Below are 72,089 nucleotides of genomic sequence, written 5' to 3'. Positions count from 1 at the left end.
TATGTATTTATTTATTTATTTGAGATGGAGTCTCGCTCTGTCACCCAGGTTGGAGTGCAGTGGTGCGATCTCAGCTCACTGAAAGCTCTGCCTCCCAGGTTCACACCATTCTCCTGCCTCAGCCTCCCGAGTAGCTGGGACTACAGGTGCCCACCACCATGCCCAGCTATTTTTTGTGTGTGTTTTTAGTAGAGATGGGGTTTCACCGTTGTTAGCCAGGATGGCCTCAATCTCCTGACCTCGTGATCTGCCCACCTCGGCCTCCCAAAGTGCTGGCATTACAGGCGTGAGCCACCGTGCCTGGCCTTTTTATTTTATTTTTTTATTTCTACACCTGCTGCTTCCCATTTCTAGCCCCTGCCCTCCTCAGGCCTCCTCTTCCCTCCTTTCGTATCATTTACCTTTGTTTCCGTAACAATTCTTTAGGATCCCTGCCTTGATCACTTTATTTTCAAATTAAGAGCACTTCTTCAATCAATTTTTTGCCACTTCTCAGTCAATAAATGACCAACACAGACAGGATTGTTGCTTATGTGTCTTTTTCTCTTTTTTACATTTTAGAGAAAGGGTCCCGCTCTGTCACTCAGGTTGGAATGCAGTGGCACAAACTGCAGTCTCAAACTCCTGGGCTCCAGTGATCCTCCTGCCTCAGCTGAGTAGCTGGGACTACAGGCACGTAGCACCAGGGCCAGCTGGGTTTTTGTTTATTTGGTTGGTTTTTGTTGTTTTGTTTTGTGTCTCTAGATAAAAAAATTATGTTTCTACAGTTTTTTGTCTTTTGGGGTTTTTTTGAGACGGAGTCTCACTCTGTCACCCAGGATAGAGTGTAGTGGCATGATCTCGGCTCACTGCAACCTCCACCTCCCAGGTTCAAGCGATTCTCCTGTCTCAGCCTCCAGAGTAGCTGGGATTACAAGCGTGTGCCACCATGCCTGGCTAATTTTTAAATTTTTAGTAGAGATGGGATTTTACCACGTTGGCCAGACTGGTGTAGAACTCCTGGCCTCAAGTGATCTGCCCGCCTCAGCCTCCCATAGTGCTGGGATTATGGATGTGAAGCACCATGCCCAGGCTGTTTCTACAGTTGTATATGCCTTGGTTCTTGGTGAGAATGCTACTCATGTGTCATTTTCTTTTAGTTTTACTGAATATCACCATAATATTGTCACATAAAATATGCTCTCAAGCAACCCTGACTGAGGGAAGAGGATTACAAATTAAATTACTACCCCTAAGCAGCCAAACACTGACTTACTAGCCAGCTGATCTCTATTTGTTCATACTTGGTCAGTTTCTCTTAAAAAGAGAAACTCTTTTTTAATAGCAGACTATTAAAGTAGATTACTACCAGAGAAAGTCTATCTGGGGTTCATCTAAATTCCTAATCAACTCTTGCTTTCCAGAAAACTAAACTACTTCTACTCCTGTCAATGAAGAGTTAACAAGTTTGTTTCTCAGATTACCATAAACCATAAACTCTTCAGTCTTTGTTAAAAATAAAGATATTTTGACTAGGTTCAGTGGCTAATGCCTGTAATCCCAGCACTTAGAGAGACTGAGGCAGGTGGATTATTTGAGGTCAGTAGTTTGAGACCAGCCTGACCAACATGGTGAAATCCTATCTCTACTAAAAATACAAAAAAAAAAATTTAGTTGGGCATGATGGCATGTACCTGTAATCTCAGTTACTCGGGCGGCTGAGGCACAAGAATTGCTTGAACCCAGGAGGCAGAGGTTGTGAAACAACCTCATTGTCTGGAGTAACACCAGAGGTTCATTGTCTTGTGGCCACAGAGAACAAGGATGCAGACACACAAAGAGTGAGGTTGAGAGCGGAAGTTTAATAGGCGAAAGAAAGACAATAGCTCTCTGCTGCAGAGATGGGTCCCAGAAAAATGTGTTGCCAGAACCATGGTGAAATGCAGGGGGTTTTATAGATGAGCTGGTGAGGTGGCAGTGTCTGAGTTTCATAGGGCACGAAAGACTGGTTAGAACAGGTGTGCCATTTGCATAGGGTGTGAATCTCTGGTCTCCCCCACCCTAATCTTTTATTATGCAGGCGGGTCCTCTGCCTGAGCTGTGTCATGTTGCCCATTTCTTTATTACTGTACACGTGGTAACAAAAAAAGGGAAGATGGAGCCTTCATGTTGGACATGCCTCACCCCTGGGTAGCACTTTCCTATTGGCACAGGGGCCAGCATTTCCCCGTGCAAGTTTCCAGCTTGCCTATCTATGTTTGCAGCTCTATTTTTCAGGCTGCTCTTTGTTAGGAAAAAATAATTTCTTGGGCTTCTTTTTATTAGAAGGGAGGCCTTGCCAGGGACTCTTTTGCCCTCACTATCTGCCTAAATAATTTCTTTCTGCCTCCTGTACCACTTGAACAGAAATCATGTGATTTTTTATTTCAGTACATAAAGCATTTTTTAGTCTTTGTATAGCTCAATAGTGTTCCTGCACTCCAGCCTGGATGACAGAGTGAGACTCTGTATTTATAAATACGTGCACCTGTAGCCCCAGCTACTCAGGAGGCTGAGGTACGAGAATCACTTGAGCCTGGGAGGTAGAGGTTGCAGTAAGCCAAGATTGCACCATTGCACTCCAGTCTGGGCAACAGAGAGAGAATCTGTCTTTAAAAAAAAAAAAATTTATTTACATATATATATATATACACACACACACACATTCTATTACCTAAGAAACAAGGAGTGTAGATAAATAAATATTTTATAAATAAAAAATGGATTAGGAAATGCTATTCAGCCATAAAAAGGAATGATATTTTGATAGATGCTACAACATAGATGGACCTCGAAAACATTATGCTTAATGAATAAAACAGAACAGAAGGACAAATATTGTATGAGCCCACTTACAGGAGGTACCTAGAATAGATAAATTCATAGAGACAAGAAAGCAGAATAGAAGTTGGGGGTGGGGAGTGCTAGGGAAAGAGGGAAAGGATGTTACTGTTTAATAGTGCTGATATTGTGAATATACATCTTGTCTTCCTAGTCTATTTCGTGGCCTACAGCTCCCAAATCCCTTGCAATCTCTGGAGTGATAGGTGTCTTTTATATGCTAATTAGTTGACTGCTGGCTGAGGATGCCTACATAGCTTTAGGATGGGAGCCGGTTTCACTGGAAAGACCTAGGCATGATTAGGGGATTGGGACTTTCAGCTTCATCCCCCAACCTCTGGGTAGGGGAAAGGGGTTGGAGGTTAAATTGATCACCAATGGCCAATAGTTTAATCAATCATGCATACACAATGAAGCCGCCATAAAGTCCCAATAGGACTGAGTTCTGGGAGCTTCCAGATAGCTGCACAAGTGGAGGTTCCGGGATGGTAGTGCATACTGAGAGGGCATGTAAGTTCCACGCCCCTTCCCACATGTCTTGTCCTACGCATCTCTTCTATCTGGCTGTTCATCTGTATCCTTTGTAACATCCTTTATAATAAATGGGTAAATGTAAGTAACGTGTTTCCTTGAGAGCTGTGAGCCACTTGAGCAAAATAATCAAACCAGAGGGGAGAGTCATGGGAGCCCTGATTTGCAGGTGGTTTATCAGAAGTTTTGGAGGCCCAGACCTGTGACTGACATCTGAAGTGAGGGATATTCTTGTGGGACTGAGCCCCAAACCTGTGGGATCTGATGCTATCTAATTGAATAAGCAGACACTCAGCTTGTGTCCACAGAATCACTTGTGGTATGTGGGGAAATACCCCCACACATCTGGTATCAGAAGTGTTGACTGTGTGAGAGTAGAGAAAAAATTTTGCTTTTTCCAATATCACAACAAATGGGTATAGAGTTTATGTGGGGATGATGAAAAAGTTTTGGGTGTAGATAGTGGTGATGGGTATTGATTCATATCAAATACTTATGAATATATTTGATGCCTCTGAATTATACACTCAGAAATGGTTAAAATGATAACTATGATGTGTATTCTACTACAATAAAAAATCAAAAAGGATACAGACGGCGGGCGTGGTGGCTCATTTTCATTTTGATTTGTAGAAGTTGTTATATATTTTGGAGTATCTGTATATTATATATGTGTCAAATATCTCCTTACATCCTTGATTTTAAACCTTGTTTATGGTGTCTTTTGTGATACTAAACTTTTAAATATTGATGCAGTCAAAATTATTAATTTTTTTTTCTTTATGGTGTTACCAGCTGAAAATCTGTATGGGTTTGCAGCAAACTCAATCCTAGCCTCGTTGGAGGAAAGAATTTGGCCAAGGGGCAGAAGTCAGTTCAAAGCAGAAGGAGAGAACAAGGCAAATTTTAGAGCAGGAGTGAGAGTTTATTAAAAAGTTTTAGAGCAGGAGTGAAAGGAAGCAAAGTACACTTGAAAGAGGGCCAAGGGGGCAACCTGAGAGATTCAAGTGCCCTATTTGGCCCTTGATATGGGGATGTATACATTGGCATGGTTCCTGGGGTTTGTGTTTCTTTTCCCTTGATTCTTCCCTTGGGGTGGGCTGTCCACATGCATAGTGGCCTGCCAGCACTTGGGAGGGGTTGCATGCACTGTGTGTTTACTGAAGTTGTGCACATGCTCATTTGAGGCATTTTTCCCTTACCAGTCAAGTAAGGAAAGTCATATACTGGTTAGTCACATACTAGTCATATACTGGAAAGTCATATACTGGTTAAACTCCACCATTTTGCCTCTTAGTGCACATGCGTGAGTCCACTTGCCCAACTCCTGAGATCTTATCAGGAAGCTGCTGATCACCAGCTCCAGGTGTTTTCTATGTATTAGGAGACTGCCTTTCCCTGGCACTGGCTGTGACCAATTATCATTTTAGAGAGACAGATATCAACCACTTGACCATCACCTGATGGACACCTGACATTCCTGGGGGTGAGGCCCTCCCCTGCCTGCTCATGTCTGACTAGCTACCTACTCTAGCAATGGTATGTTGCTCCTTAGAGAAATCCATCCTATTAAAATAATAAACCATTCTCCTATATTTCCATCTGAAAAAGATAAATAAGATAAAGTTTGTTTTTTTGAAAAATATAAAGCCTCAATAATTTAAAGTGGAGTACTGGCACATGAGCATAACATCTAGAAATGAACCCACTTGCATATGGAAATTTGGCATATGATAAAGGTAACATCTCAATACAATGGAGGAAAGATTGACTTTTTAGTAAATGGTAATTATGTAACTGGTTAGCTAGATAGAAAAAGATAAAAAGGGATCTGATAAATTCCAGATAAAGCAGAGATTTAGAAGTAAAAAATTAAACTATACAAGTCTAGAAGAAAACATAGGTAAATTGTTTTATAGCTTGGGAGTGCAAAAAATCTTCCTAACTAGGACTCAAAATCCATAAGCAAGAAGGGAAAAATATTACTAAATTGGACCACATAAAAGGGAAAGAGAAAACTGCATGCCAAAATATATCATAAGTCAAGGAAAAAGACAAATGACAAATTGGGAAAATATATTTGGAACCTGTATCACAGAAAAAGGTTTAATTTCCTTTAAGTATTTTTTTTTTTAAATAGAAAACAAAAGGGCCACCTACCCTCATAGAAACAAATGGGAAAGAGAAATGAACACACATTTTAAGAAAAAAAAAAATGCAGATGTTCCTTAAGCTTATGAAAAGATATTCACCCTCACTGGTAATAAAAGAGATGCAAATTAAAGTCACACTCAGATACCATTTCTCACCTATCAGATTGGCAAAATTCAAGTTTAATAACACACTGGCTAAAGCCTCCAGTACAATGTTGAATAGAAGCAGTTAGAATAGACTTCCTGGTTTCATTCCAAATGTGCTCACTGTTTCACCATTAATACAATGCTAGCTGTAGGCTTTTTGTAGATACCTTTTATCAGATTGCAGAAGTTTCCTTCTAACTTTGAGTCCATATTTTTTATCACAGGTAATTGCTTAATTAAATGCCTTTTCTGCATCTACTAAATGATAATATGGCCTTTTCCTTTATTCTGTTAATGAGGCAAAATACACTGATGGGTTTTTTATGTTGTGTATTTAAGGCACACAACATGATGTTATGGGATAAATACACATAGTAAAAAGGTTACTATAGTGAAGCAAATTAACATATCCATCATTTTGCAGTTACCCTTTTTTTTTCTATTGTTTCAAGAGCAGCTAAAAATCTACTCATCTACCATGAATCCCAAATATAGCACAATTGTACCTCTTTCTTTCTTAAGGGCAAATGCCACAATGTGGATAAGCCTGGAGGACATTATGCAAAGTGAAATAAGCCAGACACAGAAAAATATTGTGTGATCTCACTAATGTGGGGAATTGTATTAATATTACCTATAGTCCTTACATTGTTGATCCTACATATATGCATCTTTATAAGAGGTACACTGTTGGTAGAAATGTAGATTGGGATAGCCATTATGGAAGACAGTATGGAGGTTTATAAATAAATTTTAAAAAAATAATACAATGAAATATTATTTAGCCCTTAAGAAAAATATATATGCTACTTTGTATCCTCTGACCTGTATCTCCCAGTTTCCTTTCCCATCCCCAGTCCCTACACTGTAATCACTGTTGTATTCTTTATCTCTGTATATTACATGTTGGGGTTATTTTAGATTGTTTAGATTCCTAAACAATATTTCATTGTATTATTTTTTATTCCTTTGTCTATCAACTGACACTTAGGTTTTTTTCATAACCAAAGTGAATAATGGCCATTGTGAATAATGCTGCAATTAAAAGAAAGAGATTCCCCACATTAGTGAGATCACACAATATTATTATTACCTTTTCTCCACAATATTGACTGAGTTTTTCTTTTCTTTCCTTCTTTTTTTTAAAGACAGGGTGTCACTCTGTTGTTCAGGCTGGAGTGTAGTAGCACAACCACAGTTCACAGCAGCCTCAACCTTTTAGGCTCAAGCAATCATCTCACCTAGGCCTCCCGAGTAGCAGGGACCACAGGCGTGTGCTACCATGCCCAGGTAATTTTTAAATTTTTTTATAGAGATGGGGTCTTGCTATGTTGCCCAGGCTGGTCTCCAACTCCTGAGCTCAAATGATCCTGCCATCTCAGCTTACCAAAGTGTTGGGATTATAGGCATGAACCACCACACCCAGCCTTGATTTATTTTGAAGTGTTAAACCAGTCCTGCATTCCTGAAATGAATCCTATGTGGCCATGATGTATTGTCTTTTTACATATTGCTGCATTTCATTTGTAACATTTTTTCTTTTTTTTTTTTTTGAGACAGAGTCTCATTCTGTCACCCAGGCTGGGGTGTAGTGGTACGATCTCAGCTCACTGCAGTCTCTGCCTCCCAGATTCAAGCGATTCTCTTACCTCAGCTTCCCAAGTAGCTGGGATTACAGGCGTCCGCCACCAAACCCAGCTAATTATTGTATTTTTAGTAGAGACGGGGTTCACCATGTTGGCCAGGCTGGTCTCACACTCCTGACCTCAGGTGATCCACCCACCTCGACCTCCCAAAGTGTTGGGATTACAGGTGTGAGCCACCTCGCCTGGCCTTTCTAGGATTTTGAAGTCTTGTGTTCATAGTGATATTAGCCTTTAATTTTCCTCTTGTAATGACCTTGTTAGGCTTGGATATTAATGTTATAATGGACTCATAAAATGAGTTTGGGAGTGTTTCTGCTGTTCCTATTCTTTGGAAACTATAAATAAGAATGGCATTATTTCTTTTTAAATGTTTGGAAGAATTCAACATTAAAGCCATCTATGCCTGGAGTTTTCTTTATGGGAGACTTTAAATTGTACATTTGATTTATTTAATAGATATAAAAATCTTTAGGCCAGGTACAGTGGCTCACGCCTGTAATCCCAGCACTTTTGGAGGCCAAGGCGGGCGGATCACTAGGTCAGGAGTTTGAGAATAGCCTGACCAACATGGTGAAACCCCGTCTCTACTAAAAATATAAAAATTAGCTGGGCGTGGTGGCATGCACCTGATATCCCAGCTACTCAGGAGGCTGAGGCAGGAGAATCGCTTGAACCTGGGAGGCAGAGGTTGCAGTGAGCCAAGACTGTGCCACTGCACTCCAGCCTAGGCGACAGAGCAAGACTCCGCCTCAAAAAAAAAAAAAGAAAAAAGAAAAAAAATCTTTAGATTTTATTCAGATTTTGCATTTCTTGAGTACATTTTAGTAAATTGTTTTTTGAAAAATTTATCCAATTCATGCAAATTTTCATATCCTGCCCTTCCTGTTCTAACTGTATCTAAAAGTAACTGTATCTAACAGTATCATCAAATAGGTGATGAAGAAATGTTCTTTTTTTCTAAAATAAATTCATGTTTATAAATTACTCATTCTAGCCAGGCATGACAGTTCATGCCTGTAATCCCAGCACTTTGGGAGGCTGAGGCAGGAGGGTCGCTTGAGCCCAGGAGTTCAAAACCAGCCTGGGCAACATAGTGAGACCCCATCTCTAAAATATATCTATATATCTCTATATACATATAGAAATAAATTATTCACTCACGAACAAATAACTAACCTAGAACACTGTTATTTTGTAACCACAAATGAAATAGATCTAGCTGGGTACGGTGGCTCACACCAGTAATCCCAACATTTTAGGAGGCAGAGGTGGGAGGACTGTTTGAGTCCAGGAGTTCAAGCCCATCCTGGGGAAGATAGTGAGACTTCATCTCTACAAAAAATACAAAAATTAGCCAGGCCTGGTGGTTCATGCCTATAGTCCTAGCTACTCAGGAAGCTGAGGTGGGAGGATAGCTTGAGACCATGAGGTTGAGGAGGATCACTTGAGCCCAGGAGGTTTAAGCTATAGTGAGCCAAGATCATGTTACTGCACTCCAGCCTGGGTGACAGAGTGAGACCCTATCTCCAAAAAAATTAAAAATAGAATAAAATAAATAAGAGATCTAGGCAGTGATAACTAAGGTGCTCAAAACATGAAGTAATAAACTGATGGGAAATTTTATAATGGCTGACACCACCTGAGTCCACTGATCAATCTCAACATCTCCTAAAGAGAAATAACCACAGTATGTGTTGCTTCTTGTGATACATACAGTACGAAGTACATACCACTACCTACGCAATGTTCTTGACAAAAAAATCAAACCTCAATCTGATTATATATGTAGAATTATCCAACAGTTTACAGGTAATACAGGGGACAAAAGAACATGTGAAATAACACCACAAGGATACAATCAGCAACATCCAAAACATAGGCAGTTCTATAAGAAAATGACCTAGTTTTATCAGCAAATAAATTGTATGGGATGGAGGAAGGGAAATGGGTCCAATAAATTAAAAGAGAATTAACAAGCTTCACAGAAATCAAATATAATGTGTGGACCCTGTTTAGATATTGATTTGAAAAAACTGTTATAGAAAGAAAAAATTTGAGATAATTGGAAAAATTTGAATGCTGAGAGGATATTTGATTTTATGGATTTATTGTTAATTTTTTTGGTGTGATGACAGCAATAGATTTTTTTAAAGAGTTCTTATCTTTTAGAGATGCATACAAAAATATTTACTAGTGATATATCTGGGGTATATTTCAAAATAATTGGGAGGGGGTAGTTAGAGGTAGTGGGGAGTGTAGCTGAAATGTGATTGGCCATGTCTTGACAATTATTGAAGCTGAGTGATGGGTATATGGGGATTCATTAAATTATTCTCTCCACTTTTATATACATTTTAAAATTGGCATAATAAAAGCTCTTAGGCTGGGCACGGTGGCTCGTGCCTGTAATCCCAGCACTTTGGGAGGCTGAGGTGGGCGGATCACGATGTCAAGAGATCGAAACCATCCTGGCCAACATGGTGAAACCCCATCTCTACTACTAAAAATACAAAAATTAGCTGGGCGTGGTAGCGTGTGCCTGTAGTCCCAGCTACTCAGGATGCTAAGGCAGGAGAATCGCTTGAACCCGGGAGGCGGAGGTTGCAGTGAGCTGAGATTGCGCCACTGCACTTCAGCCTGGCGACAGACCGAGACTGTGTCTCGGGAAAAAAATAAAAAATAAAAATTTAAAATAAATAAATAAATAAATAAATAAATAAATAAATAAATAAATGGTGTTTAAAAACCATAACAGCTTGCAGTGAGCTGAGATCCGGCCACTGCACTCCAGCCTGGGCGACAGCGAGACTCCGTCTCAAAAAAAAAAAAAAAAAAAAAAACCATAACAGTGCTAGAAAACAGGTACCATTTGCAGGTTATAAATTTTGTGAAGGCCGGGTGAGGTGGCTTATGCCTGTAATCTCAGCACTTTGGGAGGCTGAGTCAGGCAGATTACCTGAGGTCAGGGGTTTGAGACCAGCCTGGCCAACATGGCGAAACCTCGTCTCTACTAAAAATACAAAAATTAGCCGGGTGTGATGGTGCACACCTGTAGTTCCAGCTACTCTAGAGGCTGAGGCAGCAACATCGCTTCAACCCGGGAGGCGGAGGTTGCAGCGAGCCGAGATCGCGCCACTGCACAACAGCCTGGGCAACAGGGTGAGCCTCCCTCTCAAACAAACAAACAAAAAAATGTGAAATTCAGGACATCTGAAAAAACATATTGGAAGAGAAATAGGAGGATAGAAACCCACAGATCAGTCATCAGAAGGGTTCTTGTCAAAGGAGCCTTGGAGAAAGGGGGAAGGGGTCATATGGCTGCCTAATGTTCTGTATTTTCAAAACTTATCGGTGTGACTAGAGACAATTAGATTCTTTTCTCTCCACCATGCCCTTTTCTCCCTCACCTGAACAGAACTGCTGGCAGTAAAAGTCTAAGAATGTTCTCTAAAGAAACTGGCCCTAAGGAGGGTGTCAAAATCGGAGAAGTAGAACTGGCACTATTCCAGGAACAGGAAATAGAACACACAAAACAGCTGCATCCCTCTAGCTCTCCAGTAGGTCCTCCATCCAACTCACTTGCTAACTCCTCCTCCTCCCCACCAGCTATCAAGTAAGCCCTCCTGCTGCCGAAACCTGCCCCTTCCCACAGAGCCTGTGCCCAGCCCTCCTCTTCAAAAACAAATATGGCATGATTTCCACTGGCCTTGATTTTTCAATTTTTGTTTGTTTTTTGTTTTTGTTTTTGTTTTTGAGACGGAGTTTCACTCTTGTTGCCCAGGCTGGAGTGCTGGAGTGCAATGGCGTGATTTCAGCTCACCACAACCTCCACCTCCCGGGTTCAAGCAATTCTGCCTCAGCCTCCCGAGTAACTGGGATTACAGGCGTGTGCCACCATGCCCTGCTAATCTTGTATTTTTAAACGGGGTTTCTCCATGTTGGTCAGGCCGGTCTCGAACTCCCAACCTCAGATGATCTGCCTGCCTCAGCCTCCCAAAGTGCTGGGATTACAGACGTGAGCCACCGTGCACGGCCGATATTTCAATGTTTTTAAATGTTAACTGTGTATCTTTTGTGTAATGATAAGAATGCACAGTGAAAGGACACTAACATGCATTTTCAAAGTTCTCTAATTCTGTTTTTAAGAAATCACATTTTGAGATACATTTACAAAATTTTAAAACTCCAAGGAAAAAAAAAATCCACAAAGCTTTCAAAGAAAAAAGAAAGGTTACTCAAAAAGGTTCAAAATCAGACTGACATCACACAACATCAGATACTAACACATTAGAATATAATGGAACAATGTCTTCAAAATTCTAAGGGAAAAATATTGTCAATCTTGAATTGTATGAGAACAAAAGGTAATTTAAGACACAGAAGAACTCAGGAAGTTTACCTCCCACAGCCTGTAAGAATTACTGAAGAAAATAGTTTAACCAAAAATATAAGTAATCCAAGAAAGAAGACAATATGAGATAAGAAATGGGCTGGGCACAGTGGCTCACACCTGTAATCCCAGCACTTTGGGATGCTGAGGCGGGTGGATCACCTGAGGTCAGGAGTTTGAGACCAGCCTGGCCAACGTGGTGAAACCCCGTCTCTACTAAAAACACAAAAATCAGCCGGGTGTGGTGGCACGTGCCTGTAATCCCAGCTACTTGGGAGGCTGAGGCAGGAGAATCGCTTGAACCCAGGAAGTGGAGGTTGCAGTGAGGTGAGATCACACCACTGCACCCCAGCCTGGGTGACAGAGTGAGACTCTGTCTCATAAAAAAAAAAAAAAAAAAGAAAAAATTAAGAGGCTTTATTACATCTTGATGCCTTGAGAATTCTCTATTGAATGGTGAAGTTTTATAAACATTTCCTTTTCTGTGGAGCTAAGCCCACTACTCGATTCTACAGTGATGTTCACATAAAATCATTGTGAATTCTGTTCATTTTTCCTTTTGAAGTGTGATTACTGATACAGTTGGATTTATTTTTGCCATTTTATTTTATGCTTCCTCTTTACCCTACTTTCTCTATGCTTCTTTTTCTTTTCCTGCCTTTGTTAAGACTGAATTGCTTGTTTGTAAGTTTGAAATGTATTTGTTCACTGCTAAAAGTAATGCATTTAAGGACTGCCCTTAATTTTTTAATATGCATGCACACTCAGAGTGTGAGGTTAATCAACATTTTGGAACAATACGAGGACTTCATATAACTTTAAATATCTCAGTTCTGCACTTAAGTTTTATTGCCCACCCGCCACACCACCACTCTTGTAGACACAATTATTATCATGCAGCATTGGCTTAGATTTACCCACTGTAGTAGACTGTTGGTGCCCCATACAGATCCCTTTTATTGGGCCACTACATCCACCAGCCAGCTCTAGTATTATTTGATAGTTAGAACGTTCTCTTGAGGATTGCTCCCATAAGGACAGGGCCTACCTGGCTGGGAGGTTACCCACCCTAATCTCTGAGGGGACACTGCAGCAAATGCCCGACTGACTCAGTGATAGAAAAAGCCAGTTCCCGCCGGGTGTGGTGGCTCACGCCTGTAATCCCAGCACTTTGGGGGGCCGAGGTGGGCGGATCACAAGGTCAGGAGATCGAGACCATCCTGGCTAACACGGTGAAACCCGTCTTACTAAAAATACAAAAAATTAGCTGGGTGTGGTGGCACATTCCTGTAATCCCAGCTACTCGGGAGGTTGAGGCAGGAGAATGGCTTGAAACCGGGAGGAGGAGGTTGCAGTGAGCCGAGATCGTGCCACTGCACTCCAGCCTGGGCAACAGGGAGACTCAGTCTCAAAAAAAAAAAAGGAAAAAGCCAGCTCCCTTGCCACAGGAAAGATAACTAAGTGATGCTTCTATTAGTTTTCTATTGCAGCTGTAACAAATTATTAATAACACGAACTTAACAGATTAAAACAACACAAATACATAGCTAGGCAGAGTGGCATGTGCTTGTAATCCCAGCTCCCGGGAGGCTGAGGCGGGAGGATCATTTGAGGCCAGGAGTTGGAGACCAGCCTGGGCAACACAGCAAGATCCCTCTCTTTAAAAGAAAACAAAACACACACACACAAAAAGGAAAAGGCCTGGTGCAGTGGCTCATGCCTAATCGCCATGTTGGCCAGGCTGGTTTCGAATTCCTGACCCCAGGTGATCCGCCCGCCTCCACCTCCCAAAGTGCTGGGTTTACAGGTGTGAGCCACCATGCCCAGCCTCCATATAATCAAGTTTTAATAAATCTTGCAACCAGCCTGTATGCCCTCAAATGTAAACATCTCCATTTTGTCAAAGGCAGGCTATATAAGCTTTTCATTGCAACCAAGCTTCACAAAATCATTTCTGATGAAGCCTCTGATTCACTGGACTGCTACAGAGAAGGAATAGTTTCCTACAGGCTGACAATAAATCTAACACAGTAATATGCTTTTCACATACTTGATCACACATCACAATACTAACTGAATACCTACTGTGAGCAAATCACTATGCAACATGCTTTACAAGTAAGAAATTGATTAACACAGAAAACTGTTCCAAGTAGACTCCAACCTTGTGGGAGAAAACAGCATAGATACCAGACAGAACAAGAAGCACTAACAGAGACGGGACAGTATGGAGAGTACTGGCAATATTCCGTAATTACACACAAATATTTTCAAATATCCTGACAGATATTTAGAAATGTATAGGTAAAAATGAAGTGCTACCTTTTTCAGTTTTCATTCATATGTTCATGCTCTCCAATTAGTTATCCCTACTACTCTTTTGCCAGTAAGTCATATGCCAAGTTCTCCTATATTATTATACAACTTTTAATATAGGAATATTTATGTCTATTCAACTGAAAGCTCAAGGGCAGACATTTTTGTGGCCCCCCCCCCACATTCTTCATATATCATGCACAGGACACTGTATTTTCAGAAATGAACAAAATGATCCAGCAACTAGAGCTCTCCACAGCAGCCTGCCTATTATCTGTTATCTCACTGTATCAGATAACAGCATCATGCAGGTGTGGCACACAGAAGTGCGGCCAAGGTTCCACCTAATGTGACCTGATCACACTCATGAATATCTGTCACTTTTAATTCCACAACAACGGAAAGCTTGGCAAAGCAGAAACAAATAAGAGCACAAAGAAAAAACAAGTATTTAGGCCGGGCGCAGTGGCTCACGCCTGTAATCCCAGCACTTTGGGAGGCTGAGGCAGGCGGATCACGAGGTCAGGAGATCGAGACCATCCTGGCTAACACGGTGAAACCGAGTCTCTACTAAAAAAATAAAATAAAATAAAAATTAAAAAAAATTAAAAAATAAATTAGCCGGGCCTGGTGGCGGGCACCTGTAGTCCCAGCTACTCGGGAGTCTGGGGCAGGAGAATGGCGTGAACCCGGGAGGCGGAGTTTGCAGTGAGCCGAGATCGTGCCACTGCACTCCAGCCTGGGCGACAGAGCGAGACTCTGACTCAAAAAAAAAAAAAAAAAAAAAAAAAGAAAAGAAAAAGAATAAAGTATTTATAAGCAAAATCACTTCCTATTAAGAAAGTCCGAGTTTTATTTAGCATTGTATCTGAGGCACTAACAAGAGTAAGGAAGAAACCAAAGATAGAGGCCACATTAAATGTTAAGGAGTCTCACGATAATGAAAGCATGCAGCCTGTAACCAAACTTGAAAGTACAAAATGTCATATGTTTACAATACATAAAATATACTATAAGGACTTCTTATCAAAAGGAGATAGTCTGAATATCTGCAAAGACTTTCTAATATGAAGACTCTACTACCTGTTGTTCTGCTGCTTTTCCCAGTTCCAACCTAGAACTCTATGGGCAAAACTAACAATACAGAAAGCTTTTTTGGGCAAAGGAGCCTCTGAGGGAGTGTGATACCAGTCCTGAGAAACAAGTGAACTGGCCTAGTGTTTAACCAACATAATGCTACCAAAAGCCTGAAATCTTGGTATTGACATCTAACACTAGATTACATCAAGGAGACGATTCTCTTTAAGCCATAATTTCACAATTATATTTTTTATAAAATCACTGTTCTTCAGACAGTAAATTCACACTATACTACTGAGTATTTTAAAGTGACTTTGGCTTCTTGGTAATGAAGGGACCAAAATAATGATTTTTAGAAATGAAAAGCAGATGCATTCGAGGTTAATTAAATGATTCAGTGATCTAACTATATGTAACCCCAAAATAATTAATTCTGCCCAGACTGACAGGATAAACAAAAAAATTAGAAGCTTTTTTTTCTTTCTTTTTTTTTTTTTTTTTTTGAGACGGAGTCTCGCTCTGTCGCCCAGGCTGGAGTGCGGTGGCGCGATCTCGGCTCACTGCAAGCTCCACCTCCCGGGTTCACGCCATTCTCCCGCCTCAGCCTCCGAGTAGCTGGGACTACAGGCGCCCGCCACCACGCCCGGCTAGTTTTTTGTATTTTTAGTAGAGACGGGGTTTCACCATGTTAGCCAGGATGGTCTCGATCTCCTGACCTCGTGATCCACCCGCCTCGGCCTCCCAAAGTGCTGGGATTACAGGCTTGAGCCACCGCGCCCGGCCAAAAATTAGAAGCTTACATATAAAAAGATACTTTTAAAATTACAGACATCAAAAAAGAAAAAAGAGCTTTAGATATGTTGTAGTATTTCCTTAGAAGAGCCTTTTTGAAATGTACAGTTATGGCTGGGCACAGTGGTTCAAGCCTGTAATCCCAGCACTCTGGGCGGCCAAGGTGGGCGGATCACCCGAGGTCAGGGGTTCAAGACCAGCCTGGCCAACATGGAGAAACTTCATCTCTACGAAAAATACAAAAATTAGCCAAGTGTGGTGGTAAGTGCCTGTACTCCCAGCTACTTGGCAGGCTGAGGCACAAGAATTGCTTGAACCTGGGAGGCGGAGGTTGCAGTGAGCCAAGATCGTGCCACTGCACTCTAGCCTGGGTGACAGAGCAAGACTCTGTCTCAAAAAAAAAAAAAAAAAAAAGAAAAAGAAAAGAAATGTACAATTATTACATTTATAACAAAGTAATAACTCCAGGAAAAAACAACATAAAAATTGGTATCATATTACATCAGCAGAGTCTGTTTAATATCTTTAATAATTATATCATTTCTAAAGCTTTCCACAAAAGAGTATTACAGTTTTTTAACTTATTGGAAACATATCTAGGAAAAAAAAAAAAAGTCAGCCTTAATACTGAAACTATAATACAAATTTTAAATTATGGACACATACCATAAAACACAATGAACATTTTATTTAAATAAAAAGAAAAGATTTCACTAAGCAATAAACCCAACATATTTCTTTTCTCTCCATATCTACATCCAATGGTGATATTTTATAGGCTAGTTTCTAAACAGATGCAAATTTTTACAAAGCGGTGAAAGCCATGTTTTGCTCAGGAATACTATGGTTCACATACCATACAGGTTATTTTACAGCAGATACTAGCTTGCCAAGCTTCAGATGGCAAAATGCTAAGTTGTGAATTGAGTATTGTCCAGCTAGTTGTTTCTCCTTGCCCTAGAGACTCTGGCAGCATGACTTGAGAGACTGCCTTATTGCTGCCACTTCTCTTCTCATAGTTGAATCCACTATGGGAGAATATTCATGTCCTTAAGATGCAAGTCCGAGCAAAAATCCTCCCACAAATCCACTGGATATCACAATGTTCTGCTTGATAAATTCTGTTGCCTGAAACAAAGTTTAAACAAAAACACTCTTAATTATGCTACAACAGGGATGAACCTTGAAAACATTATGCAAAGTGAAATAAGGCAGACAATAAAGGACAAATATTACATAATTCTGCTCATATGAGCAGTCAGAAAGCAGAATACAGATCATTAAGAGCTGGGGAGAGAGGCAAACTGAAAATTAGTGTTTAATGGGCACAGAGTTTAGGATGATGAAAAAGTTCTGGAAATAGATAGTGGTAATGATTGCAGAAAAATGTGAATATGCTTAATGCCACTGAACCGTACGCTTAAAAATGGTTAAACTGGTAAATTTTTTTTTGTATATCTATTTTACCACAATAAAAAGATGCACATTAAAAAAAAAAATTCTTACTGAATCCAGAGCCAAGTAGCAGTTTCAGCTATTTTCCTCAATTCAACAAATATTCAGCCAAAATTCCTGTGCACCTACTACTGTAGGTGTCAAACAGCATGCAAGATCCCAGAAATGTCCCTGACTAATTGAAGGAGCCTAGAGAACACAGTCATGCCCAGTAAGCTCCTTGGCTATTGAGATAAGTACATGGGCAGCAATAATCTCACAAGTAAAAAGAAATCTACCAGTAAAGTAGATATAAATGGCCCACCATCAAGTTATTCACACAGATTATTTAATAAATTGTCACGGCAGGCACAATGGTATTTATTAATAGTCCATTTAGCCAACAGAAAAAAAAACATACAGGATCAAAACCAAAACAAATCACTTTGGTAAAATGTTTAACCAGAATAAAATCATGAGGAAGCCATCAGACAAAGCCAGACTGTGGGATATTCTGCCTAGAGCCATCAAAAATGTCAGTGCCATGAAAGATGGGGGAATAAAATTAACAGATGAAAGGACTATTTAAGACTAAATGAGACTTCATAGACATGATAACCGAAAACAATATATAATTTTTTTGGGGGGGGCGGGTGGGAACAGGGTTTCATTCTGTCAGTCAGGCTGGAGTGCAGTGGCACAATCATGTCTCACTTATAGCCTCAAGCAATCCTCCCACCTCAGGCTCCCAAGTAGCTGGGACGACAGGCGCATGACACCACGTTCTAATTTTTGTATTTTCTGTAGAGACAAGGTCTCTCTCTCTGTTACCCAGGCCAATCTCAAACTCCTAGGCTCAAGAGATCCTCCTGCCTCAGTCTCCCAAAGTGCTGGGATTACAGGAGTGAACTACTACACCTGGCATATAATTCTTAATTGGGGGGAAAAAAAAGCCATAAAAGATGTTTTGTAGAAAAATATTAATATGAACTATATACTAGAAAATACTGGCTGGGTGTGGTGGCTCACACCTGTAATGCCCAGCACATTGGAAGGCTGAGGCAGGCAGGCTGCTTGAGCCCAGGAGTTTGGGACCAGCCTAGCAACACGGCAAAACCTTGTCTCTACAAAAATATAAAAAGTAGCTGGGCATGCACCTGTAGTCCCAGCTACTTGAGAGGCTGAGGTGGGAGGATTACTTGAGCCCAGGTGGTGGAGGCTGCAGTGAGCTGTAATCACACCATTGCACTCCAGCCTGGGTGACAGAGCAAGACTCTGTCTCAAAAAAACAAACAAAAAAAGGAAATACTATTGTCGCATGTTACATTTTTTTTTTTTCTGGATTAATAATGGCATTTGGTCAGGCATGGGGGCTCATGCCTGTGATCCTAGCACTCTGGGAGGCCGAGGCAGGACTGCTTGAGCCCATGAGTTCGAGACCTGTGCAACATAGCAAGACCTTGTCTCTACTAAAACTTTAAAAATTAGCTGGGCATGGTCACGCACACCTATAGTCCCAGCTACTTGGGAGGCTGAGGTGGGAGGATCATTTGAGCCGGGGGGTCAAGGCTGTAGTGAGCCACGATGATGCCACTGCACTCCAGCCTAAGCAACACAGTGAGATAGAATGAGACCAGTCTCAAAAATAAAAAATAGGCCGGGCGCGGTGGCTCAAGCCTGTAATCCCAGCACTTTGGGAGGCCGAGGCGGGTGGATCACGAGGTCAGGAGATCGAGACCATCCTGGCTAACATGGTGAAACCCCGTCTCTACTAAAAATACAAAAAACTAGCCGGGCGTGGTGGCGGGCGCCTGTAGTCCCAGCTACTCGGAGGCTGAGGCAGGAGAATGGCGTGAACCTGGGAGGCGGAGCTTGCAGTGAGCCGAGATCGCGCCACTGCACTCCAGCCTGGGTGACACAGCGCGAGACTCCGTCTCAAAAAAAAATAAATAAATAAAATAAAAAATAAAAAAATAAAAAATAAAAAAAAAAGGTGGCCAGGCGCGGTGGCTCACGCCTGTAATCCCAACACTTTGAGAGACTGAGGCAGGCGGATCACGAGGTCAGGAGTTCAAGGCCAGCCTGGCCAACATGGTGAAACTCCATCTCTACTAAAGATACAAAAAATTAGTTGGGCGTGGTGGCGCGTGCCTGTAATTCCAGCTACTCAGGAGGCTGGGGTAGGAGAATTTTGAACCCAGGAGGCGGAGGTTGCAGTAAGCCAAGATCACGCCACTGCACTCCAGCGTGGGCTACAGGGTGAGATCCCGTCTCAAAAAAGAAAAGGAAAAAAAAAAAGTTTCTGAAGCGGCAGGTCCCACGTAGTTAAAAAAAAAAAAGGGGGGGGGGGACTTACAGTTGTGTAAGAGAATATCTGTACTCTTAGAAGATACATACTGAAGTATTTAGGGATGAAAAGTTATGACATCTTAGTTTGGAAAAAAAAATTATCTTGTGTGTGTCACCCACACCCAGATAAAGTAAACATGGCAAATCGTGAACAATTTGGTGAATAGATGAAGGGTATTTAGATATTCACTGTATTTGTCTTTCAACTTTTTAACTGGTTTGAGTTTTTTCAAACCAAAAAGTTGATGGAGGTAAAATGATAAAACAAAAACAAAGGCAAGGAAGTATTCAATTCCATTTTAAACAGAGTACAAAAGAAAAGGGCCAAATTACACATGAAAACATTAATAAAATATATTAGTCATATTAATAAAACATATATATTTTCAAACTATCCTACCTCAAAAAAAAATGGGTACTTTTAAGTTTTACTACACCTGTACATGTCCATTTATAAAGGCAGAGGAAGTATGTTGAAAAGAATGTTCTTAGTTTTTCAACAAGATCAAAGCGAGCCAGAGATGGGCAGGGGAATCTATATTAACCACCAAAAAAAAAATAATAATAATGACTGATTTAAGTAGTGGTGTGATCTCAAATTTTACTTAACACTCTAGATATATAACCAAAAACACCATTTTTTAAAAAGACAGTAATTCCCCCTGGTCACATTTTCTGCTAAGGGACACCCATTAACCAAAAAAAGGAAAAAAGAAAAAAAAAAAGTCAAAATTATATATCATCTTACTTCTTCAATTAAATTGTTGATTTCAGGTGCTGCTTTGTTCGCTCGTTTCTTAATCTGTCTTTTTGCTTTATTTACATCTTTTTCAACTCTCTTCCAGTCAATCTGCACATAGCCACTATGACTAGCAATCTGCAAAAAATATAATAAAAATTATCAATACTAAACCAACTAGGTTGTTGACTAATCTAATAGCCAAGAATATATAAACACTTAAGAGTTCTAGTAACCTATAAAACTTATCGCTAAGAAATTGTTTTTTATCCACGAGTTTATTCATTTAACAGACACTAGTGCCTACCCTATGCTAAGTACTGAATAAGGGAGACATACGCCCCTTCCCTCAGAAAGCTTCAGGTCTGTTAGGGAAAACAGACATTAAGCATAAGTAAGTAACTAATTATTTAGATGTGATGTACAGTGCTTAGTACATGATGGGAAAATGATTCCAAAAGCTGTCTTTTAACTATACTATCATTCTGTCATACCTTTTGGAATAGGGAATTAGTTAAAAAGATACACAGATTATCTAGATTATATAGCTAGTTAAAAAATACCTTTTAATTAAATAGATCTTTAATTATAAGGGATCATAAGCCAATCAGTTATTAGATCACTAAAGAAATTTAAGTAGCCTGCTAAGTATTTAAATAGCTCTCTTTACTTAAATTAAGAATACTTTCTGGTAATTGCTTTTGAAAGTAGAATATAAAACAAACTGTGCTCTACACAAGTTTCATGCTATAAATCCTTTTAACAAAACTATAGCTAAATGCCTATCATAAGAAAAATTATCATATGGTACTACTGAGAGACTGCAATATCTGAACAGGAACAACAGTGTGTGTGCAAAGCCAGTCCAGTAACTCATGCCTCCAAATAATAAAATAGCCATATATACCATTATAAATCATTTCTGTCAAGCTTATGCTTTCTTTGTCATTTTTTAGTGCATCACTTTTTTTTTTTTTTGCCATTTGCATCCTGAATGAACACACTGACTTTTAGCCATACAGAAAATACTTTAAATAATAAAAAGATCTGATTTTGCATAAACAGGTTGACTAGACATCCTAGGTTCTATTTTGTCTGTGAATGACTCCATAGAAGAATTTATTTATCTGCATTTCTTCTTGTATTTATTCATCCACTATCACTTCAAACTCCAGCCTCAGCAAAATAGTGGTGATCAAATCAAATGGCAAGTGAAGGCTTTTTCTGGTAGTATTTGATACAGCAATTTGAGTCACAGGCATGGAGGTGATGATGAACCTTAGGAAAAGGAGCCTTTTCTACATACAAATCCAAAAGACTTCTTACTGGCTTGCACTAAGTAATCAAAATAGTTGATTACTATGAAGCTTTTGCAGAATTTTATTTTTTGCTGAATCTTAACATTTCTTCTTAATCCAAAGCTTGTGAGAAATACAAAGATTTTATGTATGCATATGGCTTTATTTTTTGGTTAGAACAAAAATATTATCTATGCCACCACTCATAATCAACTCCCAATTCAACTGTCATTTTTAAGACTTAACATTTTAATTTACAAAGTTTTTTTTAAAAAGCTAATCTTCATGCCATGAGTTAAACTGGTAGTGAAATTTTAAAAAAAAGAAAAAAAAAAATCTTAACTGTATTCCCTGGGTGAGACCCCTTATCCACCCTCCAATCGCGAGCAAATGAATAAAGGAAACCATTTATATGAGACAGATGAAACAAATTCTCACAAACAGCACTCTATACAGAAAATATTTTTACAGAGCCATTTGTCACTGATAATTAGTAAACCCAGTGTTATCTGAGATAAAGATTTTGTATAGTTTAAAGAATCCTCTACATTTTGGGGGGAAATGTCAAACAGCTGCAAGTAAAATGAAAAACCCTGAGATGCTAAAGATACTAACGTCTCTTTGGAAGAAGACTTCCTTAACACCTCCAAGCAGACAAAGCGTCTTCCCTCTGCTCTCTCAGCACTAAACACACCCTTCTAGCTCAGCACTGACCATATGGGCTGTGAATCTCTATATCCTTAGAGTCCCAACTAATGCCAGATGAATGAGACATAGTAAATAAATGATAACAAAGACAATGAATAAAGACTAAATCTCAAACGCTGTATTAACCAACCTGGCTCAAATCATGACTCTCAGCAACAAAGTGGATGGGCTAGATTATCCCAAAGGGCCCAACCTACCATGTCTACTAACAAGAGAATGATTTTTGATGCTGGAGTGATCTACCATCACTGAACAAATTCCCTTGAGAATCTGTTCCCTTGCAGGGAAAATGCAAAACTTTGAGATGTTAAAGATATTAATGCCTTAAAAAAAAGAGAGAGAGAGATGAAGTCTCACTATGTTGCCCAGGCTGGTCTTGGACTCTTGGCCTCAAGCCATCCTCCTGCCTTGGTTTCCCAAAGTGCTGGGATTACAGTGAGCCACGGCACCCAGCTGAGAAGTACACTTCTGATCAAACCGAAGAATACCAGTCTAAACTGAGCACCCTACTCCAGTGCAGAGATGACCAAGGACAAACAATCTGCCCCAAGTGGGGTTCAGGTACAACCAACTTAACCAACCAATACATACAGGACCCAATTCAGTCTTGTCCACACAAAATTCATCTGCAACTACAAGGAAATGCAAGCCAAAAGACTGGGGAGGGAATGGGACAGTGATGACTGCTTTTTGAACATTTGACTTCCTATAACACTAAAATATTTAACGGGATTAGGTGAAGTACTTTCATTAGAATAAAAGCTTCCAAGTTAAAAAAAATAAAATTAAATTTAAAAATGCCAGGCTGAGTTCTGTGGCTCACGCCTGTCATCTTAGCACTTTGGGAGGCCGAGGCAAGTGGATTACCTGATGCCAGGAGTTCAAGAACAGCCTGGCCAACATGGTGAAACCCCGTCTCCACTAAAAATGCAAAAATTAGCCGGGCGTGGTAGCGCATGCCTGTAATCCCAGCTACTTGGAAGGCTGAGGCAAAAGAATCACTGGAACCCAGGAGGCAGAGACTGCAGTGAGCCGATAACACGCCACTGCACTCCAGCCTGGGCAACAGAGTGAGACACTGTCTCAAAATAATAATAATAATAATAATAATAATAATAATAATGACAGAGGGGCTGGGCGTGGTGGTTCACCCCTGTACTCCTAGCACTTTGGGAGGCCAAGGTGGGCAGATCACTTGAGGCCAGGAGTTCGAGATCAGCCGTGCCAACATGGTGAAACTATGTCAGTGAAACTAAAAATACAAAAAACTAGCTGGGCGTGGTGGCTCACACCTGTAATCACAGCTACTCAGGAGGCTGAGTTACAAGAATCAGGAGGTGGTTCTTGAACCCAGGAGGCAGAGGTTACAGTGAGCCGAGATCCCACCACTGCATTCCAGCCTGGGTGACAGGGAGACTGTCTCAAAAATAAATAAATAAATAAATAAATAAATAAATAAATAATAATGCCAGAGGCCAGGCTCGGTTGCTCATGCCCATAATTTCAACACTTTGGGAGGGTGAAGCAGGCTGACTGCTTGAGCCCAGGAGTTTGAGACCAGTCTGGGCTATATGGCGAAATTCTGTCTCTACAAAAAATACAAAAATTAGCCAGGCATGGTGGCATGCACCTGTAGTCCCAGCTACTTGAGAGGCTGAAGTGGGAGGACCGTTTGAGCCTCAGGAGTTCAAGGCTGGAGTGACCCATGGTCACACCACTGCACTCCAGCCTGGGCCAGAGAGTGAGACTGCTTCCAGAAAAAAAAAAAAACAAACACACACACACACACACACACACACCAGGCTTTCAGATAGATTCATGTCGGCCAGAAAGCTCAAAACAGGTAGATGGGGCTTTTTGCTTGTGAACTTCACCATATGCTGATCTAACCTGGCTGTTTCACTGCGAGAAATTCGCCCACCCCCAACTCCTTATCTTTAAATCATTTTTCTTGAACTGGTCAGATTTCCCAGAGAAGGGAAAGCCCCACACGTCCATATCGTTTAGAGCTTTCCATCAACTTTTAGAGCTCAATTCTTAAATATGAGCAGACAACCAAGGATCATCAGACATGGAGGAAGGCCTTTAACTTGAAAACTAGAAACCAAAATAAACAAGCAGGAAAAAGTGGGGGGAGGGGAAACAAAACACCTTAGACAAACAGGGACTTGGTAGGAAGAAGCTTAAAACACACACACATACACACCCAAAGAAGCTTGATCATTTACGTCCTCAGAGAGATTAAAAAAGATAATGCACAACTGAAAGAGCGCTTAATGGCCAAAGCTGGCAAAATTTGAGCAATAAAAGAGCATTAGATTATAAACCAAAGTATAAAATAAATATCCATGAGTCCATATTGATATAAATAAATGACTGAATAAATAAAAGAAGAGACAAACCTTCCAACAGACTATTTCTAAATAATTTATGTAGCTACTCTGCCTTCAGAAAGGTGGAGCACAATCACATTCCTGAAATGTGGGCTATACACAGTGACTCCCTTCCAAAGAGTACAGTATGAGGCCAAGCGTGGTGGCTCATGCCTGTAATCCCAGCACTTCGGGAGGCCGAGGAGGGTGGATCACTTGAGGCCAAGAGTTCGAGACCAGCCTGGCCAACATGGTGAAACCCCGTCTCTACTGAAAATACAAAAATTAGCCAGACGGTGGTGTGCACCTGTAATTGGCGTGCGCCTGTAATTGCAATTACTTGGGAGGCTAAGGCATGAGAATCACTTGAACCTGGGAGACAGAGGCTGCCGTAAGCCGAGATCATGCCACTTGCACCCCAGCCTGGGCAACAGAGTGAAACTCTGTCTCAGAAAAAAAATCAAAAAACAAAAAACAAAAAACAAAGAGTACAGTATGAAAAGGGGGAAAAGCTGGTGGATCCTCTCATATGGGGATAAAAGGAATATTTTCTGGAAGGCTGCTTGACAATCAAGAGGCTTAAATATGTATATGTGTATGTATGTGTATACATATTATATATATATTTTTTTTTTGAGACAGAGTTTCGCTCTTGTCACCCATGCTGGCATATAATGGCATTATCTCGGCTCACTGCAACCTCTGACTCCCAGGTTCAAGTGATGTTCCTGCCTCAGCCTCCCGAGTAGCTGGGATTACAGGCATGCACCACCATGCCTGGCTAATTTTGTACTTTTAGTAGAGATGGGGTTTCACCTTGTTGGCCAGGCTGGTCTCGAACTCCTGACCTCAGGTGATCCGCCCGCCTCGGCCTCCCAAAGTGCTGGGATTACAGGCGTGAGCCACCACGTCTGGCCTAAATATATTTTTGCTTTGTCTTAGACAAGTGTGCAAAGATGTATATAAATGGCTAGTCACTGCAGAGTTGTTTGTAAAGCTGAAAAAATAAACTGCTAGATGAACATTCTGTGTAGATGCTAAGAATTGCTTGTAGGACAGACTATTTGGATCAACACTCTGAACCTGCAGTCTATTAAGGCAGTCACTTCCAACTAGCATCTGGTGATTTAAGGAAAACTTTCACTCTCCGCCTCTTTCTAAGAACCTTCTATCTTCGAATTAGAGAAGACATTCAACTATACCATCTCTCACAAACCTTCCTGGTCTATAGATATGCAATTAAAATGGTTTCCAAGAATGTTAGTGCTCCAGTAATATGATGTGTTCCTAAAAGTCTTATTGAAGGGACTGTCTTCTAACCATTGCATTGGTTGAAACAATGGGTTAGGGGAGGACAAATCACACATAATAAATACATCCCACCAATCTCTTAAAAAAAAAGTATCCAAATATTAGCCACTAAAAAATTTAAAAAAAGATACTGCTCACTGCATCCATGAAGGAAAAGCAAGGAACAGAATGCTAAAGTCACATTAAAAGAACAACAGCTGGGCATGGTGGCTCACATCTGTAATCCCAGCACTTTGGGAGGCCAAGGTGGGTGGACTGCTCAAGCTCAGGAGTTCAAGACCAGCCTGGGCAACACAGCAAAACTCCATCTCTACTGAAAATACAAAAAATTAGCCAGGCATGGTGGCGCATGCCTGTAGTCCCATCTACTTGGGAAGCTGGGGTGGAGAAATCACCTGAGCCTGGGAGGTCAAGGCTGTAGTGAGCCAAGATCACACCACTGCACTCCAGCCCGGGCAAACAGAGTGAGACTCTGTCTCAAAAAAAAAACCAAAAAAACAAAAAATCTTGTTGAGGTTGAAGAAATCTCTCAGAAAATAGACCAATGAAAGTGGAAAACTGAAAAGATTATTAGTGTTCTGCCAAATCTAAGAAAGAAAGAAAAAAAAAAAGATTATTAGGCCAAGCACAGTGGCTCATGCCTGTAATCCCAACATTTTGGGAGGCCAAGGCAGGAGGATTGCTTGAGACCAGCCTGGGCAACACAGCAAGACCTCATCTATATTTAAAAAAAAAACAAAAAATAAGTCTAAAACTGTAAAATAAATAAAGAAAGAAAAATTAGACAACTGGTCCAGGAGATACATTTAATGGGAACCACAGAAAAAAAGATGGGAAAATTAAAGAGCAGGATATCACTAACTAAATAAATATAAAGAAAATTTCTCCAAACTGAAAGGGCCCCTTGAGTTTCCAGCACAGTGGATGAAAATAGGCCCAAAGGAAGGCACATCACTGGGAAAAATCAGAATACTGAGGACAAAAGAAAATCCCATAAGCATTTATTGAAAGGGAAAAAAAAAAAAAAACCCACACATGTAAAGGTTCAGAAATTAGAATTACTTTAGACTTTTAACAGCATCACTGGAAGTCAGAAGACAATGGAGCAATATCTAAACCCAGCTATTAATAAATTATCAAACGTGAGGATAAAATGAAGAAATTTTCAGACATGCAAAGTCTCAAAAACTATAGTTCCCATTCTCATTTTCTACGAAAGCTATTGGAGGATGTGTCCACCAAAATAAGAGACTACATCAAGACATAGGATAGGCCAGGTGCAGTGGCTCACGCCTGTAATCCCAACACTTTGGGAGGCCAAGGCGGGTGGAATGCTTGAGCCCAGGAGTTCGAGACCAGCCTGGGCAACATAGCAAGACCTATTATTCAAAAATACAAAAATTAGCTGGGCATGGTGGCACACGCCTGTAGTCCCAGCTACTTGGGAGGCTGAGGCAGGAGGATTCCCTTGAGCCCAGGAGGCAGAGTTTATAGTGAGTGAGACTGCACCACTGCACTCTAGCCTGGGCAACAGAGCAAGACTGTCTCAAAAAACAAACAAACAAACAAAAGACATAACATATAGGAAACAACCCAAAACAAAAACAAAGGGAATATCCAGAAGGTATTGAAGAGAGATCCCAGGGTAAGAGCTGTATACCAGGCCTAGAAAGCAAACAGGACAGATGACTCTGGGACCAAGTTGGCCCAGAAGGTTAAACTGATGAACTATTTGATACATATGACAATGAAAGATGATTTTCACAACTAGTAGTTGTCTAAAGAAATAATCCTGGGCCGGGCGTGGTGGCTCACACCTGTAATCCCAGCACTTTGGGAGGCCAAGGCAGGCAGATCACGAGGTCAGGAGATCAAGACCATCCTGGCTAACATGGTGAAACCCTGTCTCTACTAAAAAAATACAAAGGCCGGGCACGGTGGCTCAAGCCTGTAATCCCAGCACTTTGGGAGGCCGAGACGGGTGGATCATGAGGTCGGGAGATCGAGACCATCCTGGCTAACACGGTGAAACCCCGTCTCTACTAAAAAATACAAAAAACTAGCCGGGCGAGGTGGCGGGCGCCTGTAGTCCCAGCTACTCGGGAGGCTGAGGCAGGAGAATGGCGTGAACCCGGGAGGCGGAGCTTGCAGTGAGCTGAGATCCGGCCACTGCACTCCAGCCTGGGCAACAGAGCCAGACGCCGTCTCAGAAAAAAAAAAAAAAAATACAAAAAGTTAGCTGGGCATGGTGGCGGGCACCTGTAGTCCCAGCTACTCAGAAGGCTGAGGCAGGAGAATGGCGTGAACCCAGGAGGCGAAGCTTGCAGTGAGCTGAGATCGTGCCACTGCACTCCAGCCTGGGAGACAGAGCGAAAAAAAAAAAAAAGAAAAAGAAAAAGAAAAAATCCTGGCTGGGCGCGGTGGCTCACACCTGTAATCCCAGCACTTTGAGAGGCTGAGGCTGGCAGATTGCCTGAGGTCAGGAGTTTGAGACCAGCCTGGCCAACATGGTGAAACCCCGTCTCTACTAAAAATACAAAACTTAGCCGGGCGCGGTGGCAGGCTCCTCTAAACCCAGCTACTCGGGAGGCTGAGGCAGGAAAATTGCTTGAACCCAGGGAGGCGGAGGTTGCAGTGAGCCAAGATTGTGCCACTGCACTCTAGCCTGGGCGACAGAGCGAGACTCTGTCTCAAAACAACAACAAAAAATCCCAAACTTCCTAGTAAAAATAATGGCCAAAACCTTCCCAAATATGATTAAAGACATAAATTCACAGGTTCAAGAAGTTCAGTGAACTCTTAAGTAATCAGTCTCAGTGAACTCCATGTAATGAATGATCTAACACAATTATGAAAAAAGGGAAGTAACTACACTTAGACGATCGAGGGAGAGGGAAGAAAGTATTCAGGTACGTGAGATTGGGGGGAGAAGTGTAGGGAAAATAAAACAGTTCAATAAATGGCAGCTAAATTTTCCTATTCCATAATGGGAAGCCAATAGTTCACACCTAAAACTGAAAGATCAAGAAATGTCCAATTAACTTGTTTAGGGAAAAAGAGATAACTACCTTAAGAATCAGTTAAGAGTTCAAAGTGGATGTCTCAGGGGATGGAAAAACGGGGGTAGTGAGAGAGGTGGAGGATTACACTAACCTGTAACAAGCCTTGCACAACTACTTGGCCCTTTGAATTATAAGCATGTGTAACTCCAAAAACTTAAAACGAAGAGATTGTGTACTTTAAGACGGCAGTGTAGGCCGGGCGCGGTGGCTCAAGCCTGTAATCCCAGCACTTTGGGAGGCCGAGGCGGGTGGATCACGAGGTCAGGAGATCGAGACTATCCTGGCTAACATGGTGAAACCCCGTCTCTACTAAAAATACAAAAAACTAGCCGGGCGTGGTGGCGGGCGCCTGTAGTCTCAGCTACTTGGGAGGCTGAGGCGGGAGAATGGCGTGAACCCGGGAGGCGGAGCTTGCAGTGAGCCGAGATCACGCCACTGCACTCCAGCCTGGGAGCACAGCGAGACTCCGTCTCAAAAAAAAAAAAAAAAAAAAAAAAAGACGGCAGTGTAATAAATATCTATTGGAAAACACTTAATATTGTTGCTAGAAAAGCTTTAAGTTCTAAATAAACTAATATTTATCTTTAAATATAAGAAAGGTCACCAAAATATGAAAGTGGGCCTAAAGAATATTAGGCAATTAGCCTAAAAGCCATTTGTTACTTTATTTCCCCTTTCACTTTCCTTCTACTGAGTTTTCAAGGTTAGTCATATTTGTGGGAAAAACTGGTTTGATGCAGACAGATCCTATGTTGTTCTGCCTTAAAAACTTCAAAGAATGTGTGGACTAAATGCAGAAAAGTGGGAGGTGGCAATGACAAAATGTGGATTTGAATGGTGCATATTGAGTGAACTGAAATGGACTTCTGAAAAACTGACATGCAGAGTGGATTAAAATATACATTTCTCTCCATTCTGTGAACATTTTAGGAAACTCTGCTTCAGTCCAGTACCCTTTTACACTAACAGAAATGACAACTGAGTCTTCAAAATAGCTATGGAATAAAATATGCTCTTGATTCCATATAAAACCAAGTCAAAATCAGCTTAAGTAAAATTATCATCTGTGCTAATGCTGGCATATTCATCCAAAGAACTAAATTTAGGTATTAATCATGTTCTTTTTTACCTCTTACCACAAGTAATAAGCAATTATTCCTAATAATGTCACCAAGAGAAAGAAAACATATATTTTTTAAAAGGCTGCTCAGTGAACAACTCAAAATCTGTGCTTCATACATACAAATCCAGTCCCCTTGTACTTAAAGCAACTATACTAGTTATTACATGATCGATGGCTTAGGTGCTGAATTCAGATTTTGGTTGCTATGAACATCAATCATTTTTAATCTAGTACAACTGACAGTTCTCTGTATCTTTAAAAGTGTTGCTCACATTCATTCCTAGAGATTTTCAATTTTTGGATTTACTATATTTGATCTTCAAGGAACGATATTTTTGAAAAAATATATGCCAAACAGACATGAATGCCAGATACTGCCCTGATAAACATCCTCTAATGGCAAAGCATTTGTAGATCTTATACTTACAAGAATATGAACAAAACTAAAACTTCAAATCTACCTGCCTCAGATATAAGATTATGGATTTTTTTTGGTTTTTTTTTTTTTTTTTGGAAACAGAGTTTCGCTCTTGTTGCCCAGGTGGGAGTGCAATGGCACGATCTCGGCTCACTGCAACCTCCGCTTCCTGGGTTCAAGTGATTCTCAGCCTCCCAAGTAGCTGGGACTATAGGCGTGTGCCACCACGCCAGCTAATTTTAATTTTTGTATTTTCAGTACAGACAGGGTTTCACCATGTTGGCCAGACTGGTCTTGAACATCTGACCTCAAGGGATCTGCCTGCCTCTGCCTCCCAAAGTGCTGGGATTACAGGTGTGAGCCAACGCACCCGGCAATGGCTGTCTTTTTAATAGCTGAGATCAAACTATGCTTAATAACTCAGAAATATTTAAATCGTTATCTTTCAAGACAAAAGTCAGCTTCCCAAACTCATTGTAGCTCTTTCATAAGCTGATGCCTAAAAGAAAAATTCCACCTTTTATGTAAGCAAAGGCAAGGGCTTAAAGCTCTGACATACCTGAAGAAGAAGAAAGCCACCACCTACTGCAGTTGCTGCAAGTTTTCCAACTTTCTGGAACAGAAATCCTGCACACCTTTAATCAAAGAAATAACAAAAGATGAAAACAATCAATTATGTACTAAATCCTCTCCCTCTTCTACTTTTCATTGCTTTCCTAATAAAATCTTCTGTCTTCGCATTTCTTTTGATCACGTCCCTTACCTGCTCAGAAACCTTCTCAGAAGCCCCTCAGTTATATAGGCTAGTCAAAAATGCACAATCTAAAATGTCTGAAATTTGCTTCAAAATAAGGGACAGAGAGAAGAGGAGGGGAATTTATAGAAAAAAAGAGCAGCTACTAAAATAACGACAAGTACTCAGGGGTTCACTACACTCCTCCTACATTTGCATAAGCTGAAACCTCCCATAATAAAAGTGACGTTTTGCTTAATACAGTCAAGATGGTCCCTATACCTGGTTGACCCCCACCTTCGGCTCCAGCCCCATTAACTTCCAAATAGGTCATCACCTTTGCTCAAGCTATTAATCTCCCTGCTTCTAGGGGTTTCTGCCTAGCTCTACCTATTTAAAGCTTTCCTACCCTTTCAGGTCCAGCTGTTGTTCCACTCAATGACTACACTTCAGCCCACATTTCTAAAAGCCTCCTTATCTAGATCTACCTATTTTTATATTAAACGTTTTTTGTGTCTCATCTACCCTGTGTCAGCTCATACTTCTTTCATGATTAATTCGCTCCTTCAGTGAGCTCACATTCCCTTCAGCATTCCAGATCCACACTGTGCAAATGAATCCTATATTTCTAATCTAGCCTTCTGCACTGGGTTGAATGGTGTCCCCCCTAAAATTCACATCCTTCCCAAAGCCTTTAAATGTGACCTTATTTTAAAACAGAGTCACTGCAGATGTAATGAGTTCAGATGAGATCATACTGGACAGGTTGGGCCTTTAATCCGATAAGGACGCACACAGAGAGAAGACGACATGTGAGGACAAGAGAGGCAGAGACTGGAATAATACATTGACAAGCCAAGGAATGACAAGGATTGCTGGCAACCACCAGAAGCTAGCAGAGAAACATAAAACAGATATCTCCCTCTGAGCCTCCAAGAAGGAACAAACCCTGTTGACATCCTGATTACAGACTTCTAGCCTCCGGAACTGTGAGAGAGTACATTTCTGTTGTTATTTTATTTTATTTATTTATATTTTAGATGGAGCTCGTTCTGTCACCCAGGCTGGAGTGCAATGGCATGATCTTGGCTCACTGCAACCTCTGCCTCCCGGGTTCAAGCAATTTTCCTGCCTCAGCCTCCCAAATAGCTGGGATTACAGGCACCCACCACCACACCCGGCTAATTGTTGTATTTTTAGTAGAGACGGGGTTTCACAATGTTGGCCAGGCTGCTCTTGAACTCCTGATCTCAGGTGATTTCATCCGCCTTGGCCTCCCAAAGTGCTGGGATTACAAGTGTAAGCCACCGCACCTGGCCTCCACAGTTCTATATATTTTATCTCCAAAATGTTATTTGACTGTTTTCTCCTTTCCATTCTCAAGGTCATCATTACCTTGCTTCCAGAACATTCTTAAGGGCCCTCTAACTGTTCTTGACACCTCCCATCTCTCCTAGCAATCACCCATCCTGATAATAGTTTTAATTTTTTGTCATGGGCCGGGCACGGTGGCTCACGCCTGTAATCCCAGCACTTTGGGAGGCCGAGGTGGGCGGATCACGAGGTCATGGTGAAACCCCATCTCTACTAACAATACAAAAATTAGCCAGGCGTGGTGGCACGTGCCTGTAATCCCAGCTACTCGGGAGGTTGGGACAGGAGAATCGCTTGAACCCGGGAGGCGGAGGTTGCAGTGAGCGGAGATTGTGCCATTGCATTCCAGCCTGGGTGACAGGGCAAGACTCCATCTCAAAAAAAAAAAAAAAAAAATTGTCATGATCAAAAGCCTACAGCTTACCTACAGCTAAATAAAATCTCCTCAGCCTCCTATTCATGTCTTGAATTAGTCTAAATTGCTAACTTGTTAGGTTAGTGCCTATTAACTGTTCCTCCTTAATATACACCACAATATCACATCAGTTTTACATCCTAAGAAAATTGCAAAAATTTACTACACTGAATATAGTCATTGCAACAAATCGCCTGTATAATTATTAGAGTTCTATTATACAGCTCCTGGACCAACACCTGGCTATAATCCAAATGTGTGTGTGTGTATATGTATATATGTATATGTATATATGTGTGCATACATATATACACACACATATATACATATATACACACACACATATATACATATATATACATATATGTGTGTGTATATATACACACACATATATATACATATGAGCCACCACACCTGGCCTCCACGGTTCTATATATACACACACATATATACATATACATATATACACATACACGTGTATGTGCGTATATATGTATACACATATATACATATACATATATATATACACACACATACACACACAGTCAGCTCTCTTTATGTTTCGCATCTACAATTAAACCAATCAGGGCACAAAACTTGAAAAAAAAAGACAAAAAAAAAAAAAAGTAACACGGATTTTTAAAATTCCATATAACAAGTATTTACATAGCATTTACATTGTATTAGGTGTTGTAAGTAATTAAGAGATGATTTAAAGTGTACGAGAGAGTGTACAGGTTATAAGCAAATACTATGCCTTTTTATATCAGGGACATGAGCATCTGCAGATTTTGGTATCCTATGCTGAGGGACGACTGTATTACCATAAAGAATGTGCCCCTCAGTAGGGGAGTCAGCAACAAAGGCGCAGAAAAGGGAACAGAAAAGGCAGGCAGCAGCCACAATGTCCCTCGGACTGTGCTCCACAAGCATGTATATCCATTGCTTGATGGCATCAGTCACTACAATGAACCTATCTCCTGCTGCTCTGTCTCCAGGCTTTCCGAGCAAACTTCTGCCAATGATGGGGCTTGATCTACAAGGAGTCTGGTCTCCAAGGAGAAACAATGAAATGACTTGATAATTCTATTCTCAATTATTTTTGAGTCTGTTTTAAGACTGGACTTTAGGCCCTGACTGACATTAACCAATCACCCATGGCACCAAATTGTGAGCTTATTTAAGCAGAGAGCCATACCCTGAATTACAGGGCTAGAGGAACTATCTGCCTGTGGAGAATCATCTGAATGACCCGGCCCTGACAGGCATCTCTCTCCTAATTGCAGGCTTTTTTCCTGCAGCAGCATTAGTAAGTACATATCATGAATAAATGCCGCACCTCTGCAACACAGAATCTTGACAATGAGTATTTCTATCATAAAATGGCATTTGCAAAAAGGCATAGAGGAGTGTGTCATTATTCCAAGGTGCATGTAAAACACAAATAAAAACACTCGTTATACTTATCAAGTGGAAACATGTAAATATTTCAGTTACATCAATGTAAGATGAACTTAAAAGAGAATCTAAGAAAAAATGCTTATGCACAAGTTAAGCACCCTCACTAACTCCAAAATTTCTCTACAGTCACGAACATTTTCAAAACAGTCAAATTTGTTTCTGCCCCCTTGTTATCTGGCTAGCCTTTTTATTATAAGAACAGAATTAGATCCACAGTAGCCATTGTGTTATCACGTGGTCTGAAATGTTAACTGGTCAGGCTGATGGTTATTAACCACTTCTTAATGGACTCCACAATATTCCCAAGTAAGCAATCAGACCTTTAATTTCAACACAGAACTAATGTTCTACAGCTCTTTTTCAAAGAGTTATCATAATCTGAACGAGCCCACAAAAAACAGAATCATCTGTATCATCACCAATAATTCATACTGAGCATTTTACACTGCTCTGTACGGGGCTGACAATACTAGAGGCCAGTTCTACCGTGGGAGTTTCTTAGGTTTTTTCAGTAGTTAGCACTGAATGAAATGTAAAAATTTACATATAATTAACTCATATATTTCTTCCTATCTACTATCACTGAATCAGATCCACGACATTTGCTGAAGAATCAAAAGAAGGATGAGGAGGGAGGAGAGGAACAGCGGTGGGCATGGGGGAGGGGATCGCCAAAACCCAACAGGGAGCCTGGGCATGTAGATTACATCAATTTTAACTCAGAGAAAAGCCTCTTCCAGAATTAACAGTGTAGACCCACTGCATGTGCACGGTGACTCTTCCCGATGTATGAAAGGTCAGCAGGGTCAGGCCCCGAAATGAAATTTAATGAAAAAGACGTTGTTCTCACCAGCCAGTAACACCACCCATTACAATCTGGGTAGCTACTGAGTATTTTTCTACCATAGGTCCCGAACTGTGGCCAAACACTCGATTCCACCACTGGTGTCTTCTTGCATACTCAGTTAAATCCAACACTTCATAAGAGTCGTCATCACTTTCATATTCTTCAAAATAGCAAAATGCAAAAAATAAATGTAGAGTCAATCAAAAGTCAGAAATGTCCCATACATCTTTTTAAATATCTGTTACAACTCATTACTTTTGGCCTACAGCTAAAAATGCCCACATGGAAACTACTGACTTAACTCAATTCCTGAGACCAGGGCCTCAAGAGTAAAGGGCCCTACAACAATGACCCCCATTTGCTTTCCCAAAGGCCCAGGGACCAGCCTGGGGTGACGAAGCCAGGGCCAACTCAGAAATGACACAGTAGTGAGGGGTCACCCCAACCTCCAAATCTTAGTAGGGTCAAGGTCAGAGAAGGGTCCATTTTCATCAGTGGAAGGAATGGGGGTGGGGAGGGGTCCTCCTCTGAGATAACTAGTCTGGAGCCCAGCGAAATCACTAGAGTCTAGACGTTTAAAAAAAGAAAATAATAATACATTTGAAGATGGAGATAAAGGGCCGGAGGTGAAGGTAAGGCAGGAGGTAGGTAGGGCTGTGCTGGGGGTGGGGGTGGCTCTCCGCTTGAGTTCCGGAGGGGGACGAAAAAGTCTAGCTCGGAGGGGGTGCTCAAAGGGGCTGCCTTAAAAAAATATATACAGTTCGAAGAATCCTAGGGCAGGGGAAGGAAGAGGTGCCATGGGAGCAAGGTCGAGAGCTGTGAGCCGCGTCCCAGATACCACTTCAGGCCCTCGCCGCTCACCTTGGGGAGGGGGGTTCCGGGTCGCCATGATACCGCCAGCGGCCAATTCTGGAGTGGTCCCCGCCCGCCCTCCTCTCCCTGGCACTTTAAGGGCCGCTCTAGGCAAGGATGGAAATCTATGGTCTCTTTTTCCCTCCTCCTCCTACTCCAGGCGCGTAGTCCTGTCTCCGCCCCCTTCTCTCAGCGCAGGACCTTCTGCCTTCTGCGCACGCGCGAGACTCCGGAATGTGGGCAGGGCCGGTCGGATCATAGCCCCGCGAGAGCGCAGGGGACTTGTAGTCCATTGTCTTCCGCAATTAGGAAGGGGGAGGGACCGCCCCTCCTCGAATTTCCATAACTTGAATTTGATTATTTTGTTTTAAAGAGCCTTAAGGGCTGAAGGTATGGGGGGAAGGGCGCTACATGGTGGTACAAAGGGAAAACCAGCTGGGTATTGACAAAGACTCTCTTGACCAAACTTTAGTCAGGAGGCTCCTCTGAGCTGTTTTTGACTGAGTCTCCTCCTTGGGTCGTCTTTGACCTGCCTAGTCCATTTGTGGCAAGAATCCAGTTAAGTCAGTTTAGTGAGAACTCCCCCACCCTTAATATCGAATCACCCTCAATATCCGATCAAATTCCTCAACCCCACCCTTGATATCTGATCATTCTGCCACCAGCAAAAATCCTGTTAAATTGACTTAGCAAGAATACCTCTACCCCTCATGTCTGCTCTTGGTAATCTTCCACCCATTGATCCATTCACTCTGATCATTTACTATAAATTCCCTGCTATATTCAGAGTTGAGACCCATCACTCACCCCTATTGCCATAGTCTTTGTTTTTCAAGAAAGGGTATTGCTCTGTCACCAGGCTGGAGTGCAGTGGCGCGATCATGGCTCACTGCAGCCTCAAACTCCTGGGCCCAAGAGATCAGCCCACCTCAGCTTCCAGAGTAGCTGGGACTCCAGGCGTGCATCACCACTCCTGGCTAATTTATTTTTATATTTTGTGGAGACTAGGTATCCCTGTGTTGCCCAGGCTGGTCTTGAACTTCTGGGCTCAAGCAGTCTTCCTGCCTCTGCATCCCAAAGTGCTGGAATTACAGATGCGAGCCACCATGCAGGGCTATATTGCAATAGTTTTGACACCTATTGCAATAGTCATGAACAAAGTCTTCCTTACCATTTTAAGAAGTGTCCCATAGTTTTTTTGTCAGGCCCATCACTTGCACACTGTCAGAATAATTTTTTAACAGTATTTTGAACACTCTACCAGAATTCCAATGCTTGAGGAAAGAGGCTTGTAAAAGATAAGAGAAACCCTGTTTCAAGCCATACTTTTCTAAGGGCGCAAGGGCTCACAAAAGGACCAAAATTTTTCTAATGCCCTGCTGCTGGAAATTGGAATCTGTTTACTTGCTCTCTCTCTTGATTTCCTGCCAGAAATCCAAAGGAAGTAAAGAAGGGCCTAGAAACCTCGTAATTCCTGACCTGGCAAGAGGACATAATTTTTTAGTGTCATTCTTTTGCTTGTTTGAGACAGAATCTCGCTCCGTCGCCCAGGCTGGAGTGCAATGGTGCAATCTTGGCTCACTGCAACCTCCATCTCCCGAGTTCAAGTGATTCTCCTGCTTCAGTCTCTCAACATCCCAAGGAGCTGAGATTACAGGCATGTGCCACCATGCCCGGCTAGTTTTTGTATTTTTAGTAGAGACAGGGTTTCACCATGTTGCCCAGGCTGGTCTCGAACTCCTAGCCTCAGTGATCCACCCACCTGGGCCTCCCAAAGTGCTGTGATTACAGGGGTGAGCCACCGTACCTGGCCAGCATCATTCTTATTATTTAAATCTGACAGAGCAACAAGGTCAAGGTCTTCACCCAGAAACCCCATGGGATTCTATGAATACAAAGCCATATTGATCACCAAGCAGCTAACCCAAGTCCACATAAACCAACCCAGAAATTTGTCTTGAACTTGCATTGCACCCACATCTACTGTAAAATTAAACAAAAGTCCTCTCAGTATTCATTTTAATGGAAAAACAAGGAATTTGGTATAAATTGCATTACTTAAAAAATTGGCTTGCATAATTGCACTTGGCTTTTCAAATCCTGGCACTTCCTTATTTCTTTTTACAATATGCCCATTTATTAATATCCTTATTTGTTAATTTTAATAGCAAACCGCAATTACTTTTGCACCAACGTAATACATAGCTTGCAAGTTTATGTTTTGTCATTTGTTGACTGGGAAAGGAATTTTCCTAAGCATGTAAAATCCCTATAAATTGAATGGCTTACCTTCATTGTCATTTGTATTATGATACTAATTTCTAGTAACTATTAAGTAACTTGTCTCCCTGTATTTCTTACCATATCTCTGCAAATAATTGAAGCTCTGTTAGCTTCAATTGTGTTTTATTTTAATTTAAAACTGATTAGAAAATCAAATTCTCTTTTGCTACCACCCAATATAAGTTCACTATGTAGAGACTAGCAAAAGCATGTGGACGATCCTGGCAATCACTTTATTGAAATTAATGTTCATGGAGGTGGTTTGCAAGATTGTGTTTGAAATGCTTGTTCTCCAGTGCCATAAAGAAATAGCACTTGAACATAAATTTCATTTATTTAGTAAGGCCATTTTTACTTTTTGCAGAAAGGGTACACTCACTAGCAGTTTTGCCACAAGAGTACACTGAACAAAGGAGACAGGGTCGTTTATAACCCCACGCGTCTACCTTACTGCTGTGTCCGGTTTCCATTGGCTGGAACGGGACCTCACATTCTATGTTTGTCCTGATTGGCTAGCAGCTTAGAACTTTTTAAAAGAGGCAAAGGTAGAGGAGAACAAATGAAGGAGGAAGTAACTTGTGGAATGCTGAGAAAGATAAAAACACTTTTAAATAAGGAAGAGGAACAGGCTATGACCTAATGCTTGCTTGGACCAGTATAAGCATGCCAAGGCAAATATTGAGGCTAAATTGTGGGAGCTAAGAAGATAAAGTACATTGATTTCTTTATTACGGCTAGCAGACATTTAAGAATGTTAGCACAGGTCTCTGAATAAATTTTGCTTTTAAGAGAAGTTACTATTTATTCCTAATTAGACGAGGAGGAAAGTCTTTGAAGAGGAACCTCTATTTTACTTTTTACAGTTGGGGGAAGAGGACGGAGGAGAAGACCACAAACTGTCTAAATACATAGCCAAGAAAGAACACAATTAAGATGAGAGACTGGGCTGGGCACCGTGACTCGCGCCTGTAATCCCAACACTTTGGGAGGCCGAGGTGGGTGGATCACCTGAGGTCGGGAGTTCGAGACCAGCCTGACCAACTTGGAGAAACCCCGTCTCTACTAAAAATACAAAAAATTAGCTGGGTGTGGTGGTGGGCACCTATAATCCCAGCTACTCAGGAGGCTGAAGCAGGAGACTCTCTTGAACCCAGGAGGCAGAGGTTGCAGTGAGCCAAGATCACGCCATTGCACTCTAGACTGGACGACAAGAGCAGAACACCATTTTGAAAATAATAATAGTAATAATAATAATAAATGAGAGCCGGGTTTGGTGACTCACGCCTGTAATCCCAGCACTTTAGGAGGCTGAGGCAGGAGGACAACTTGAGGTCAGGAGTTTGAGACCAGCCTAGCCAACTTGGTGAAACCCCGTCTCTACTAAAAAAAATACAAAAATTAGCCGGGTATGGTGGTGCATGCCTGTAGTCCCAGCTACTCAGGAGGCTGAGACAGGAGAATTGCTTGAACCTGGGAGGCGGAGGCTGCAGTGAGCTGAGATCACACCACTGCACTCCAGCCTGGGCGAGACAGAGCAAGACTCTATCTCAAAAATAATAATAATAATAAATGAGAGACTGAAGTATCTCAAAAGTGAGGATATTAGAAACTTTGGACATTAATAGGGTGGCCTAATGAATACAGACACACTGAAATAATGTGTCCATTCTAAGGCAATTAAGTTCATTGTGTTGCTGATCCCAAGAAACAACATTTTATCCAGACATAGTGACTAATGACTGTATAAAATTTTTAAAACATTAGTGTAACCAAACCTATACTCACCCTGTGCCTCCTCAAACTCACACCTAAATTGAGAATGGGACCAAGAAATATGTCTCATTCAAGATTTTAAATCAGACCCTGAAAGTGATTAAAGTGATTATTTCAGGACGTTGGTGAAAAATTGTTGAATTGACTATATAGTTCTATAAGATTTACTTTCAGTTCGCTGAGTAGAAATCATAGGTCTACTGTGAAAGTTAAGTGAGGACTTACTGCACGTTTATGTGTGTCAACGAAAAGAGTCAAACTCTGTAAAATATTTGAAGAGCTTTATTCTTAGCCAAATATAAGTGACCGTGGCCCGTGACACAGCCCTCAGGAGGTCCTGAGAACATGGACCCCAGGTGGTCAGGATGTAGCTTGGTTTTATACATTTTAGAGAGGCATGAGACATCAATCAAATACATTTAAGAAATACACTGGAGGCCGAGCATGGTGGCTGAGGCCTGTAATCCCAGCACTTCGGGAGGCCAAGGCGGACAGCTCACTTGAGGTCAGCCTGGCCAACATGGTGAAACCTATTCTCTACTAAAAATACAAAAATTAGCCAAGTGTGGTGGCACGTGCCTGTGGTCCGAGCTACTTGGGAGGCTGAAGTAGGAGAATCGCTTGAACCCGGGAGGCGGAGGTTGCAGCAAGCTGAGACTGTGCCTCTGCACTCTAGCCTGGGTGACAGAGAGGAGAGAGACTCCATTTCAAAAAAAAAGAAAGAAATATATTGGTTTGGTCCAGAAAGGTGGGACAACTCAAAATGGGGGCTTCCAGGCTGTAGGTGAACTTAAACATTTTCTGATTGACAATTGGTTGAGTTTATCTAAAGACCTGGGATTCATAGAAAGGGAATGTTCAGGGTAAGATAAAGACTGTGAAGACCAAAGTTCTTTTGAAGTCTTATGGTGGTTGCCCTTAGAAACAATAGATGACAAATGTTTCCTATTCAGATTTTAGTTAATTTCTTTAGGATTTGGAGGGTTTGGAAGAAAAATATCTACCTATGTTCATGTAGATTCTTTACAGATGCAAATTTTCCCCCACAAAGAACAGCTTTGTAGGCCATTTCAAAATATGGCAAAGAAAAATTTCGGGGTAAAACATTTTGATTTTCTTCCTTGTCTCGTAATGTTATGCCAGAGTCAGTTTGGAAAGTAAGTCACAATATATAGGGTTAAATAAAACCCATCTGATGAGAATTTATGATTTGTAGAGCATGTCTCCCCAGACCCCTTAGATAGGAATTTGGGCAAGATAAAAAAATCAGAATTTAGTCCTCATGTGTGACACGGATTTTTTAAAGTATGAATCAGCAGCTGGGTGTGGTGGCTCAGGCCTGTAATCCCACTTTGGGAGGCTGAGGCAGGAGGATCACTTAAGCCCAGGACTTTGAGACCAGCCTGGGCAACATAGGGAGACCCTCGTTTCTAGAAAACAAAAAAATAAAAAATTAGCTGGGCGCAGTGGCTCATGCCTGTACTGCCAGCACTTTGGGAGGCTGAGGCAGGCGGATAACCTGAGATCGGGAGTTTGAGACGGGCCTGGCCAATGTGGTAAAAGCCAGTCTCTACTAAAAATTTAAAAATTAGACAGACACGGTGGCACGCACCTGTAGTCACAGCTACTCAGGAGGCTGAGGCTGGAGAATCGCTTGAGCCCAGGAGGGCAGGGGTTGCAGTGAGCCAAGATCACGTCACTGCACTCCAGCCTGGGTGACAGAGCGAGACTCCATCTCAAAAATAAAATAAAATATAATATAAAAAATTAGCCAGACATGGTGTCGCACACCTGTGGTCCCAGCTACTCGGGAAGCTGGCACACCTGTGGTCCCAGCTACTCGGGAAGCTGAGGTGGGAGGATCACTTAAACCTAGGAGGTTGAGGCTGCAGAGAGACGCTGTATCCAAAAAAAAAAAAAAAAAAGTGTGAATCAAGGAAACAACCATTAAGGCAAATATGATTTAGGGAAATATTGGCACTTTAGATACAAGGGTTGGTTCCCCAAAGTTCCTCAGCCTGTAGCCCTCGACATGCAATTCTTTTTTTTTTTTTTTTTTTTTTTGAGACAGAGTCTGGCTCTGTCACCCAGGCTGGAGTGCAGTGGCCGGATCTCAGCTCACTGCAAGCTCCGCCTCCCGGGTTCCCGCCATTCTCCTGCCTCAGCCTCCCGAGTAGCTGGGACTACAGGCGCCCGTCACCTCGCCCGGCTAGTTTTTTGTATTTTTAGTAGAGACGGGGTTTCACCGTGTTAGCCAGGATGGTCTCGATCTCCTGACCTCGTGATCCGCCCGTCTCGGCCTCCCAAAGTGCTGGGATTACAGGCTGGATAAGTTAATGTTCATTTAAAAGAATTTACTCTGTGTATGACTCCACTTTTCAAAAACAAAACGACATTAGGGGACATAGCTTCAAGTCTCCTCTCTGAAATGTTTTTCCAAAAATTACAGATTTGAGTTCGTACACTCCTTCTTTCCCATTGCCAACCCATTCTTAATGAGGTGCCAACAAATAGAGAAGTAGCAAATGATGGGCCACTGAAAGAAGAGAAAGGGAAAAAAAAACAAGAGAAAGGAAAACAATAAATTGGAAGAGTAAAATGGAGGGTTGACAGGGTCAATGACATCCAGCTGACACTGACATATTGAAACCGTCTTTGCAAAATTATGACTGAGACAGTGAAAGAGATCTAACTTAACCGACTCCATCTTGCTTCTAACCTCCAAGCTGTCCTTGTTCATTCCTGGGCATAGGCTGAATTAACTTTGGGAGAAACTTAGTTTATAGTTCATAGTTTAAAGACCACAGCCAGGTGTGGTGGCTCACACCTGTAATCCCAGCACTTTGGGAGGCCGAGGCAGTTGGATCATTTGAGGTCAAGAGTTTGAGACTAGCCTGGCCAACATGGCAAAACCCCATCTCTACTAAAAATTAAAAAAAAAAAAAAAAATTAGCCAGGCATGGTGGTACACACCTGTAATCCCAGCTACTTGGGAGGCTGAGGCAGGAGAATTGCCTGAAACTGGGAGGTGAAGGTTGCAGTCAGCCAAGATCACACCACTGCAGTACAGCCTGGGTGACAGAGTGAGACGCCACCTCAAAAAAAAAAAAAAAAACTAAAAACTAAAAAACAACAACAGAGGACAACAGTCCTTTTCCAAAGCAGACCTCCTTTTTGCCTGGGGACTAGATTGCCTTTGTAGGACAAACATTAACCACAAGATTAGAAATTATGGTTTAGGAGTCATGCAGCTGGAGGCTACTAAATTCTGACCCTCTCTAAACTACTCCTAAAATGAGTGCTAGAGATATTTTGCAGAGCCTGCACTTGATGGATCAGCTGGCGCCACCCAGATCGATACACTGGCTCATCTGATCTTGGGGCCACCACCTATGAACTGACTCAGTGCAAGACAACTTCGACTCCTTATGATTTCATCTCTGACCAATCAGCACTCCTGGTTCACGGGCATCCGCCTACCCACCAAGTTATCCTTAGTTCGAGAACAGCCTGGCCAACGTGGTGAAACCCTGTCTCCACTAAAAATACAAAATTAGCCGGACGTCATGGTGTGCACCTGTAATCCCAGCTACTTGGGAGGCTGAGGCAGGAGAATTCCTTGAACCAGGGAGGCAGAGGTTGCAGTGAGCCGAGATTGCGCCACTGCACTACAGGCTGGGCAAAAAGAGCAAAACTCCTCTAAAAAGTAAAAAAGAAGAAAAAAAAGACTCTATTCCTTGAATGCTCAGGGAGACTGATTTGAGTAATAATAAAACTCTGGTCTCCCACACAGCCGGCTCTGCATGAATTACTCTTTCTCTCCTGCAGTTCCCTGTCTTGGTAAATTTGTTCTGTGTAGGCAGCGGGCAAGGTGAGCCCCTTGGGTGGTTACAGTATTTCTAGCAATATCTGCCAACTACAGAAAGAAGCCACTTACCTATCAAGTATAAGGTAGTTAGAATCAAATGGCTATGGAGAAATGAGGAAGAGAATTTTTTAAGAAACATTACTCTTAAAATACTGTTAAATGAAATGTATATGCCAGTACAGTGGCTCACGCCTGCAATCCTAGCACTTTGGGAGGCCGAGGTAGAAGGATTGCTTGAGTGGAGGAATTCTAAACCAGCCTGGGCAACACAGTGAGACCCCATTTCTACAAAAAATAAAAATATTAGGCAGGCATGGTGGCACGTGCCTGTAGTCCCAGCTACACAAGGAGGCTGAGGTGAAGGATCACTTGAGCCCAGGAGGTTGAGGCTGCAGTGATATCTGATTGTGCCACTGCACTTTAGCTTGGGTGACAGAGAGAGACCTCATATTAAAAAATAATAATAAATAAATATTAATGAAAATAGAATAAAATTTATGAGAGGCCTTTGGTTTGGACTGAACTCCCGCACAAGGACCAACAGACCAAAGCAAAATAAAGTCACTCATGTGGAAGTTCCATACCACCAGAAAGCCAAGAAATCTTTTGACCTTCCAAGAAATCAGGAGAGAGAGAGAGATGATAGCCAAATCCCCAAATAGGCCAGTTTCAACCAGCATGATAAGGAAGTCCCCTCTGCTTTAACCTTTACAAGGAAAGTAACTTTTTTTTCTTTTTTTTTTTTTTTTTTTTGAGACAGAGTCTTCCTGTGTTGCCCAGGCTGGAGTGCAGTGGTGCAATCTCGGCTCACTGCAACCTCCGCCTCCTGAGTTCAAGCAATTCTTCTGCCTCAGCCTCCTGAGTAGCTGGGATTACAGGCCTGCACCACCATGCCCTGCTAAGTTTTGTGTTTTTAGTAGAGACGGGGTTTTGCCATGTTTGCCAGGCTGGTCTTGAACTCCTGACCTCATGTGATCCGCCCACCTCGGCCTCCCAAAGTGCCGGGATTACAGGCGTGAGCCACCGTGCCCGGACTGGAAAGTAACTTTCAAACAACCAATCTGCTTTTTGTTCCCTGTATCTGCTTTCCTCAGCCTGGTTCTGTCTGTAATAAAGCCAACCTCCTCTGTTCAGCCCATCAGAACACCAATTTTACTTTACAGAATGAGATGTTGCCTGATTCTAGAATCACAAATTAAAGCCAAGTATGATCTTCAAACTAAATTTTTTTGCAGTTTTGTCTTTTGACAATGCCAAAGAATAGATCGTTTTGCCTAAAATGTATCCAGAACGTATCCACAAATGAATTAAAAGGCAATCATCTCTCTAAAGTCTTTGAGGGCTGAGAAAGAAGTTTTTAGCATTTTTCCTTTCCATCTTGGGGTAATATGCCCTTGTCATTACCTTAAGGAAGTTGGCTGTATAATGTATTTTTCTTTTTCTTTTTTTTTTTTTTTTTTTTTTTTTTTTTTTTTTTTTGAGGCGGAGTCTCGCTCTGTCGCCCAGGCTGGAGTGCAGTGGCCAGATCTCAGCTCACTGCAAGCTCCGCCTCCTGGGTTTACGCCATTCTCCTGCCTCAGCCTCCCGAGTAGCTGGGACTACAAGCGCCCGCCACCTCGCCCGGCTAGTTTTTTGTATTTTTAGTAGAGACGGGGTTTCACCGTGTTAGCCAGGATGGTCTTGATCTCCTGACCTCGTGATCCGCCCGTCTCGGCCTCCCAAAGTGCTGGGATTACAGGCTTGAGCCACCGCGCCCGGCTTGTATTTTTCTAGTGTGGATTTTTTCTTTTTTTGTTTTTGTTTTTTTTTTTGTTTTTTTTGTTTTTTGAAACGGAGTCATGCTCTGTTGCCCAGGCTGGAGTGCAGTGGCCGGATCTCAGCTCACTGCAAGCTCCGCCTCCCGAGTTTACGCCATTCTCCTGCCTCAGCCTCCTGGGTAGCTGGGACTACAGGTGCCCGCCACCTCGCCTGGCTAGTCTTTTGTACTTTTTTAGTAGAGACGGGGTTTCACCGTGTTAGCCAGGATGGTCTCGATCTCCTGACCTCGTGATCCGCCCGTCTCGGCCTCCCAGAGTGCTGGGATTACAGGCTTGAGCCACCGCGCCCGGCCGGATTTTTTCTTTCCCAGTAGTGAAAACGCTGTCATTTTTTTTTTTTTGGCTGAGTGACGAGTGGTTTAATGCGTTAATTGTATACACAAACTTTACAAAGCACTATAACCTCAGGATGTGTTCAAAAGAGTGCGTTTTTTTAATTATTCCCATTTTAAATAGTGTATTTTTTTTTCCAGTCGGCATTAATACTTTTTTTTTGAGATGGAGTCTCACTCTGTCACCCAGGTTGGAGTGTAGTGGCACGATCTTGGCTCTTTGCAACCTCCGTCTCCAGGGTTCAAGCGATTCTCCTGCCTCAGCCTCCCGAGCAGCTGGAACTACAGGTATGTACCACCATGCCCGGCTAATTTTTGTATTTTTTAGTAGAGATGGGGTTTCACCATATTGGCCAGGCTGGTCTTGAGCTCCTGACCTCGTGATCCACCTGCCTTGTCTTCCCAAAGTGCTGGGATTACAGGCGTGAGCCACCGGGCCTGGCCAGCATTAATAAATACTTTTGTTGTGAACACTGGTATCTTCTCTATGACTACACCAGAACATAATTCCAAAGGTTTCTGAGTAATTTATGTGAAATAGAGAATATATTCTCTTTAATCCATAATGAAACTATCATGAAGCCTGATTATCCCTTCCTGATATCTAGCTTTCCTCAAGGTCTCATCTTTGGAAACCTCAGTTGTTGAAAACAATTTAGTGAGAATTAAGAAAAATAAAAAGTGACAGGATAACAACCAGAACATTTCCCACTCCCTGAACAATCTTACCACCCCACCTTGGCTACACCTGTCACACTCTACTAGATATCCACACTGAATCATCTACATATTCACCCACTCCCAAACAACTCCCACTGTCTTTGAAGCTACCGAAAGGAACAAGACAAAATTCAGGCTCACTTTATCCTTTCCCCTTCCTTTTCTCTCACAGGTAGACATCCTTTCTCTACTTGAATACCTGGCAATGATCGTCCCTTACAAGATAAAGTCTTTACAAAATAAAGTCTAAACTTCTATAACACTGCAGTGGGTGGCAAATTTTGTTGTAAAGCACCAGAGAGTAAATATTTTAGGGTTTGTTAGCCACCTATGGTCTCCGTCACATATTCTTTTTTTTCCCCAACAATTCCCTAAAAATGTAAAAACAGTTCTCTACACAGACTCCACAAAAATGGGAGTGGGGAATATTTGGCCTACAAGTCGTGGTTTGCTGACCCCTGTGTTGAGGAAAAGAGTCAAACTCTATAAAATATTTGAAGAGATGGATTCCAAGCCAAAGTCCTAAGCAGTTTCCAGCTTGAGTTTTCCTTAGTGATTTTGGGGGCCCAAGATATTTTCCTTTCACAATGTACATTGGTTCAGTCTTGAAAAGCAAGTCAACTTGAAGGGTGGGGAGGGAGGGAGCTTCCAGATCATAGGTGGATTCAAAGACTTCCTAATTGGCAATTGGTTGAAAAAGTTACTATCTAAAAACCAGGAATCAATGGAATCAATAGAAGGGTATGTCTAGGTTGATAAGGGGTTGCAGAGACCAAGGTCCTTATTACACAGATGAAGCTTCCAAGTAACAGGCTTCAGAGAAAATAGATTGTAAATGTTTCTGATCAGACTTTTAAAGTGCCAGACTCTTAGATAATTCTCTCCTGAATCAGAGAAAAGACCTGGAAAGGGAAGGGGGTGCTCGACAGAATCTAGATTTTTCCCCACAAGAGACAACTTTACAGGACTATTTCAAAATATGTCAAAGATATATTTTAGGATAAAATACTTCAATTTATTTCAGGGCCTGCTATCAGTCAAGTGATGCTATACTAGAGTCAGGTAGGAATTTGGTGCCTTTTTTTTTTTTTTTTTTGAAATAGAATCTCGCTCTGTTGCCCAGGCTGGAGTGCAGTGGCACGATCTCCGCTCACTGCAAGCTTCACCTCCCGGGTTCACGCCATTCTCCTGCCTCCCGAGTAGCTGGGACTACAGGCGCCCGCCACCACGCCCGGCTAGTTTTTTGTATTTTTTTAGTAGAGACGGGGTTTCACTGTGTTAGCCAGGATGGTCTCAATCTCCTGACCTCGTGATCCGCCCGTCTTGGTCTCCCAAAGTGCTGGGATTACAGGCTTGAGCCACCGCACCCGGCCAGAATTTGGTGTCTTATTGCTACAAAGAGTCTGTTTGGTCAGTCTTAAGATCTCTGTTTTAATGTTAAAGCTGGTCAGTTGTGCCTGAATTCCAGAGGGAGGAGGGTATCATGAGGCATGTCCTGAACTGGTTTTTCAGGTTAACTTTAGAATGCTCTTGGCCAAGAGGAGGGGTCCATTTAGTTGGCTGGGGACTTAGAATTTTATTTTTGGTTTACAGCTGGCATATAGGACTCTTCACATTTTGGACCCAAATTACCTCTCTGGTCTCCAACTGCAGCTTGCTTCAAGATTCCTTCTCTTCTAGGCCTACTAAACTTACTAAGTTTTCTGAATACACATTGCTTTTTCCAACCTCCATGGCTTGGCTCATGCTCTTTCCTCTGTCTTAAAACAATGGCTCTTATCTGCCTGGCAATACGCAGACATGCATTTTTTTAATTTTCTTTTTTGAGATAGTCTTACTTTGTCACCCAGGCTGCAGTGCAGTGGCATAAAGAAGGTGGCTCACTGTGGCCTCAACTTCCTGGGCTCAAGGGATTCTCCCGCCTCAAGCGTCCCCAAGTAACTGGGACTACAGGTGCATGCCACCACGCCTGGCTAATTATTTGTATTTTTTGTAGAGATGGATTTTTGCCATCTTGCCCAGGCTGCACTCGAACTCCTGAGCTCAAGCAGTCTGCCCGCCTCAGCCTCCCAGTGCTGAAATTACAGGCATGATCCACCACATCCAGCCCAGAAATGTTTTAAGATGCATCTTAAAAAGTAAATTCTACAGTTGTTTTCTATTTCTCCCAAAGACCTCCCTACCTACCTTGTGTTGAATTTCAAGCAGGCAGTTCAGCATTTTGACTAAGCATTTGGATGAACTTTGGGATCAGCCGGACATGAGTTCAAATTCCAGCTCTGGGCCAGGTGCAGTGGCTCACGCCTGTAATTCCAGCACTTTGGGAGGCTGAGGTAGGTGGATCACGAGGTCAGGCATTCAAGACTAGCCTGACCAACATGGTGAAACCCCGCCTCTACTAAAAATACAGAAATTAGCCGGCGTGGTGGCGCATGTGTAATCCCAGCTACTCAGGAGGCTGAGGCAGAAGAATCGCTTGAACCTGGGAGGCAGAGGTTGCAGTGAGCCAAGATCACACCACTGCACTCCAGCTTGGGCAACAGAGCGAGACTCCATCTCAAAAAAAAAAAAAAAAAAAATCCAGCTCTGTCCTTCCTAGCTTTGTCTTTGGAAAAGGTGTACAAACTAAGAATAAAATTCCAAGCCCCACAACGGACTGAACTGACCATCTCTCGGCCAATGGGACTGCAGAATAATCTTGAAAACTGAGTTCTCAGCCATGATGGGATAAGAGATTAGCTATCCCTCGTTATACCTCAACCCTGGGTAACCACAGTTAGGCTTTCTTCCCTAAAGGCTGAACAGAAACCTGCCCTTTCAAAGGACTCCACTATTGATTGATATCAACCAACCGCCTACTGCTGCTCCTCCTTTTTCACCTGATAAGAGATCACTTATGATGGGCCAGACGCAGTGGCTCACGGCTGTAATCCCAACACTTTGGGAGGCCGTGGTAGGCAGATACCTGAGATCAGGAGTTGGAGACCAGGCTGGCCAACATGGTGAAACCCCATTTCTACTAAAAATACAAAAATTAACCAGGCATGGTCGTGGGCACCTGTAATCCCAGCTACTCAGGAGGCTGAGGCAGGAGAATTGCTTGAACCCGGGAGGTGGAGGTTTCAGTGAGCCGAGATCACACCATTGCATTCCAGCCTGGGTGAGAAGAGTGAAACTCCATCTCAAAAAAAGGATATCACTTACCACGGAGTGGTTCTGGCCAGTCTATGGACAATGCACAGTAAGGGTTTTCCTGTATTCTGCTTCACCTTTTGAGGTAAGAGGGCCAAAAACTCCTACCTCAGATAATACTAACACCTCCATGTTCCGTACATGGGTCCCACAGAGAGGGATAAAGATCAACTGCGCATGCACAGGTTTCTCTCATACATATTCGTGACCCCTCCTATAGTTTATTAAATATGTATATTTGACCACCCCATTCAGCATAAATTCCTGTTTCCTTTGCCCCTCCCTCAAAGTGTCTGTTTCTGGCTTCTGGCTGGAGACTATGCTTCCCATTCTATCAGAATGGTTACACCGCAGGCTGCAACCCTCTATGAAAAATAAAGCTCTCCTTTCCAAATTTATAAACCTCATCATTTTCAGCTGACAGGTGTTAGCCTTTCTGACTTTCCAGTTCCTCCTCTCAAAACTTAGAAAGATGAATTGAACATAAGATAATAAACTCAAGTACGTAGCGTTTTGAATGTGGCTCATAATGAATATTCATTAAAGGTTAGCTTTTATTATTCAGTCATTCATTCATTCACCAAATGTTTATTGTGCACTTCCAAAGGGCTAGGCAATGTGCTAGGCACTGTCAGTGATTGAACAATAAACAAGATAAGCTGGTTATCTTCCCAGATGTTATGGTGTATTAGTCAGGGTTCTCCAAAGGGTCAGAACTAGTAGGATATATGTGTATATGAAAGGGAGTTTATTAAGGAAAATAGGCTCACACGATCACAAGGCAAAATCCCACAATAGGCCATCTGCAAACTGGGGAAGGAAGAAGCCAGTAGTGGCTCAATCTGAGTCCAAAAGCCTCAAAAGCGAGGAAGCCAACAGTGCAGCCTTCAGTCTGTGGATGAAGGCCCGAGAGCCCCCGAGAAACCACTGGCATAAGTCCAAGAGTCCAGAGGCTGAAGAACCTGGAGTCTGATGTCCAAGGGTGGGAGGAACGGAAGGAAGCATCCAGCATGAGAGAAGGATGAAAGCCAGAAGAGTCACGGCCAGACATAGTGGCTCATGCCTGTAATCTGAACACTTTGGAAGGCCAAGGCAGGTGGATCACTTGAGGCCAGGAGTTCAAGACCAGCCTGGCCAACATGGCGAAACGCTGTCTCTACTAAAATTGCAAAAATTGACCAGACATGGTGGTGCATGCTTATGGTCCCAGCTACTTGGGAAGCTGAAGCAGGAGAATTGCTTGAAACCAGGAGGCTGAGGTTGCAGTGAGCCAAGATTGTGTCACTACACTCCAGCCTGGGCAACAGAGTGAGACTCTGTCTCCAAAAAAAAGAAAAGAAAAAAGAAAGCCAGAAGCCAGAAAACTCAGCAAGCCAGCTGATCCCACCTTCTTCCACCTGCTTTGTTCTAGTCCTGCTGGCAGCCCATCAGTGGTGCCCACCCACATTGAGGATGGGTCTTCCTCTTCCAGCCCACTGACTCAAATGTCAATCTTCTCTGGCAACACCCTCACAGATATACCCAGAAACATTCCTTTATCAGCTATCTAAGCATTCTTCAATCTGATCAAATTGATACCTAATATTAACCATCACATACAGCATCAAAGTAAAACAGATAAATACAGATTGTAACTAGTGCTGGGAGAGAAATGTAAAGGGCCTAAGGCCTGACATACATAATCAATAATCTATTGAATGAAGTCCCAAATTTAATTTAGACAACTATTTTGAGCTCTTTTAGCCTCCCTTAACTGCAAAATAAGGATTAGATTTCTAAACTCACTTCCAACTCCTAATCTTATTTTATTTTATTTTATTTTATTTTATTTTATTTTATTTTTTGAGACAGAGTCTCACTCTGTCGCCCAGGCTGGAGTACAGTGGCGAGATCTCAGCTCACTGCAACCTCTGCCTCCTGGGTTCAAGCGATTCTTCTGCCTCAGCCTCCCCAGTAGCTGGGACTGCAGGCACCCACCACCATGCCCAGCTAATTTTTCTATTTTTAGTAGAGACGGGGTTTCACTATGTTGGCCAGGCTGGTCTTGAACCCCTGACCTCATGATCTGCCCACCTCGGCCTCCCAAAATGCTGGGATTACAACAGCCCGCCACCACACCCAGCTAATTTTTGTATTTTTAGTGGAGATGGGGTTTCACCATATTGGCCAGACTGGTCTTGAACTCCTGACCTCAGGTGATCCGCCCACCTCAACCTCCCAAAGTGCTGGGATTACAGGCGTGAGCCACCGCCTTCAGCCTATGATAAGTGATCTCTTATCAGGTGAAAAAGGGGGAGCAGCAACAGGCAGTTAGCTGATATCAATCAACGGTGGAGTCCTTTGAAAAGGCAGGTTTCTGTTCAGCCTTTAGGGAAGAAAGCCTAACTGTGGTTACCCAGGGTTGGGGTATAACGAGGGATAGTTAATCTCTTATCCCATCATGGCTGAGAACTCAGTTTCCAAGATTATTCTGCAGTCCCATTGGCCAAGAGATGGTCAGTTCAGTCCATTGTGGGGCTTGGAGTTTTATTTTTAGTCTATGCACCTTTTCCAAAGACAAAGCTAGGAAGGACAGAGGCGGAATTTTTTTTTTTTTTTTGAGATGGAGTCTCGCTCTGTTGCCCAAGCTGGAGTGCAGTGGTGCAATCTCAGCTCACTGCAACCTCCACCTCCTCGGTCTCCCAGGGTGCTGGGATTACAGGCGTGAGCCACCGCACCCGGCCTCCAACTCCCAACTCCCAATTCTATGTGTGATATTCCATAGGCAATTCTGCTATTCTCCATCTCCCTGCCCAAAGTACCAGTGTTAGCAAGAACTCTAGAGATCCCAGCTACCCTCCTAAGGTTTCTGTTATGGACTAAATTGTGTCCCCTCAAAATTTATATGCGAAGCCCTACCCACCAATGGAGACAGGGCCCTTAAGGAAGTAATTAATGTTAAATGAGATAATAAGGATGGAAACCTAATCCCACAGGACGGTGCCCTTACAAGGAGAGTAAGTGCCTCCTCATCAGTGCCACCCTCATCTACCAGAGAGCTCTCTCTCTCTCCATGGGCACACAGAGAAGAGGCCGTGTGAGGACACAGTGAGAAGACAGTCATCTGCAAACCAGGAAGAGAGTCCTCAGCAGAACCCAGCCCGGCCGGCACCTTGATCTTGGACTGCCAGACTCTGGAACTGTGAGAAAATAAACATCTGGTTTTGTTTGTTTGTTTGTTTGCTTGCTTGTTTTTTGAGACAGAGTCTCACTTTTTTGCCCAGGCTGGAGTGCAGCAGTGCGATATCAACTCACTGCAACCTCTGTCTCCTGGTCCGAGCAATTCTGCCACAGCCTTCCCAGCAGCTGGGACTACAGGAGCGTGCAACCACACCTGGCTAATTTTTGTATCTTTTCAGAGACAGGGTTTCACCATGTTGGCCAGGCTGGTCTCGAACTCCTCACCTCAGGTGATCCACCCACCTCGGCTACCCAAAGTGCTGGGATTTCAGACGTGAGCCACCACACCTGGCTAAATGTCTGTTGTTTATAAGCCAACTGCCTGTAATATTTTTTTATGGCAGCGCAGGCAGGCTAATACAGTTCCCCAGCTGCTTTCTGCTCTCTGTGTGTTTAGAGATTCCCCAGGTACTAACCAGAAGTTCAAGCTAGGGGTTGGAGAAGGAAGGTCACACATACAGAAGCAAGAACCTCAACCCCTAGAATTGTTATGAACATCAAATAAAATGCTATTTGTAAGTAGTCTTCCTGTGCTGGACTAAATTAAAAGAACTTTGCAGCTCTCCCTCTCCCCATGTTTTCTCAGCCTCTGGAATCAAGGGCCTTTATCTCTTCTTCCTATTCTGGACCAAGGCTTACCCATTAGTTCTATTTCTCTTAACTTTTCTGGCAACCTCATTTCAAGACTCCAAATAGTTATTTAAGACACTGGGCTTTCATCAGTGGCACCCTCATCTACCACTATAGATGTTCATAATTCAAATCTCCACAAGTGCTTTTTGTTTGTTTGTTTGTTTTGAGACAGAGTCTCACTCTGTCACCCGGACTGGAGTGCAGTGGCATAATCTCAGCTCACTGCAAACTCTGCCTCCTGGGTTCAAGCAGTTCTCCTGCCTCAGCCTCGTGAGTAGCTGGGACTACAGGCGTGCGCCACCACACTTGGCTAATTTTTGTACTTTTAGTAGAGATGGGATTTCACCATGTTGGCCAGGCTGGTCTCGAACTCCTGACCTCAGGTGATCCGGCTGCCTCAGCCTCCCAAAACGCTAGGATTACAGGCATGAGCCATTGTGCCCGGTCTCCATAAGTGTTTTTTGAAGGCGGAAGGGGGACTAGTAGTTATTAACTCCCAGAAGACACCTGGGCTGCTATGTAAATAAATTGACTCCTTCCCAAACCATGTCAGCATTCCAAGAGAGAGAAAGCTTGTGCAAAACTTATTTTGTAAATGAACTTGTTCCACCCTAATCCTAACACAGTGGGGCCCACTCACCCCATATTTACATGATTTTAAATGTCCTAAGTGACTCTTCAAAGGACTGAGATAATTAGGCCGGGGCAATGGCTCACGCCTGTAATCTCAACACTTTGGGAGGCCAAGGCGGGTGGATCACTTGAGGTGAGGAGCCTGGCCAACATGGTGAAACCCCATCCCTACTAAAAAAAAAAAAAAATTATTAGCTGGGCGTGGTGCTGGGCACCTGTAAAAGGCAGAGACAGGGAGAATTGCTAGAACCCGGGAGGTGGAGATTACAGTGAGCCAAGATCGCGCCACTGCACTCCAGCCTAGGCGACAGAGCGGGACTCCATCTCAAAACAAACAAACAAACAGACAGACAAATGAAGGGCTGAGATAATCAATTGCTATTGAAGAAAGTGTGGTAAAATTGACACTGCATATACTAGTATATTAGAGTGTAAACAGGTACAAATTTTAGTAATGTGAATATACAGTCTTAAAGATGCCTGTATCTTTTGCCTCAATAATCTCACTTAAAAGTCAGTGCCAAAACCGGGCACGGTGACTCACGCCTGTAATCCTAGCACTTTGGGAGGTTGAGGCAGGAGGCTCGCTTGAGCCCAACCGTTTGAGACCAGCCTGGGAAACACAGCAAGACCCCATCTCTTAAACAAACAAACAAAAAACAAAGAAAATTATAAAGAAAAATCAGCACCAGCTGGTCGTGGTGACTCATGCCTGTAATCCCAGCGCTTTGGGAGGCTGAGGCAGGTGAATTACCTGAGGTTGGGAGTTCAAGACCAGCCTGACCAACATGGTGAAATCCAGTCTCTACTGAAAATACAAAATTAGCCAGGCATGGTCGTGCACACCTGTAGTCCCAGCTGCTGGGGAGGTGGAAGCAGGAGAATCGCTTGAACCCGGGAGGCGGAAGTTGCAGTGAGCCGAGATCACACCACTGTACTCCGGCCTGGGTAACAAGAGTGAAATTCAATCTAAAAAAAAAAAAAGAAAGAAAAGAAAAGAAAACTCAGTGCCAAAAAGGAAGAGGAGTATAAGGGTTGAAAAGCTACCTATTGGGTACTATGTTTATTATTTGGGTGATAGGTTCAATAGAAGCCCAAACCTCAACATTATGTAGTATATCCATGTAACAAACCTGCACATGAGCCTCTGAATCTGAAATTTTAAAAAAAGAATACAACCTATATGATAAAAATTTAAAAATAAAAATAAATCAGTGCCCAAAGTTGTGTGAAGAATCCTTATGCTTAAAGATATTTATTGCAAAGTTGGTTTTTTGGGGGTGTTTTTGTTTGTTTGAATTTTTTTTTCATAATGAAAAGGAATAGAAACTAGGGGAAATGGAAAGTGTCCAACAATAGACGAATAGTTGAGGAAATTATGGAATATTATGTTTAGAAAGACTGTAGGGCCAGGCATGGTGCCTAACGCTGTAATTCCAGCACTTCGGGAGGACAAGGCATGCAGATCACCTAAGGTCAGGAGTTTGAGACCAGCCTGGCCAACATGGTGAAACCGTGTCTCTACTAAAAATACCAAAATTAGCCGGGCATGGTGGCACGTGCCTATAATCTCAGCTACTCAGGAGGCTGAGGCAGTAGAGTCACTTGAACTCGGGAGGCAGAGGTTGCAATGAGTCGAGATCGCTCTACTGCACTCCAGCCTGGGCAACACACCGAGACTCTGTCTCAAAAAAAAAAAAAAAAAAGAAAAGAAAAAAAGACTGTAATAGCAGGAAAATGCTTAAGTGAAAAAAAATTGTATACCAAATTATATACAGTTTTATTGTGCTATTTTATTTTATTTTGAGGCAAGGTCTAGCTCTGTCACCCAGGCTGGAGTGCAGTGGCCTGATCATAGCTCACTGCAGCCTCCACCTCCCAGCCTCAAGTGATCCTCCCATGTCAGCCTGCTGAGTAGCTGGGACTAAAGAACATGCCACCACACCTGGCTATTTTTTTAATTTTTTGTAGAGATGAGGTCTTACTATGTTGCCCAGGCTGGTCTTGAACTCCTGGGCTCAAGCTATCTGCCTGCCTTGGCCTCCCAAAGTGCTGGGAGTACAGGCGTGAGCTACCGCGCGCAGCCTTATTGTGTTATTTATTCAATCTCTGCTAAAAAGGCATTAAGACTTGATAGTGTGATGGATCACATTGCAGATCTGATGCAGGCTCTTTGGCATTTATCCCCACACTAGGCTGAACTAAAAGGTTTATAAAGTTGTGAGAGAAAAGTGCTGGGTGGAAAAATAAGCAAAGATATCCAGGAAAACTCTAAAAAGGAAAAGCTATAAGAGTGGCCTAGTCTAACCAGATATAAAAATATAATTTGTAAAAAGTCAATAATTAAAACAGTACGATACTACTGCACAAACTGACAGGCTGACTAAAGGAAGAGAATAGAAAGTACAGAATAAAGACAATATATATGCCAGAATTGAGTATATGATAAAGGTGGAATCTCAAATCAGATAAACATGGACTTTACTAAAAACTGTTTTCAGAAAATGAAGGCTGATACCTGATATCTGGAAAAAGATACAGCTGCATCTGTACCTCACAACATAAACCAGAACGAACTCCAAATGGCTCAAGTATCTACATATAGAAATTGAAATAATATGTCGGGCACGGTGGCTCACGCCTGTAATCCCAGCACTTTGGGAGGCCAAGGCGGGCAGATCATGAGGTCAGGAGATCGAGACCATCCTGGCTAACGTGGTGAAACCCCATCTCTACTAAATACAAAAGACAAAAATAAAAAAAATTAGCCAGGCATGGTGGCATGCGCCTGTAGTCCCAGCTACTCGAGAGGCTGAGGCAGAAAAATCACTTGAATCTGGGAGGCGGAGGTTGCAGTGAGCCGAGATTGCGCCATTGTACTTCAACCTGGGCAACAGAGTGAGACTCCGTATCGAAAAAACAAATACAAAAATTAGCTGGGTGTGATGGTGCCCACCTGTAATCCCAGCTACTTAGGAGGCTGAGGCAAGAGAATCCCTTGAACCCAGGAGGTGGAGGTTGCAGTGAGCCGAGATTGTGCCACTGCACTCCAGCCTGGGTGACAGAGCAAGACTCCGTCTTAAAAAAAAAAAAAAAAAAAAGGCCTGTAATCCCAACACTTTGGGAGGCCCAAGCAGGTGGATCACAAGGTCAGAAGTTCAAGACCAGCCTGGTCAAGATGGTGAAACCTCGTCTCTACTAAAAATACAAAAAATTAGATGGGCTTGGTGACGGGCCCTTGTAATCCCAGCTACTCAGGAGGCTGAAGCAGAGAATTGCTTGAATCCAGACGGCAGAGGCTGTAGTGAGCCAGGATCACGTCACTGCACTCCAGCCTGGGTGACAGAGCGAGACTCTCACTCAAAAAAAAAAAAAAAGAAAAAAGAAAAAAAATTGAAATAATAAAAACACTTGAAGAAAATCTAGGAAAATTCCTTTATAACCTTGCAGTGGGGATGGCCTTTTATGAATGACTCAAAAGATTGATAAATTTAACTACATAAAAATTAATACTTAGCATAAAAAAGCAAAGTCAAAAGACAAATTGCAAATTGGGAAGAATGTCTACAATGCGTATAGAAGGGAAAGGACTAATCTTCCTAATATATATAAAAGTTCTTAAAAAGATAGATTAAAAAGACCAACCACCCCAATGAAAGAATAGCAAAGAGCATATAGACAATTCACAGAAAAAGAAATACACATAGCCTTACACAGGGGAAAAATCCTCAACCTCAGTCATAGCAGTCGAACGTGGTAATTGTCACTTAACAGATTAACAAAAACCCAAAAGTGTAACAACAGATTTGATATTTTCACTTGATACCTTCACATGACTACAAGGTAATTCCCTGTAGCATTGTTCAGAATAGCAGAAGATTGGAAACAGCAAAAAGTCTCCAGCATTAGGGAACTAGCTAATAAACCATAGTATATTTACTCAATCACTGATACCATAATTAAATAAATAAGAATGAGGAAGGTCTCTGTTTCCTGATTTGGAAAGCAAATCTATTTGGAAAACGTATTCTAGAAACTGTCTAGAATATATTGTTATAGGCCAGGCATGGTGGCTCACGCCTGTAATCCCGGCAGTTTGGTAGGCTGAGGTGGGCGGATCACTTGAGGTCAGGAGTATGAGACCAACCTGACCAACATGGTGAAACCCTGTCTCTACAAAAAATACAAAAATTAGTCAGGTGTGGTGACGCATACCTGTAGTAGATCACGCCACTGCACTCCAGCCTGGGCGACAAAGCAAGACTCTGCCTCAAAAAAAAAAGAAAAAGAATATGTTGTTATCAGAAAAAAAAAGCAAGATGCAGAACAGTGTGTTATGGGTTTTTTTTTTTTTTCCATTTTTAAAATTTATATATAAAAATTTGATTTAAAACAGAGATGGGGTCTCACAGTTTACCAGGCTGATCTCAAACTCCTGACCTCAAGCAATCCTCCCATCTCAGCCTCCCAAAGTGCTGGGATTACAGGCATGAGCCACCACACCCAGCCAACTACCTTTTTTTTTTTTTTTTTTTTGAGACGGAGTTTTGCTCTGTAGCCCGGGCTGGAGTGCAGTGACCGGGTCTCAGCTCACTGCAAGCTCCGCCTCCCGGGTTCCCGCCATTCTCCTGCCTCAGCCTCCGGAGTAGCTGGGACTACAGGCGCCCGCCACCTCGCCCGGCTAGTTTTTTGTATTTTTAGTAGAGACGGGGTTTCACCGTGTTAGCCAGGATGGTCTCGATCTCCTGACCTCGTGATCCACCCGTCTCGGCCTCCCAAAGTGCTGGGATTACAGGCTTGAGCCACCGCGCCCGGCCTTTTTTTTTTTTTTTTTTTGGAGACTGAGTCTCACTGTGTCACCAGGCTGGAGTGCTGGAGTGCTGAAGTGCAGTGGTGCGATCTTGGCTCACTGCAACCTCCGTCTCCCGGGTTCAAGCAATTCTCCTACCTCAGCCTCCCGAGTAGCTGGGACTACAGGCATGCGCCATCACACCCAGCTAACTTTTTGTATTTTTGGTAGAGACGGGGTTTCACCATGTTGACCAGGATGGTCTCAGTCTCTTGACCTTGTGATCCACCTGCCTCAGCCTCCCAAAGTGCTGGGATTACAAGCGTGGGCCACCGCGCCAGACTCTTTTTTTGTTTAAACAGTTTTATTGGCATATAATTCACATATCCTACAATTCATCCATTTAAAGTGTACAGTTTTTACTATATTACACTATTATTTTTTTAATTGTGATAAAATACATATAAAAGTTGCTATTTTTAAGTGTACAAGTCAGTGACATTAAATACATCTATCTACAAGATTGTACAACCATCACCACTATCTATTTCCAAAACTTTCTTATCACCCTAAACAGAAACTCTGTAAATCATCAAGCAATAACTCCCCATTCTCCTTCCCCTCAACCCCCAATAACCTCTAGTCTATTTTCTGTCTCTTTGAATTTGCCTCTTCTAGGTACCTCTTATAAGTGGAATTATACAATATTTGTCTTTTTGTATCTGGCTTATTTCATTTAGCATAATGTTTCTAAGGTTCAACCCTGTTATTGCATGTATCAGAACTTCATTTTTATTTTATTTTAAAATTTTATTTTAGTGCAGTGGCACAATCTCAGCTCATTGCAACCTCTGCCCCCTGGGTTCAAGCGATTCTCCTACCTCAGCCTCCCCAGTAGCTAGGATTAGTGGCGTGCGCCACACACTCTGCTAATTTTTGAATTTTTAGAAGGGACAGAATTTCGCCATTTTGGCCAAGCTGGTCTCAAACTCCTGACCTCAGGCGATCCGCTTCTCTCTGCCTCCCCAAGTGCTGGGATCACAGGCGTGAGCCACTGTGCCTGGCTAGAACTTCATTGTTGTTTTTTTTTTAAAGTACTAGCATTCCATTGCGTGGATGTACCACATTTTGTTTATCCATTCATCTGTTGATCAACATTTGGCTTGCTTTCATCTTTTGGCTATTGTAAATAATGCTGCAATGAACATCGGTGTACGAGTGTCTGTCCGAGTCCCTGCTCTGTATGCTACCTTTTGTGTAACAACTCTCAGTCAGATACAAATACATATTTGCTTGTAGCTTGATCTGTATAAGAAATACTGAAAGACACCAGGCTTGGTGACTCACTCCTGTAATCTAGCACTTTGGGAGGCCGAGGCAGGCGGATCATGAGGTCGAGAGTTAAAGACGAGCCTGGCCAACATGGTGAAACCCTGTCTCTACTAAAAATACAAAAATTAGCCAGGCATGGTGGCGGGCGCCTGTAATCCCAGCTGCTTGGAAGGCTGAGGTACAAGAATCGTTTGAACCCAGGAGGCGGAGGTTGCAGTGAACCGAGATAGCACCACTGCACTCTAGCCTAGGCGACAAGGGCGAAACTCCATCTCAAAATATATATATATATATATGTGTATCGCCTAAGCAAAAAGTCCAAATCATGTGACATTCCTGAGTTACTACCAGCAAAGGACCTATTAATAAAGGCAGAAGTCTACATACGGGGAAGGGCAAAGGAGCAAAAAGTAGACATGAATAGCAAGTACTCCACTCTCCAATCAATGAACTATTTCTACAAGTTCAAATTGAGTAAAGAATAATTTAGCTACTGAATTAACTTATTCAACAATATTTATTACATTTTCCTATATGCAAAAGACAGGAATATCAAATTATACTAATTATTTTTATCTCTAATGTTAATGTTAAGACAATGATTCTTGGGAACCATACACACAGCATTGCTAATAATATTATCTTACTATTTTTCAAGTTACAATATTCTGAGATGGAAAAGAAAATAACCTTCATTGGAGAATGTGGCTGAAGAAGACAGCTGCCCGAGGAAATAAATGCAACAAAATATAAAGTCGAATTTTCCTGATTCTCTCAGGAGTAAATAGTATTGCCAGAGAAATGAAACTCACGCTGCTCATGCTTTCTTCCAAAAAAGTAGGGTTCCAAATGACCCAGGACCAAAAAATAAAAAATAAAAGACCAAAAGCCATTGTGTGTTATTGTAACCAGAAAACACCAGAGCATGAGAGAAAATTCGTTTTTCAAAGAGAGGCATAGAAGGCAGAAGACAAGGTTAATAATAATGTCATCCAATTATTTAACAAAAGGAAGCAGCGCTCAGATCGCTGAACAGGCTACTATTAAAGAGTACACAGAGGAGAAAAATGTTCACATCAGTCAGAGATGGTGGAAATAACCCTCAATCAGATACAAATCCTTAAAGTTATAGGCAAAATTGGCCCCAGCACCTGTCTGATCACAGGCTTTCCAAAGGTCATTGGTGGGTCCTAGGAAAACTCTTTCTGTGGCTTTATCTTTTCTGGCTAATTTTTATATGACTCAACACACTTCCTCAGGGCACTAAAAAGCAAACACGTGGCCAGAGCAGTCAGCCCTGAGTATGTCAGGAGAGGAGAAGGCTGCCAACAGCCCCATTCCCTGATGTAAGTCTTCCTGCCTGTAAGCAGATTTCAAAATAACATTTCTCACTCCAAAATATCTACCGCACTCTGACAGTTCTTGGATGAGTGGAAGTGGATCTATCTGTTCTTTGAGGGTACTTTGAGGGTATATCTCTTGCAGAAGTTTTGAGGCCCTACTACGTTCTATGAGAAAACATCCAGAACATCAGGCCATTAAAAACAAACAAGTAAAAAAGACCAGTCTTTCCAGCAATTTCCTGTGTCCTAATCACCTTCTGATGACCCATTAGAATTCCCAAATTAATAATTTTTTGGCCAGGCACGGTGACTCACATCTGTAATCCCAGCACTTTGGGAGGCTGAGGCAGGTGGATCACCTGAGGTCAGGAGTTCAAGACCAGCCTGGCCAACATGGCAAAACCCCGCATCTACTGAAAATACAAAAATTAGCCGGGCATGGTGGTGCAGACCTATAACTCCAGCTACTCTGGAGGCTGAGGCAGGAGAATCTCTTGAAGTCAGGAGGCAGAGGTTTCAGTTAGCCGAGATCACACCACTGCACTCCAGCCTGGGCGACAGAGCAAGACCCTGTCTCAAAAAAAAAAAAAAAGAAAAAAAGAAAAGAAAAGAAAAACAAAAACAAAAACATTTTTTTTTCTTTTCATTTTCTTTTCATTTTTTCACACCCTCCTGATTGTGCCTATAGACTTTTTTTAAGAAGTGGGTGTCAACTATGTTGCCCAGGCTGGTCACAAACTCCTGGCCTCAAGTGATCCTTCTACCTTGGCCTCCCAAATTGCTGGGATTACAGATGTGAGTCACTGTACCCAGCCAACCTTGGCTTTTATGAGAAACAGTGAAAAACATTTAATACCTGCGGTTTTCAATTACATTAACCTGATTCCCAGCCATGGAGTTTCAGTCAGGATTTTTTAATTAGCTAAGAAAGCTTTGGAATTGCTAAACATGACCTCAGCAGCCGGCCAAGGGAAAGCTCCAAAGACAGCTCCCTAAAGGCCCAGGAAATATCTGAAGGGCCAGGAGCTAAATTAGATGATGCCCTACCCAGAGCTGGCAGCCAATTCACTTCCTCTGGATTTGAACCCTTCCCCAAATTGTTTTGTTGTTGTTGTTTAAGCCCTTGTCATCTCTACTTGGAAGAATAAACATTAAACAGGAAATTTGCCTAAAAACCCATGTAACCTGAATGCCTTTGCCTCATTAAAAGGGGATCCAGGCCGGACACGGTGGCTCACACCAGTAATCCCAGCGCTTTGGGAGGCCCAGGCGGGCGGATTACTTGAGGTCAGGAGTTGGAAACCAGCTTGGCCAACATGGCAAAAGCCCGTCTCTACTAAAAATACAAAAATTAGCTGGGAGTGGTGGCACACACCTGTAATCCCAGCTACCCAAGAGGCTGAGGCACAAGAATCGCTTGAACCCGGAAGGCAGAGGTTGCAGTGAGCCGAGATCACACCACTTCACTCCAGCCTGGGCCACATAGTGAGACTCTGTCTAAAAACAAAAACCAAGAAAAGTGTAAAATAGGAACTTACTGGCTGGGCGTAGTGACTCATGCCGGTAATCCCAGCACTTTGGGAGACTGAAGCGGGTGGATCACCTGAGGTCAGGAGTTCAAGGCCAGCCTGGCCAACATGGTGAAACCCTGTCTCTACAAAAAACAAAACACTAGCTGGGTGTGGTTGTGCGCCTGTAGTCCCAGCTACCTGGGAGGCTGAGGCACGAGAATTCCTTGAATCCGGGAGGCGGAGGTTGCAGTGAGCTGAGATTGCAACACTGCACTCTAGCCTGGGGGACAGAGAGAGAGACCTCATCTCAAAAAAAAAACAAAAACAAAAACAAAAAAGGTATTTTGCTGGCATTACCAATGTATCAAAGAATTAAAAAAAAAAAAAAAAAAAATCTCATTCCACATCTCCTAAACTCTGGGCACCTTATTTCTTACCAGGGCACATATTTCCATATGGAAAATCAGTCTTCTGTCTTTCCACAGAGTGCTCATTTTTTCGCACATGATGCTGAAAAACCATGGTTTAATTATTTGTAGAGTTTTTACTTTTCTTGCAACACTCAACGTCAAGAGGTTGGTTTGTTTCCTGTGGGTCATTTTCTGGGAACACTGCAGGGTGTGGATTGGTGTCAAGTTGACCCTGGTCTATAAATAAGGAGTTTGTACCTAAAGACCAATTGACATGCTGCCCCAGGTACACTTCTCGCTTCAGCAGGCTACATCATGCCTCATAAAACAACTACTAGTCAAGAAAACATCTCTTCTCTTATAATTTTATTTCTCACTTATAATCAGAACAAGCTGTCATCCAGCCCTTTCTCTTCATATCTGTGCGACATGCTTGCTAAGTGCTGAGTCATACTTGGCACTTCAATGGTTTCAGCTCACTGTAAAACAAAATATCAACCTAGCACATGATATTATTTTTGCCAATAGCTAATTCTGCTTTTTCTTTGAGCAAAATATATATCATCAATGTTGAGTTTGATTTTACAAGCATCCAGAAGTAACATGATTTATATTTGTGTTTGCCACAAGAAGGACAACTTTGAATCACACCTCGTTAGGTGGGTCTCTTCCCTATCTTTAGGCATAAAATTAGTAATTTGCATAATAGGAAGTCTTATTTTATGTTTGTTTCGAGTAAACACAATACATTTACCAGAAAGATCACTCTGTTTCATTTGAAATGACAGAAGTTTCAGTGCCTTCCTTCCACTATTTAACAAAGTTACATAACAGACTGTGCCCTGCATGGGGGTTTAAGTAGATCACAGGAGCAATAAAAATCTAATTTTTAGATATTATTCATCCAATTCACACTTTTCTTTTTCAGCTACTTGTCAGAAATCATCACAAGCAGATTCACTTGTACTAGCATTTGCAGACTCAGGGTATAAATTAGACTGAAGCCGTGTTGACTATATCGATGTCGTTCTTTTAAGCTGGAGCATGTACATGACGATTTCCATCACTACCTTTCAATAAACCACTTGTGAGTCATTAACCCATTTCTGTGAATTGTGGATTCAACATAACAACACAATAACCAGGAAAAAAAAAATGCAAATTTAACAAATGTACTCAATAGTTTGGAAACAATGTGAGTTAATATCAGCCAGCCCAACAACACTGTTAACTTGATGTTAGCAGCAATGAACTGGCTAAATTGTACAATGTGTTTCTCCAAAGATGTACAAGTTTAGAACATGAGGGGAAGGCAGAGCTGGGGGAAGAGGGCCCAGGTGTGTGTAGGTGAGCTGACTCCATACCAGTGGTTGGCAGGGGAAGGAGGAGCACATTATGAGATACCCTAAAGGCCGAGTGCAGTGGTTCACGCCTGTAATCCCAGCACCTTCAGAGGCTGAAGTGGGCAGATCATGAGGTCAGGAGTTCAAGACCAGCCTGACCAACATGATGAAACCCCATCTCTACTAAAAATACAAAAATTAGCTGGGTGTGGTGGTGTGCGCCTGTAATCTCAGCTACTTAGGAGGCTGAGGCAGGAGAATTGCTTGAACTCAAGAGGTTGCAGTGAGCCAAGATCACGCCACTGCACTCCAGCCTGGAGGACAGAGCCAGACTCAAAAAAAAAAAAAAAAGATACCCTTTGGCAACCTGCTCCTTGTCTTAAGATCCAGCTTTTCCCACTCCATCTAACAGTCTTTCATCACAGTATTAACAAATATAAACCAAAAATAAAATCATAAGGCCCCCAGGCCAGGTGCGATGGCTCATGCCTATAATCCCAGCACTTTGGGAGGACAAGGCAGGTGGATCATGAGGTCAGGAGTTCGAGACCAGCCTGACCAACATGGTGAAACCCTATCTCTACTAAAAACACAAAAATTAGCCAGGTGTGGTGGTGGGCACCTGTAATCCCAGCTACTCAGGAGGTTGAGGTAAGAGAATCACTTGAACCCAGGAGGCAGAAGTCTCAGTGAGCTGAGATCACACCACTGCACTCCAGCCTGGGTGACAGAGCAAGACTCTGTCTCAAAAAAATAAAAAATAAAAATAAGGCCCCCAAACCACCTTGTTACAGGAAAGGGATCTGGTTCCAGACCCCAAGAGAGGGTTATTGTGTTGGACATAAAAATGCTCTAGGAATAAACGCTCTGTGCCACAAAGTGAAACCAGCACTCAGGCAAAATTTTTCTCAGCAAGGCAATTTACTTCTGCAGAAGGGTGCCACTTGGCATCAGTCAAGATCACAATAACACAGGCAACAAAGGAGAGCAGGGGGTTTTTCTCTCTGACGCGTAGTCCTTACCTCTGTGTCACTCCCCCATAGGCTAGGGTTGGACCGCACAATCTGAGCTGACCTGATTGGCTACTTAAAAATATTTTTTAAATATGGAAGGGAAGGGGGACGTGAGGTACAGTGGTGAAGCTTGTGAGATGTGCAGCTTCAGGGGAACAATGGATGCAGGTAGCCAAGGGAACAGATGTAAGTTATTGATTAGAGTTGACAGGAAGGGGGTAGGCTGTTTTACAGTAACTAGGGGCAAGGAGGAACAAGAAAGTTGAGTCTGAGAACAAAGGCCAAGGAAGTTAGCAGGCTAAATCTTTGAAGAGAAACTCAGAGAAATTCATTGTATCTTACACTTGGATCTCACACAAGACAGAATTTAGAGCAAGTCCATAAAGTGAAGGCAGGTTGATTAAGAAAGTGAAAAAATAAAAGAATGCTGCTATATGGACAGAGCTGCCTGAGGGCTACTGTTTGCTCATTTTTATGGTTATTTCTTTTCTTTTCTTTTTCTTTCTTTTTTTTTTTTTTTTTTTTTGAGATGGAGTCTTGCTCTGTTGCCCAGGCTGGAGTGCAGTGGCGAGATCTCCGCTCACTGCAACCTCTGCCTCCCTGGTTCAAGTGATTCTCATGCCTCGGCCTTCTGAGTAGCTGGGATTCCAGTTAATTTTCTTTGAGACAAAAATCTCGCTCTGTTGCCCAGGCTGGAGTGCAGTGGCATGATCTCGGCTCACTGCAACCTCCACCTCCCGGGTCCAATAGATTCTCCCACCTCAGCCTCCCAAGTAGCTGGGATTACAGGCGGGCACAACCACACCCGACTACTTTTTTTTGTATTTTTAGTAGACACGGGGTTTCACCATGTTGGCCAGTCTGGTCTTGAACTCCTGAGCTCAGGTGATCTGCCCGCCTCCCAAAGTGCTGGGGTTACAGGCGTGAGCCACCACCCTGGCCTTATTTCTTGATGATATGCTAAACAAGGGGTGGATTATTCATGCCTCCCCATTTTAGACCATATAGGGTAACTTCCTGATGTTGCCATGGCATTTGTAAACTGTCAGGTCACTGGTGGGAGTGTGGCAGTGAGGACGACCAGAGGTCACTCTCATCACCATTTTGGTTTTGGTGGGTTTTGGCCAGCTTTCTTACTGCAACCTGTTTTATCAGCAAGGTCTTTATGACCTGCATTTTTTGATGACCTCCTCTCTCGTCCTGTGACTTAGAATGCCTTAACTGTCTAGGAATGCAATCACCACTCAACTGCAGCCTCAAACTGCCAGGCTCAAGTGATCCTCCTACCTTAGCCTCCCGAGTAGCTGGGACCACAGGTGCAAGCCACCATGCCTGGCTATTTTTTTTTTTGGTAGAGATTGGGGGTGGGAGGTCTCACTATGTTGCCCAGTCTTAAACTCCTGGGCTTAACTGATCCTCCTGCCTCAGCCTCCCACAGTGCTGGAATTACAGGTTTGAGCTACCACACCCAACCACAGAGGGCATGAACTTTGAATTCAGACTTGGGTTCAACCTAGTTCTTTAACTTACCAGCTGTATGACTTTGGATAAGCTCCTGAAATTTTCCTAGCCTGATGGCATTGTTATGCAGATCAAAAGAGTACCAGCTTACATGCATTGTGCTAAGAACAGCGCCCAGCACATAATAAGTATCCAATTTGGGCTGGACGTGGTGGCTCATGCCTGTAATCCCAGCATTTTGGGAGGCCGATGGGGGTGGATAACTTGAGGTCAGGAGTTCGAGACCGGCCTAGGCAACATGGTGAAACCCCATCTCTACTAAAAACAAAAAAAATTAGCTGGGCATGGTGTCGCACACCTGTAATCCCAGCTACTTGGGAGGCTGAGGCAGGAGAATCACTTGAACCTGGGAGGGGGAGTTTGCAGTGAGCCAAGATGGTGCCAATGCACTCCAGCCTGGGTGACAGAGCGAGACTCTGTCTCAAAAAAAAAAAAAAAATATGCAATTCGTATCTTCAAGTTAATACTCAAATAGTATTGGAAGACTAATATTAGTAATAACCATTGTCATGGCACATAAATAATACTCAATACATGGTGAGTATCATTACATCTCTTCTGAACTTTTACACCACTCTTCTTGTTTCTGTCACTCCTGTAGCCGTTACGTTGCCATTATTTGCATATGTTATCTCCAATGCTGGATTATAAACTTCTTTAGAGCAGGTTGTGTATCCCTCTTATTTATATTTCCCATTGCACAAGACTTCAATATTTGTGTGTTAAGTGACTACATGTTTGTAAAATAGGCCATTGATCATAACATTACAGTTGCTTCTGTGGTGAAAGCCCATTACATTGTGAGCCAATGTTAACAGCCTTCTCTATAAGAGAGAATGCAATAACTTCTTGCCTTCCTTTAATTGCTATACAAAATGCTGTACTTAATTAAGTAGATATCCACTTAAACTAGTAGCTGGTCCAACAACAGATTTCTTCCTTCATCAGATAATTATTATTATTTTGTTTGCGATGGAGTCTCGCTCTGTCACCCAGGCTGGTGTGCGGTGGCATGATCTCAACTCACTGCAGCCTCCACCTCTCAGGCTCCAGTGATTCTCCTGCCTCAGTCTCCCGAGTAGCTGGGATTACAGGCACCTGCCACCATGCCTTCTAATTTTTGTATTTTTGGTAGAGACGAGAGTTCACTATGTTGGCCAGGCTGGTCTCGAACTCCTGACCTCAAGTGATTGGCCCACCTCAGCCTCCCAAAGTGCTGGTATTACAGTCATGAGCTATCGTGCCCGGCCAAGAATTAGTAATTTATTAAATAATTGTTTCCCTTTTTGGCAATGGAGCTATATTCTAAAAATTTATAATGTGCTATGATATATTCTGTATTTCTGTATCTAATTCAATTTACATAAGAAGTATTTCAAATGTTTATAAGTAAAAAATTATTTATCTGATCTATAAAAAAGACTATATTAACATACTAATGAAGAAAAGTTGAAAAACAATAGAATTTTAAATCGGAATTGACATTGTGTATTATGCTATTTTCTTTTTAATGCAGCAAGATGTTTGGTGTTTTCAATAAATGCAGGCTGCATAGTGTCAACAGATGTAATAAACATAGAAAATACAAAGATCCATTTTGTCACTGTGAGTTTTAGATGGTAAACAAATTAAAAGAATGCTGTATTTGTCTCCCGAGAAGGCAGTAGTAACGCTTTGCTTATTAGGATAAAGAATTCCATTCCTATACAAAGGAGAAATGAAATTAAAACTCAAATACAAAACAAAATTCATATAAATTGATTCCACATTTTGTGCTAATACGAGCATACCTTGTTTTATTGCACTTTGCTTTAATGCGCTGGGCAGACATTGTGTTTTTTACCAATTGAAGGTTTGCGGCAACTATGGGTTAAACCAGTCTATTGGTGCCATTTTTCCAACACCATGTGCTCACTTCGCGTCTCTTTGTCACATTTTGGTAATTCTCAAAATATTTCCAACTTTTTCATTATTATTATATCTGTTATGGTGATCTGTGATCAGTGATCTGTTTTAAAAAATTATTTATTATACTATGCACATACCTTGGAAGTATGTGTGAAATGTTTTTTGTTTGTTTGTTTTGTTTTGAGATGGAGTTTCACTCTTGTTGCCCAGGCTGGAGTGCAATGGTGCGATCTTGGCTCACTGCAACCCCCACCTCCCGGGTTCAAGCGATTCTCCTGCCTCAGCCTCCTGAGTAGCTAGGATTACAGGTGCCCGCCACCATGCCCGACTAATTTTTGTATTTTTAGTAGCAATGGGGCTTCACCATGTTGGTCAGGCTGGTCTCAAACTCCTAACCTCAGGTAATCCACCCACCTTGGCCTCCGAAAGTGCTGGGTTTATAGGCGTGAGCCACCACACCCGGCCTGTTTGTTTGTTTTTTGAGACAGGGTTTCGCTTTGTCACCTAAGCAGGAGTGCAGTGGTCCTTATCAGTGATATTTGTTTTTTGGGGTTTTGTTTTGTTTTTGGAGACGGAGTTTCACTCTTGTTGCCCAGGCTGGAGTGCAGTGGCGCAAGCTCGGCTTACTGCAACTTCCACCTCCCTGGCTCAAGCGATTCTCCTGCCTCAGCCTCCTGAGTAACTGGGATTACAGGCGCCTGCCACCATGCCCGCCTAATTTTTTGTATTTTTAATAGAGATGGGGTTTCACCATGTTGACCAGGCTGGTCTCAAATTCCTGACCTCGGGTGATCCACCCGCCTCGGCTTCCCAAAGTGCTGGGATTACAGGCATGAAGTACCACACCCAGCCAATCAGTGATCTTTGATGTTACTATTGTAATTGTTTTGAGGCATCAGGAACAGCTCCCATAGAAGACAACAAGCTTAATCAATAAATGTGGTGTGTGTTCTTACTCCCTCACTGGTCATTCCTCTCTCATTCTCCTCAGGCCTCCCTATTCCCTGAGACACAACAATATTGAAATTAGGCCAATTAATAACCCTACGGTGGCTTCTAAGTATTCAGTGAAAGGAAGACTCACAGTCCCCTCTCTTTAAATCAGAAGCTAGAAACGATTAAGCTTAGTGAGGAAGGCATATCAAAAGCAGAGACAGGCCAAAAGTAGGCCTCTTACCCTCAAGGGTTACCTAAGTTGTGAATGCAAAAGAAAACTTCTTAAAGGAAATTGAAAGTGCTACTCCTTTCAACACACAAACAATAAAAAAGCAAAACAGCTTTGTTGCTGATATGGAAAAAGTCTGAGTGGTCTGGATAGAAGATCAAACCAGCCACAACATTCCCTTAAGCCAAAGCCTAATCCAGAGCAAGGCCCTAACTCTCTTCAATTCTATGAAGGCTGAGCGAGATAAAGAAGCTGCAGAATAAAAACTGGAAGCTAGCAGAGGTTGGTTCATGAGGTTTAAAGAAAGAAGCTGTTTCCATAACAAGTGCAAGGTGAAGTAGCAAGTGCTGATGGAGAAGTTGCAGCAAGTTATTCAGAAGATTTAGCTAAGATCATTGATGAAGGTGGCCACACTAAACAACAGATTTTCAATGCAGATGAAAAGACTTCTATTGGAAGAAGATGTCATCTAGGACTTTCATAGCTAGAGAGGAGAAGTCAATGACTGGCTTCAAAGCTTCTAAGCTAAGGAAAGGCTGACCCTCTTGTTAGGGGCTAATGCAGCTGGTGACCTTAAGTTGAAGCCAATGCTCAGAAAATTTAGGGACCTTAAGAATTATGCTAAGTCTACCGTCTGTGCTCTATAAATGGAAAAACAAAGCCTGGATGACAGCACATCTGTTTATAGCACAGTTTATTAAGTAGTATAAGTCCACTGTTGAGACCTACTGCTCAGAAAAAAAGATGCCTTTCAAAATATTACTTCTCATTGAGAACGCACCTGTTCATCCAAGGGCTCTGATGGAAATGTACAAGGAGAGTAATGTTGCTATCATGCCTGCTAACACAACATCCATTCTGCATCCATTCTTTT

General features: G+C 42.3%; 1 protein-coding gene across 1 annotated transcript; it reads right to left on the bottom strand.

The window, feature by feature from the left end:
* Positions 1 to 16,406: 16,406 nt before the first annotated feature.
* On the bottom strand, positions 16,407 to 36,616 carry FUNDC1 (FUN14 domain containing 1). The gene is made up of 5 exons (XM_025372754.1): positions 36,420 to 36,616; positions 35,562 to 35,718; positions 31,288 to 31,363; positions 20,446 to 20,574; positions 16,407 to 17,042 (listed from the first exon to the last, which is right to left on the bottom strand). Exons 1-5 carry the CDS (start codon positions 36,445 to 36,447, stop codon positions 16,965 to 16,967), a joined length of 468 nt encoding a protein of 155 aa, XP_025228539.1. The 5' UTR covers positions 36,448 to 36,616; the 3' UTR covers positions 16,407 to 16,964.
* Positions 36,617 to 72,089: the final 35,473 nt, after the last annotated feature.

Source organism: Theropithecus gelada, chromosome X (genome assembly GCF_003255815.1).
Source record: "Theropithecus gelada isolate Dixy chromosome X, Tgel_1.0, whole genome shotgun sequence".
Taxonomy (NCBI): Eukaryota; Metazoa; Chordata; class Mammalia; order Primates; family Cercopithecidae; genus Theropithecus; species Theropithecus gelada.
The sequence above is the reverse complement of the archived record's forward strand: the minus strand, read 5'-3'. Positions and strand labels throughout refer to the sequence as shown.

Coding starts and splice junctions, on each gene's coding strand:
- FUNDC1 (XM_025372754.1), bottom strand. CDS start 36,447: ATGGCGACCCGGAACCCCCCTCCCCAAG. Junction 31,364..35,561: donor ATGGGTGGTGTTACTGGCTG/GTGAGAACAACG, acceptor CTTTGATTAAAG/GTGTGCAGGATTTCTGTTCC. Junction 17,043..20,445: donor TCAACAATTTAATTGAAGAA/GTAAGATGATAT, acceptor ACTTTGTTTCAG/GCAACAGAATTTATCAAGCA.